Raw genomic sequence first — 72089 nt, forward strand, 5'->3', positions numbered from 1 at the left:
ACAAAACAAGAGTGCTGTTGCATGCAAGTACAAAGCCACCGTGTTGTTGACGCTAGTACAAAACAAGTGTGCTGTAACGTGCATGCACTAAACCACTGTGTTGTTGACGCTAGTACAAAACAAGTGTGCTATTGCATGCAAGCACAAAGCCACCGTGTTGTTGACGCTAGTACAAAACAAGTGTGCTGTTGCATGCAAGCACAAAACCACCGTGTTGTTGACGCTAGTACAAAACAAGTGTGCTGTTGCATGCAAACACAAAGCCACCGTGTTGTTGACGCTAGTACAAAACAAGTGTGCTGTTGCATGCAAGCACAAAACCAACTAGTACAAAACAAGTGTGCTGTTGCATGCAAGCACAAAGCCACCGTGTTGTTGATGCTAGTACAAAACACGTGTGCTGTTGCATGCAAGCACAAAACCACCAAGTACAAAACAAATGTGCTGTTGCATGCATGCACAAAGCCACCGTGTTGTTGATGCTAGTACAAAACAACTGTGCTGTTTCATGCAAGCACAAAACCACCTAGTACAAAACAAGTGTGCTGTTGCATGCAAGCACAAAACCATCTAGTACAAAACCAGTGTGCTGTTGCATGCAAGCACAAAACCACCTAGTACATAACAAGTGTGCTGTTGCATGCAAGCACAAAACCACCTAGTACAAAACAAGTGTGCTGTTGCATGCAAGCACAAAACCATCTAGTACAAAACAAGTGTGCTGTTGCATGCAAGCACAAAACCACCTAGTACAAAACAAGTGTGCTGTTGCATGCAAGCACAAAACCACCTAGTACAAAACAAGTGTGCTGTTGCATGCAAGCACAAAACCACCTAGTGCAAAACAAGTGTGCTGTTGCATGCAAGCACAAAGCCACCGTGTTGTTGATGCTAGTACAAAACAAGTGTGCTGTTGCATACAAGCACAAAGTCACCGTGTTGTTGATGCTAGTAAAAAACAAGTGTGCTCTTGTATGCAAGCATATAACCACTGTGTTGTTTATGCTAGTACAAAACAAATGTGCTGTTGCATGCAAGCGCAAAGCCACCGTGTTGTTGATTCTAGTACAAAACAATTGTGCTGTTGCATGCAAGCACAAAGCCACCGTGTTGTCGATGCTAGTACAAAACAAATGTGCTGTTGCATGCAAGCACAAAGCCACCGTGTTGTCGATGCTAGTACAAAACAAGTGTGCTGTTGCATGCAAGCACAAAGCCGCCGTGTTTTAAATGCTAGTATAAAACAAGTGTGCTGTTGCATGCAAGCACAAAGCCATCGTGTTATTGATGCTAGTACAAAACAAGTGTGCAGTTGCATGCAAGCACATAACCACTGTGTTGTTGACGCTAGTACAAAACAAGTGTGCTGTTGCATGCAAGCACAAAACCATCTAGTACAAAACAAGTGTGCTGTTGCATGCAAGCACTAAGCCACCGTGTTGTTGATGCTAGTACAAAACAAGTGTGCTGTTGCATGCAAGCACAAACCAACCTAGTACAAAACAAGTGTGCTGTTGCATGCAAGCACAAAGCCACCGTTTTGTTGATGCTAGTACAAAACACGTGTGCTGTTGCATGCAAACACATAACCACCTAGTTCAAAACAAGTGTGCTGTTGCATGCAAGAACAAAGCCACCGTGTTGTTGATGCTAGTACAAAACAAATGTGCTGTTGTATGCAAGTATATAACCACCGTGTTGTTGATGCTAGTACAAAACAAGTGTGCTTTTGCATGCAAGCACAAAACCACTGTGTTGTTGATGCTAGTACCAAACAAGTGTGATGTTGCATGCAAGCACAAAGCCACCGTGTTGTCGATGCTAGTACAAAACAAGTGTGCTGTTGCATGCAAGCACAAAGCCACCGTGTTGTAAATGCTAGTATAAAACAAGTGTGCTGTTGCATGCAAGCACAAAGCCATCGTGTTATTGATGCTAGTACAAAAACAAGTGTGCAGTTGTATGCAAGTCCATAACCACTGTGTTGTTGACGCTAGTACAAAACAAGTGTGCTGTTGCATGCAAGCACAAAACCACCTAGTATAAAACAAGTGTGCTGTTGCATGCAAGCACGAAGCCACCGTGTTGTTGATGCTAGTACAAAACAAGTGTGCTGTTGCATGCAAGCACAAAACAACCTAGTACAAAACAAGTGTGCTGTTGCATGCAAGCACAAAGCCACCGTGTTGTTGATGCTAGTACAAAACAAATGTGCTGTTGTATGCAAGTATATAACCACCGTGTTGTTGATGCTAGTACAAAACAAGTGTGCTGTTGCATGCAAGCACAAAACCACTGTGTTGTTGATGCTAGTACCAAACAAGTGTGCTGTTGCATGCAAGCACAAAGCCACCGTGTTGTCGATGCTAGTACAAAACAAGTGTGCTGTTGCATGCAAGCACAAAGCCACCGTGTTGTAAATGCTAGTATAAAACAAGTGTGCTGTTTCATGCAAGCACAAAGCCATCGTGTTATTGATGCTAGTACAAAACAAGTGTGCAGTTGCATGCAAGTCCAAAACCACTGTGTTGTTGACGCTAGTACAACACAAGTGTGCTTTTGCATGCAAGCACAAAGCCACCGTGTTGTTGACGCTCGTACAAAACAAGTGTGCCGTTATGTGCAAGCACAAAACCACCGTATTGTTGATGCTAGAACAAAACAAGTGTGCTGTTGCATGCAAGCACAAAGCCACCGTGTTATTGACGCTAGTACTAAACAAGTGTGCTGTTACGTGCAAGCACAAAACCACCGTGTTGTTGATGCTAGAACAAAACAAGTGTGCTGTTGCATGCAAGCACAAAACCACCGTGTTGTTGAAGCTAGTACAAAACAAGTGTGCAGTTGCATGCAAGCACAAAGCCACCGTGTTGTAAATGCTAATACAAAACAAGTGTGTTGTTGCATGCTAGCACAAAGCCACCGTGTTGTCGATGCTAGTACCAAACAAGTGTGTTGTTGCATGCAAGCACAAAACCACCGTGTTGTCGATGCTAGTACAAAACAAGTGTGCTGTTACATGCAAGCTCAAAGCCATCGTGTTGTTGATGCTAGTATAAAACCATTGTGTTATTGATGCTAGTACAAAACAAGTGTGTTGTTGCATGCAAGCACAAAGCCACCGTGTTGTAAATGCTTGTACAAAACAAGAGTGCTGTTGCATGCAAGCACAAAGCCACCGTGTTGTAGATGCTAGTACAAAACAAGTGTGCTGTTGTATGCAAGCACAAAGCCACCGTGTTGTTGATGCTAGTATTAAACAAGTGTGCTGTTGCATGCAAGCACAAAGCCACCGTGTTGTAAATGCTAGTATAAAACAAGTGTGCTGTTGCATGCAAGCACAAAAACACCGTGTTGTCGATGCTAGTACAAAACAAGTGTGCAGTTGCATGCAAGCACAAAGCCACCGTGTTGTAAATGCTAGTACAAAACAAGTGTGTTGTTGCATGCTAGCACAAAGCCACCGTGTTGTCGATGCTAGTACAAAACAAGTGTGTTGTTGCATGCAAGCACAAAACCACCGTGTTGTCGATGCTAGTACAAAACAAGTGTGCTGTTGCATGCAAGCACAAAGCCATCGTGTTGTTGATGCTAGTATAAAACCATTGTGTTATTGATGCTAGTACAAAACAAGTGTGCTGTTGCATGCAAGCTCAAAGCCATCGTGTTGTTGATGCTAGTACAAAACAAGTGTGCTGTTGCATGCAAGCTCAAAGCCATCGTGTTGTTGATGCTAGTATAAAACCATTGTGTTATTGATGCTAGTACAAAACAAGTGTGTTGTTGCATGCAAGCACAAAGCCACCGTGTTGTAAATGCTAGTACAAAACAAGTGTGCTGTTGTATGCAAGCACAAAGCCACCGTGTTGTAAATGCTAGTATAAAACAAGTGTGCTGTTTCATGCAAGCACAAAGCCACCGTGTTGTAAATGCTAGTATAAAACAAGTGTGCTGTTGCATGCAAGCAGAAAGCCACCGTGTTGTAAATGCTAGTATAAAACAAGTGTGCTGTTGCATGCAAGCACAAAGCCACCGTGTTGTAAATGCTAGTACGAAACAAGTGTGCTGTTGCATGCAAGCACAAAACCACCGTGTTGTTGATGCTAGTATAAAACCATTGTGTTATTGATGCTAGTACAAAACAAGTGTGTTGTTGCATGCAAGCACAAAGCCACCGTGTTGTAAATGCTAGTACAAAACAAGTGTGCTGTTGCATGCAAGCACAAAACCACCGTGTTGTTGATGCTAGTACAAAACAAGTGTGCTGTTGCATGCAAGCACAAAGCCATCGTGTTGTTGATGCTAGTATAAAACCATTGTGTTATTGATGCTAGTATAAAACAAGTGTGTTGTTGCATGCAAGCACAAAGCCACCGTGTTGTTGATGCTAGTACAAAACCAGTGTGCTGTTGCATGCAAGCACAAAGCCATCGTGTTGTTGATGCTAGTATAAAACCATTGTGTTATTGATGCTAGTACAAAACAAGTGTGCCTGTGTTTCACATAAACACTTCAACGCGCAGCAAAGAAAAAAACACCAGGTTTCACAAAAACACTTTAATCGCAAAACAACGTTCAACCACCTGGTTTCACAAAAACACTTTAATCGCAAAACAACGTTCAACCGACTCGTTCACAGACACACTTAAATCGCAAAACAGAGTACAACCACCTGGTTCACAAATACACTTAAATCGCAAAACAGAGAACAACCACCTGGTTTTACAAATACATTTAACTCACATAGCAAAGTACAACCACCTCGTTCACAAAACAAACATTAACACTGAAATCGAATAACAAAGCGGAACATTTTTTACAAAAAAAGGCCCTATATCCAGAACTTTATCGCGCATTTTAGATTTGAAGCTGTTATCTAACTTCATAAAATGCACTGTTTATATACATAATATTCCGCATGTTTATAGCGTTTGTAGGAATTGCCGGGTTCGATATATAAATATATATGTGTAAGTGTTCAGGGCTGGTATTCGATATTGGTCTTAAGTGTATCTCAGAACGATGTAGTTTAATCGAATTGCTTGTTAATTATTACAGACCAAAATAGTGAATGGAGTCAATTATGTATGATTCTTGGATTTACTTAAGTTGCATAATAAATACTGTCCCTGCTAACTACGACGTATATTTTGTTTTCAGTAGGAAGATGAAACCAGCAAGCATCGTCTACGTGTCTTTTTGTTCGCTGTAAGTAAAGCATTATACCCGATTGTAACCTTATATAGCATAATTCCCGAGTGTAACCTTCTAAAGCATTATACCCGATTGTAACCTTTTATAGCTTAATTCCCGATTGTAACCTTCTAAAGCATTATACCCGATTATAACCTTCTAAATACTTATACCCGATTGTAACCTTCTAAAGCAATCCTACTCCATTAAAACCTTCTAAAGCATCATACCGGATTGAAACCTTCTAAAGCATCATATCCGATTGAAACCTTCTAAAGCATCATAACCGATTGTAAGCTTCTAAAGCAGCATACCCGATTGTAACCTTCTAAAGCATCATACCCGATTGAAACCTTCTACTTGATGTGAAATAGTGACTGACATTATTCATTTTGTTAAAAACATTATAATAAAAGTATAAATTTGATAACCAGTAATTTCGTCATGAATAAATTAAGAATGAAAAAATACAAATTAAATGTCAGGAGAAAAAATAACTATACATCTAATTAAAACTTATTAAAGACATCAATTGACATGTGAGAGATAAAATGGCACCTCTTTTAAGAAATTCTAGGTTTAGTATATAACTTACATTTTTTTTATATTCGGTTCTCAAATAGGAGAATAAAACAGAATAACAACAAAGAGCATGTAATTTTCTTCCCTGTTGTTTACTTCATCACAGAGTGTTGCTTTATGTTGTCACCGGACAAAGCCATGGGCAAGATTCCGTCGGAGACAATAACCAGGCGAAAAAGCTCTTTCTGCTCTCAGATTTCGACAACAACACGGTTCTCACTGTAGATGAGTTTGACCACGTGTTCAGAGACTTCGATAACAACAGTATGTGAAACATATTTCTATCCTTTAAAATACGCTCCAATAGGTGTAACACTTTATATTTTGAATTTGTATTACAATAGCTTATTCGTTCGTGGTCGCAAAACAATTCAAAATTGCATTCGTACTACCAATTAAGATTTACCACAATTAATAATAAATGTTTTATTAAACCAAAAAGGTTGAATAAATGTAAATGTCGAAAACAATGGCTGTTATGAAGGAGATTAATTTGGAAGAAATGTGCAGAAAACACATACTTTCTGCCTACTGAGACGATAGTAGGTAGCAGTTTACTGTAAATCTTTTAGCACTCACCAATCATTTAATATTTTTGCTTATTCAGCTATTAAATACACGGTTACAATCTTGTTATTAGTTGTAAATATTTTCCATAAATACATTATTTAGTAAGTAATAAAAGGTTTATTACTCAAAAATAATGTTTGTTATACATGTGTATGTATTGATTTTGAATAAGAGAGTCACTTTAATAGCCTGCCATGATGATCCTTTCTTATGAAAGAAAGTCCTTCTTGCATAAGTTCTTTTGTTCAGTTTTCTTTTCCATATTTGAATCATATGCCTCAGTTTCGTTGAAACGTCTGTTGAAGTTATTCACAATGTCGTCGTTAAGTTGTCTAGTGGGCTAATTATTCTCTCTGTGTTAGTGTTTGCCGTTACTGGATACGCTTTCTCTTAATTATTGAAGTATTGGATCTAAGAAATGTTTCTTCTTGTTAGTGATGAAATGATTTAATACACTTTCTCGTTTAATTATTCAAGCATTGGATCTAAGAACTCCGTATTCACATTTTATGTTGCTCTAATTCCAAGCCTTATAGGTCCTTATTTTGTGCCTCGAGACAGGATATATGTCTAAATTTTAACTGATTGACTAGTACTTTTCATGGTATCAATATAACAGTCTTTATTGTTAAAGATTCGCACACATCTTTGTACACTGTGTGTTGTTTTTCCTTTACATAATTATTTTCGCAACAAGAAATGAATCTGTATCACGCCAGCTATATCTACAGTTTTTATTATCAAAGTTACTAGTATCACAAATTGTCGCCCATCATTCCTCTCTTAACGATGTGTCTGTTTGCTACTTCATATGTCTAATAACTATCGATGTGCGAAAGATCTTTGCTTAGTTTGTTAAAATATTTTAAGGGTCAATTTAACGTTCTTGTTTTATCCAGGAATATTTCATTCTACTATTGAATGTAATGGAGGGGGGGGGGGGGGGGGGTAAGCTTATTTATACTCGCACTCGGGCCTTGCCCATTCGGCGAGTGCTCCATTAAGATTGTTAGTTATTTTTGGTTTTTGGAGCATAGTACACATACAGAATGTAACCCTGGTTAGAGCTACCCTGGTTCTTTAACGTACACCAGTGTATAGCACTGTCACACGGGACCCCCATTTAACGTCCCTCCCGGAAGACAATTAGTATTGTCTTAGCGATGCGACGGGGAATCGAACCTAAGACCCCTGGATTGATAGTTAAGTGTGTTACCACTAGACCATGGATCAGCCACAAATGTAATAATTTGAAGATCTTTATTTCAGCGGACAATCATGTCAGATCAAGGGAATTTCTCGACGTCTGGCAAGAGAAGGACCTTGGTACGCTCTCAGAGGGTTTAGAGCTGTTCCTCAACCTAGATGTGAACAAGGACTTTGTGATTGACCCGCAGGATGTGGCATTCATCTTCTCTTGGTTTGATAGTAACGGTATATTGTTTTTATATACGTCTTTGTTGTTTCTTTTCTGCTGTTTTCTTTTTCAGAGTGTGTATACCACGTGATAAATTGCGTCATAAATGCTACGTCGGAAGGCAATATTTTGATTTGAAAAAAGACTTTAAACAAAGATAACTTCACTATTTCTTCACCATTTTAAATGAAACATAGCGCAGTCTACGCCGCTTACGGAGCCCCGCATTCGGTCTTTTACCAGAGTTTGATTGAGAGTTAAGTTTTTTTAAAAAAACTTCGACAAACCTTTTCACAATACGGCCGTCTGACAGAGTACTGTCAAAACATTATTTTGGAAACAGGTTTGTCGAAGTGTTTGATGAAACTAATGACCTTATCAAATTTCGGGAATGAAACATTTGTGGGGCTTTTTAAGCTTTTAGACTGCCCTTTGTTTCATATAAAATGGAGTTGTAAAAGAAAAGTTATCTTTGATTTAAGTCTTCATTTTAAGCAAAATGTTGCCTTCCGACGAAGCATATATGACGTAATTTATCACGTGGTATACACACACTGTTTTTTGTTGTATTTTTTTTCTCTCGAAAATTCCTTTTATAGACATTAGGCATTCTCCTGCTTTGTACGTATTCGTTTGTTTTGGTAAAAATGTTTGTCTTAGAATATGTTTTTAATGAAATATTTAAGAAGATTTTTGCGTAATGAGAAGACAACAGTTACTGACCATGCTCTCATTAAGAATTTGAAACTGGAAGTATCAACTTCAATTTTGAAAGATTTTTGCTGAGATGTGGAAGTGTAATTGTTCCGAATACAATATCTTTTTTCCACTATTTTTCAAGTAATATGTTAAAAATCAAGTAATTTGCAACTTGAACTTGCCAATTTTAAAGACTTATGTTATAATAATTCATTTTACTTAAAGACTGATTGAAAATGTGACCATAAAATTTATATTCACACAAGGTTTGATATTTTGAACTTCCAAGTTTTCTACTTTGGAAGTTTTCTTTAGTTTAATTATGGAAGTTTTTGTACTTCCAAGAAATCAATTTTGGAAGTTTTAACGCATTTCTAGAGAGATGTATACTATCATACTTGCTTTAATGGAAGCCCTAACTTACAGAAAAAAAACAGTTTGCTATGTTGTTTCAGATGACGGAGATATAGATGAGCAAGAGTTTGTGTCGACTTTGATTAAAGTGTACTCTTCCAAATAAAACACTTTTTCAACCATATTTCTGCCCATTGTATTTGCCAACAAATAACCCGATAGATATGACAAAATGCAACAGTAAAACAGGAAAGAAGACGGTGTCGGGCAAAAACTTCAACATTGTCCATGTCTTAATAACTGTTCAGGCATTTCAATGAAACTGTGTATACATGTATCCAGATATATGACGCGCGTGTATAAGAAGGCACATAACTCTGGTTAACTCCAATGCGACCGGCGTTCGAATCCCGGCCTGGACACATGTGAATTTGGTAAGTGGTCACCAAGCTGGACAAGTGGGTTTTCTCCGGGTACTCCCATTTTACCCACAACACAAGACCACCCTGTCTCGCAACGAGAGTGATAAATATAAGTTGCAATATTATTATTTCAAAATGTTGTAAAACTAAATAAGTTAAAACTTACTCTGGTTTACTAGTAATTGATAATTGATAAAAGTTCCTTGCTCGTCTGTAAAAAGGATAAAAATAGACGAGTGTTGAAAATCGCTCCGTTGCGCTTTTGTTTACGAAGTTTCTGTACAATGCGATAAACAGTTCGAACATCGTCGATTAAGCAGGGGTTCCTTAGACCGTCTCTGTGACCTAGTGGTTAAGCGTCCGGCGGTACGGAGCGGGAGTTCGTTGGTTCGATCCATGGCCGCGTCATAACAAAGGACGTTAAAAGTTGGTACAAGTAGCTCCCTTGCCTGGCGCTTGGCATTTAAAGGGTAATGCTTGGAAAAGTGATGTACTCAGTACTGGTTAAACCTAGGAAAGTTGTACCCCGTGTATCGGTGCTTTACACCAAGCACGTAAATGAACAAAGGGGTCTCTTCGAAAAAGAGCTAGGGTATAGCATCCGGACTTCCTTGTATCCCACCCTGTCTCTTCAGTGTGCTGTCCCTTCAGCAAAAACAAAGGACCCCGTTTGAAATAAGTGCTTACACGTTCACGGGTTATCCTTGACTTGCGGTTTATCGCAGTAAAGATCGAAATACATACATACATATTTAATTCGTACGTAGTGCAAGTGCTGAATACCGGTCATCAAATATCAATTAGTACTGTCACGAATATGTAAAAAGGTCACACAACACTTTCAACAGTAAGTCATATTTTGTCAATCTGAGTCATTAGATATGACCTATGACTTAATTCTTGAAAAAAATATCGAAGAATATGATAGTATTAGTATCTGCTACGGAAACTTGTTTGTATTTAAGAATAAAATAAATAAATAAATGCTTTCATTGAGGCCTATTAACCGCATTTTATCAATAAACTTTCAACCTGAAAAAGTCGACAGATGTTATACCTATAATAAATGTCCAATTCATGTTCAACAATACACAATGTACATGTATTTCAATTAAAATCTTCTTTATTCATTTTAAATTTATTATTAAAAAAGTAATGTTCGCTATTGTCACACAAAAAAACAGATGAGGAAATTAAACAGTTTCCTTAATTCGTGATTTTTTTTTTCGATATTAATCAATCAGTAAACACTCGACACTCAAGAGTGTTTTCGGGGGCGGGGAATACTTTAAAGGGAAGTAATAGCTACCGGCGTGATAACCCTCGAGTTCGGTTACCTAAATTAGTGTTCCATAACCTCAATATATCACAGTATGGCAGCGTTTTTTATGAGTGGCAAAATGTGAAGTTTGGAAATGATTGTTTTTCTTCATTATTTCATCTTGACAGCAGATTATTTCTACAATCAGCTATTTAGAATCAGAGTCCAATCCAAGGGAACACAGGTTTCAGACCGTAAACTCGACAAAGTTACCAAATTATTGACTGGTAAGTTTTGTCGAATTTTTCATCCGAATTACATGATAGTTGTATTGTAGTTATACTTTTTATATCTGATATCCGAATCATACGATAGTTTTATTGCAGTTTTATTGTTCTTGAAGTCTGCTGTTAATTGGCACTTCAAACGATATGAAGTGGCAATTTGTTGATTGTATTGTAATCATTCCCCTGATTTGTTATTGACTTTTTCTTCGTCTTGGCCTCAATTAGTCCATATGAACAGCCCCTTCAGAGTCTTTGACGATTTTTGTGTTGGCGACTCTACGCGTCCATACCCCACTTGTTGTCTTCGTAGCCAAGATCCCAGCGCTAAGTATATCGCGCAACTGTTTCGGTAAAACTCCACTAATAAAATGCGCATTTGAAATCAGGTAGTCATCTTCAGGTAAGGGTATCAATATTTGATAAAAATGTGAACACATAAATAAGGTTTTTTAAAAGCTTTAATAAAACAAATATATTCATATATATATGAACCAAGAAAACAGTCAAATTTTTTTCTCAATATTATGAATAATGTATCTATAGTACCCACGGGTCCGACTATCGGACCCATTCCCAAAGCTAAATATAAGATATTTTTCCCAATCTTCAAAAAAAAATCCCAATCCAAAAAATATATATATTTTTTTTTTTTTATTTTTTTTAGAAATTCTTTTTCCCTGTAATGGTTCTTTTTCAACATCCTAATAAATTATGTGATGTGAAGTTTTTTTAGTAATTGAACTCAGAAATCATTGTTTTCATCACATTCAGAGATATGAAATATTATCTGTCATGATTTATTGCAATAGATATTTACACCCCAAGGATTGATATTGTGGGTCTTTTAAAGGGAAAATAAACTAATATCCTAATCATTTCCTAATTCACAGGAGACTAGACAGCTTTTTCTTTTACACTGTAAAATTTCCCAATTTCCTTATTTTCACGACGCAAAATTTCCCAAAATGTCTAGGGTCTTTTTCCCAAAATGGGCAGAAAAAGCCCTGGAATATCAATGTCCCGACAGGGGAGGTCACTGCGTAAGATAAATATACTAATAGTGGCTAACCCAATATGGCAGTGAAAAGTTGACAGAAGCCTATCAGCGTCAGTTTTTCATGGAAAACAAAAGTTATTTAACTTACAAGTAAAAGGTATTAACTAGTATAGCATTAATGTGTCCCTTTTATGTGTTCTTTTTAAACAATTCAGTGTAGTTGCAGAATAATAGTCGAATATTTTATTTTACATTGGTATAAATAAATCTACTTGTGGCGTTATAGGGAACACCATAAATGTTGAAAAACATTCCCTATACGCGCATTATTGTGGCAAGGCCTCAATTAGCCGCAATAACTTCCAGTAGAACTCATTCACCAGTAAATGTCAATAAATATCCAAATGTTGAAAACATTCCCTATACGGGCATTATTGTGGCTACACCTCAATTAGCCGCAATAAAACTCATTCACCAGTAAATGTCAATAAATATCCAAATGTTGAAAAACATTCCCTATACGGGCATTATTGTGGCTACACCTCAATTAGCCGCAATAAAACTCATTCACCAGTAAATGTCAATAAATTATCCAAATGTTGAAAAACATTCCCTATACGGGCATTATTGTGGCTACGCCTCAATTAGCCGCAATAAAACTCATTCACCAGTAAATGTCAATAAATATCCAAATGTTGAAAAACGTTCCCTATACGCGCATTATTGTGGCTACGCCTCAATTAGCCGCAATAAAACTCATTCACCAGTAAATGTCAATAAATATCCAAATGTTGAAAAACGTTCCCTATACGCGCATTATTGTGGCTACGCCTCAATTAGCCGCAATAAAACTCATTCACCAGTAAATGTCAATAAATATCCAAATGTTGAAAAACGTTCCCTATACGCGCATTATTGTGGCTACGCCTCAATTAGCCGCAATAAAACTCATTCACCAGTAAATGTCAATAAATATCCAAATGTTGAAAAACGTTCCCTATACGCGCATTATTGTGGCGTAACGCCTCAATTAGCCGCAATAAAACTCATTCACCAGTAAATGTCAATAAATATCCAAATGTTGAAAAACATTCCCTATACGCGCATTATTGTGGCGTAACGCCTTAATTAGGCGCAATAACTTCCAGTAGAACTCATTCACCAGTAAATGTCTGAGTCTGAGTATCAAACTTAGACTAAGAATGGTAAAAGTAGACTATTGACATGTAGATTGTAAAGTTATGGCTTCTTTGGTTAATTTTTTTGTTCTTCTTTTTTTGTGTCTGACCTGTTATAAAATAGCCTTGAAGACATGAATAAGGTCACAGAACATTGTTCTCGGGTTAAAATTCCTGAGATTGTTTTCTATAAAAATGAACGAGGAGCTCCGAATGCCAATAACTGGTAAAAAGTAAAATCAATCTGTGTGAATTGTCTCCCTTAAACTATCAGACTTCCAACTTGGCTACATTTCTATAATTGCAGCTATAGAGAGCTGTAAAGAACCACATACTAAAAAGAACAAGGCAGCAAAAAAGACGAAGAAAATCATGTATGACGATTTTTACTCTGATTCTGACTCTGATGGGTTTGAAGTTACTTCTGGGCCTCCTGTGAAGAAATACAATGACTTGGTGGTAGCTGTTACGAAGCAGAATGAAGGTAATATCATTATTACATGAAAAGGTAATTGATTTTGGTACATTTTTATGTTTTATAATGTCTGTATTTATATCGCTTAGTCTTATGTGTAAAGAAAACTTGATGTTCATATTGGATAAAGCGAAGTTTCTGACATCATTGTTTATTTCAATTTTGGGATGTGATAACAATTTCATAAGCGTAAGTCAACATCATTTAACCAATGATGTATAGGACATTAGTTTACTTATAATATTTTTTATTCTTTATTACAGATATGTTATATTGAAAACCTATCGTTAACATAAAGTACTCATTTGCGGACAATTTGACTAACTTTTAATCAAGATTAATTATTAATTAAAATTAAAATTATATATTAAGTATTACTCAAATTTTTTGGAGTGTACAATAGATCTGTATGAACACAAGAGGGAGGCAGACAAATACAGTGATTATTTTTGGAATTATTTTCACCGTCTGTTCTTCGCAACTCAGATTTTTTTTCGACTGGGAAAAATACAACATCATGCTAAAATAGCAAATATTATAGCCAATATACATGTTTTTACTTTTTCATGCATACCTTATGTTGTAAAAGAGCTAGAGTCTTATCAAGCTTTTGTCTATTTTTTGATATATTCATTGGTTTTTTATTCATTCACAGAAGCTCTATTTAATTAATTGGGAAAATATCATGTATTTTTGGGAAAATGAACACTTTCGCAAGGGGAAACTGCCATTAGAAGGCAGTAAATTGTTGGAATGGCGATGCACTTGTGTTCTTCATGGAATTGGTTCGCATGCACTCCTGCATTTATGAAGCATGACACTTAATTGAGATCAATCCTTGAAATAAATTATATATGACTATTTAGACTGTTAGATTTTGGAACCAAATCGTTTAAAGTGACACTCTAATTCAAAATCAATACAATTACACATGTAAAACAAACATTAATTTTGACTGATAAACCTTAACTACTTACGATACTAAATAATGCATTTACAGAAAATATTTACTACTGATAACACGATTGCAACTGTGTATATTATAGCAGAAAGCGCAAATTTTTTAAATGATTGGTGAATGCTAAAAGATTTACTGTGGTCTAGTATAGTCTCATATGTTTTATGCTCATTTCTATAAAATTAAAATTGGTATCCTTCATTAAAGAACCATTGTTTTCAACATTTATTCATCCTTTTTGGAATATTGAAACAATATTATTAATTGTGGTAAAGCTTATTTGGGAGTTATAAGTGCATGTTGAAGTAGATGTCAGTATTGATGGCCTATTTTGGTTGTCATGGAAGTGGTTCATACAGATTAAGTCATTAGGCCTAAAAAAAAAGGTTTGGTTAGGGTTACATCCTTTCCAAAAATAGGTAGAGTAGGTAGGCTTTTTTTTTAAATTTTTTTTATTAGGCTTTATATAAGAATGTCATTTTCATCATTGGAGAATAGTGTTAAAGTTATCTCCTGTATAAGCATTTAAGGTTTTAAACTCCATATATTTAAAAACCAAAAAAAATAAAAATAAAAAAATATATTATTTTTTTCTTTTTTTTTAAACTGACTATTAAAACGGTAGGGTCGGCGCCTATTCCGTAGGTAGGGTCGGGTCACCCGAACCAAATGTATTTTTTTTTAGGCCTTACTATTTTTCGAAATAAAAAGGTTTAAAGGCATTGTCATAGCTTTGGTGGCGAAATTGTGAAAAAAACAACATTTTTTGAATATCATGTATTATTAGCTAAATAGGCCGGCCACCGGTAAATTTGACTTTAATCTTTGTCAAGTGGTGCCCTTTTGTTCAAATGGGGAAAAAACCCAGATGGGGTTGGCATTTGCTCTCTGACGTTCTTGTCGAATCATGCAGTAAGTTGACTGAAATATTCTCTAAACTAAAATATATATAATACAAGGCTAAGCCTCATTTGAGAGACCCAGAATTATAAATGCTCTCTGTCAATGTCATCATTTTTTTGTTTGAATTTCAGGACCAAATGTGCCACACAGTTTTGCTGCACTTGGTCCTTCACCACAGTCTGTTGGAAGAGGATTCAGTCACAAACCTTCACAGGAGGTATGGAATCAATTTCCTAAGTATTTATTAGTCAAATGAAAAGAAAAGTATTTGTGTTTTAGCACAAATGTACCGTAAATGACTGGGTATATGACGATAGGTGGTATTATACGCAGGAAAAAAAAATCCGTGAAAAATCTGAGAAAAAACTTTTAATCTAAGTTTTGGGTTAAAGGACCCATAGTAAATATGTCAAAATCGTCTATCAATCTTGGCCACCATGTTTGTTGACAGTGACAATAATATTTTTTTCGTGAAAATGGCGATGGTTATCTTTAAAACCATACAATGATATGCAAAATATGTTTCATTTTTATTTGTTTCATGTTAGGATAGGCACTGAAAATTACTTAGTGTGACACATTGTTTCTGGATGGCACTGAAATGTACCTTTTATGACTATTTGTAAGATTTCTTTCTGACAGTATATCATAAACGATAACCTCGAGAATGAATTTGGAAGTCACTGTATGCAAAGACTTTATATTGTACGGGCTTGTTCTCAAAGTGTCAACACCTACAGAAAAGAATAAAGAACATGGAAAAGTGTGAAAAATCCTGACCGTTATTGCATCAGTTTGTAGTATTGGTATGTTAAACAGGTCTAAAGGCAGTGTGAATTTTTCACACCTTATCGTACAACTGACAAAAATATTTAGACAGTGCCCAACTTTGCTTTCTATATGCATGTTTAATTATTGTTTTATTCAAATTAATATTGAATAATTTTAATAATTTAAATCGTACAATAATTTTTTTAAATTATAAACATCTTGCGATATACCGTATCCTGATCTTCAATTGCCGTTTTAACCCGTATATACTCAATCGATATGACGCGAGTAACTTCCCTTTCTACATAAATCTAAACAAACTCTCGGCCTGAAATTGACCTCAGAAAAAAGTTCAAAAGATTGTTACTGGGTATTATACGCAGGCATTTTTTTACATCGAAATCTGAGGGGGAAAAATGCGTCTAATACCCAGTCATTTACGGTATGTATTTTGAATCAAGTCAATGATAATGAAGTTTTTCTGATAATAAATTTAAAATTATTATTGCTATTATATCATATGATAAAGGAGATTCCTAACTTAAGACAATACTGTATTGTCAGATATTATGCCAAAATATGTTTACATTTATGACATCGATTTTAATGTTTTTGACATTGACAACATTTCCTGAAGTTTGTCTTGCCCTGATAAAGGCCAGCATTAAGACAGGCCTTAAATGTTGGCAGGAAAATGAAGTTTGGACTTCTTCTTGAAGTACATGTATATGTTAAATATTTCTGACAGGAAATATAACAGGGCTTTTTCTAGGCATTTTGGGAACTCGTTTATGTACCTATATTTTGGGAATATTTATCCGTAAAATTTGGGAAATTTGGAAATTAAAAATTGAGCGGTAACCTGCAAAAATTGGGAATTCATGATTTTGATGAAATTTGCGATTTGGAATGGGTCAGAATATCTGTCTTTTGAAATGGCTAGAAAAAGGCCTGGATAAGATTTTTGATAGTTGTTTTTGATAGGTGTGACAGTATTTTAGCATGTCTGTTGTTAGAAGTAAATAAATCAGGGTATTGTTATAGCCTCAATGTGGTCATTTGGGGGCAGTTATAGAGTTGTGTAAACACCAAAACTGTCCGACCTATTATGACAAGATATTAAAATGAAACTTAAATCACATATTTATGTGAAAAACTACAGAAACAAGCTCAGTAGCAAAAAGTTTAAACATAAACTCAGTTTAATGGCACTGGGTAAATGCAAAAGACAAAGAACGTAAAAACAAGATTTCACAAACAAGAAACATGGAAGAACAGTACAAAACTCCACAAACAGCACAGTGCATACATACTATATATAAAAAACTAGGTATGTTTATCAAGGAGTATTAGGTACCACCTTGGAACGGTCAGTAAAATGTAAATTTACTGGGGCACAAACCTCACTCTTATCCATGTTCAGATTTGGACAATATTGTTTACTAAATGTATGTGTATATATTAATTCATTTCAGTCCAATATCCCAGAACCTGTCTCACCCAAATCTTTTGGTAGAGGAATGACTGTGTCTAACACACAGAGAGATTGGGCCACCTCATGCAGGGAAAAGACTGACACGGTTGTGAAACAAGCAATCCCTCATTGGGGAAGTTCTGGCCATTCAAACCAAAAACAGTTCGGTGGATGTTTACAACAAGATGTGGATGATACAAGTATTTCTGGTTGGGGAAGGTCTAAATTTCGTGGACGTGGGGTCACTGTGGAAAATAAAGATGCAAGGCCAGGAAGGATGCAAAAGGGGTCAAAAGAAGGGGGAGAAAAGCAGTGGGGGAGGGGGAATAATGGGGGACGAGGGGGATTTGGAAATGGGAGAGGAAGGGGCTTTGGGAAGATGGCTGAACACAGGCCTGAAAAGGGGATTGATTTTACTGGAGCTCCTGTAGCTGGGCCTAGTAAAACACCTCAAGTTGATACCGGAGTAGAAATATGGGAAACAACACAGCAACATATTCAGGGAGCCAGCAGTGGTGGTATTAATACTACTGATTTTGGTGCTTCTGGTATTGAGGGTGCTACACATGTTTCCGAAAAGGGGGGTTGGGATTTAGATAAAGGTTGTGATTCTAACTCAGGCTGGGAGGAAGATTTGTCTGCACAAACTTACGAGCAGTATGTCGTTAAACCTAAGATTTATAACCCGAAAGACTTTAAGCCAATGGTTCAACAAGGAGGCTCATCGGAAAATTCAAAGTCGGAAAGTTCAGCTTCGTCAGAGAGATGGGCTGCCAAGACTTTAGCTAGTTCTCCTCTACAGCCAAATATTGATGAAATGAATCGAGTAATGTCGCAGCTTGAACATATGTGGCAAGATGATACACGAAAAGACAGGACGAAGATGTCACAATATCTGGCACACCAATATGCAACATCTGTTAACCCATTTGCTCTGGTGGTACATTTGTTGGAACATGCGAGTGACATGCATGTTGCGAAAACGACAACCCTCGCTTTCCAAGTCATCAAAGAGTTTGATAAATACTGCAAACAGAATCGCTCAAAGTTGGACATTGAAAAGCTATTGAGTAAAAACATGGAAATGCAGGTGTTCAGCTTGGGGACACGGAAGCACATGACTATGTTTGAAATCATTGTCAGATGTTTTGATCTCCGTTACCAAGGCAACGACCACTTCCTTCCTGTTGTTAAAAAATTTCTAGAGAACAAAAAATTTAAAGAGGTATGTCAACCATTCAGAATAACTTGACCATTTTCCATTGAAAACAACCTCAGATGCATATGGATGGTTTACAATGTCAGAATTCTTTACATTTAACTACGCTGTAAGGTGAACGCGTAGTTAATTTAATTTAACAGTTAAACCTAAGAACATTCTTAAGAATATGAATTATTTATGCAATAATACACTTCACTGGGAATCAGTTTGATCGTAGTTATACAAATTACACGTTAAAAAAATATATGATTAATTAATAGTATTATTAAAAAAAAATACAACTTTTTCTACTATGTACCAGCATACATCCGAGGTTGTTTTCGATGGAAAATGGCTGAGGAGTTCCAATTGGTATGTCAATATCACTGATTTACTTCAGAAATTAGATATTACACTGATAGTGACCCATATTCACTAATTATCTTGACCTGATAGTGAATTTTAGACAAGTTTTTCAAGACTCAAACTTGTAATTTAACCTTTATTTCATTGCAGAAATGCAAATTCTGAGGCGAAATGCATTTATGGTGAAATTCACTGTAATTTGTCAAATAGCAGCTTTTACAATTATTGACATATCTTTTAACCAATGAAATACATAATTTTTTGATGCATTTAAAAATTGCATTACTGAATCTGTGTGCTGAACTTAAGATTCGAGAAATTTGTGAATAGGGGCTGTTATAGTGATTTACTTTTATAATTGACTTAACATAAATTTATATTAACAATACTTCAGTTGTAAAAAAGAGATATGTATAATATATAAACAGCATAACTCACATTATTGAAATACATTCACACTATTTCTGTTGCCATATCAACCCAGGGAAAATGTAACCAACCAGTTTCTCTATATTTTTTTAAAAATGGTTAATTCTATTAGCACCTAAAACCCAATTTGAACTGTCCATTTTGGCCACCAGTCAACTGCCCTCTTTGCATAATATACAATGTTTCAAACTTTCATAAGGTAAAATGGTTTGTCAATATTTAAGTTCCATTTATATGGCGAGTCTTTACCCCATGGTCAGATCACTGTGCACATAAATATACCCCATGTCCAGAATGGCAACTGAGATATTTTTTGCCTTGTAATCGCAAACATTGATTTTTCCCCTGTGGGTATAAATTTCAATTTTGACAGGGTTTTATAGTAGATATTCCATATAACAACCCGATTATAGAAATGAAATTGATATAATTTAATTTAATCATGCGTAAAAACGGCCTGTGTCGGAATTCATCGCCGAAATTGTTTCTGAAAAGGTACAGAATGTTTTTGTTTGACTTTGATAGCTTATGATAAAGTACAGTCGAACCCCTTTAGCTCAATGTCCAAGGGACCAGACGAAAATACCTTCAGCCTCGAGGAATTCGAGCCAAGCGGGAACACTTACCTACGTATAAACATATGGGTCCTTTACAGCCAGTTCCAGCTAACGAGGAAATCCAGCCAAGCCTTCAGAGTTCAACTGTAATTACAACTTAACACTTTTGTGTGTTTTCAGGCAGCTGTATGTGCAGGAAAGCTGGGACTTCAGAAACACTTTGAGATGCACGAGGTTTGTGTTTAATGCTTGCATTTTACTACTGTTTGCAAATTAACTTACCAAAACATGCTCTATAATCAGTTAAAACAAAGAATGATCACAATGCTAATAAGCATTGAGACAGAGATCATTTAAAATGTTTTTTGTCGGTACCTTTGTAAGTCGGTAGTTAGATTCTGCAAATCTTTTTAGACCCCATATTCGACCGCTTTATTAAGCTCACCAAGGCTGACAATGTCCCTTTAAGGAGAGATTTCTTAACAAGTTTTAGATAATATTGGATATGAATAATGAATTATTAAACATGGTATAGGACTAGTCATTGCAGCCATGTATTTTTTCTTCAAAACTTAAAGTGACTTTATTATTCTGATTCAAAATCAATGTGCACATACACATGTATAACAAACATAAATTTTGAGTGATAAACCTTTAACTCCTTTCTAAATAATGCATTTATGAAAAATATTATTTACGATTATAAATAAGATTGTAACTGTGTATTTAATACCTGAAACACACAAATATTAAACGACTGGTGAGTGCTAAAAGATTTACTGTGTTTGATGCACGTTTCTTTCAAATTTAACACGTTATCCTTCATAAAAACCATGATTTCAATAATTATTCACCCTTTGTGGTAAAATAAAACAATTATATTAATTGTGGTACATTATTTTGGAGTATTTAGAGTGCATCTTTAAGAACAAAAAATATAAATCTTTTAAATAGGATAAATCATTGCAGCCATGTATATTTTTTCCACCTCACTCGATTCAGATAATTCTGCCCCTACTCCTACAAGACAAGGTGAATCTCCTAGAGACATTTGCGTGTGGTCAACCGGAGTACCAGCAGTCTCTCGTGCAATATCTTGACCATCTATGTGATAGAAATACTAACCTGGATCTTGTTTTAAGGTAAGCCTTCTTTAAAGCTGCACTCTTACAGATTGAACATTTTGACAACTTTTTTTTTGTCTTGGAACAAGCCATTTTTTGTGAAAATTAATGGAAACCAGTTATATAAGACTGCTGACAAAAAATTATATCACAGATTTTTATGTTTAAGTTTGAAATTAAAATTGATGTTTTATGCACTTTTCCTAAACAGTAAGTAACGCTATAAACCATAAAACTTTTTTTTCTTAAAAGGAAGTATAAAAATCTATGATCTGATTTTTTGTCAGCAGTCTTAGATCATTGTTTTGCAGATATTTACGCAAAAATTAGCTCCTTCTAACACAAAAAATAAAAAAGTTGTAAAAATGGTATATCTGTGAGAGTGCAGCTTTAGGGATCAAATGCGTAATAATTGCTATACACTCATCTTAAAACATTGTTTTATAACCTCCCTATAAAATATCATAACAATAATAGCGTCACTATGGTGTTTTTCAAATATGTTTTCCATGCAATAATAAAATGGTAAATCAATATTATCAATATAACTTAAACATAGAAATAATCTAAATGTTCATTTCGAATAAGCACTCACACTTTTTACATCCTTAATGGGTTACTTCTAAAGGTTGACAAGGTTTATGTTAATAGCAGATATGATTACTAAGTTTTTGAACATATAATGTGTATGCATCTGGGATGAGTTGTTTAAGTAAATTCCAGTTGTTGTTTTGCTTGATTCTATAATAGGGCTCAACTTCAGCCCAGTGTCCGCAATCCTAAAAACTATACTTTATTTCACTAAATAAAATTCACAATCAAATGTCCACAGGGATTTTACACGCAGATTTTCTACGCAACAACCTACATGTATATTGAATAAAACGCTTTCCATCAGGGAGCTGATTTCTAGACAAGGAGTCATACTGGGCGCTCTATTAGCTAACTTGCTGTTGCATGTGGCTTTGTTGTTGAGCGCTCTGTAGAAAACAACTTGAGGAACTTAGCCAAGGCAACCTCAATTTTCAAAGATATTTGAATGATATATGCATATACATTAATATTATACAATAATGTTATACTGTCATAAAAAAGGTTACATTATGTACGACTTGTATAAGAATCAGTAGATTGTAACCTTAGTGTATACCAACTTTTAGCTCTGCACAGCACGTGTCTGGGGTGAAGCGGGATAAGTTTCAGAAGAAAGCGCTCAGTAAACTTGCAATCAGACTGATGAAACTGTATAAAATACAACCAGGTGAGTCCTAACATACATGCATTATTTCTGGAGACCATTCCAGGGGATTTCAACATTTTAGTTCAGAATTCCTGGGGATTTTGACAATACACCAGGGGATTTTTCAACTAACAGTCTATCCCTATTGAGCGAGCATTATTTTATCCTATTTCTACATCTAGAAGCATTGATTCTACATAAATTACGTATAAATTTATGAGACACTTGCATAAATGCCCGTGATCCAAGATTTCTCAGCGTGATGAAAACTTGCTACACCACCTACATGCTGCATTTGCCCTGTTTGTTAGTTTAAACTTAATTATTTTTACAATGATTGGTGTAACAAGTTATTACAACATTATATTAAACACCCTCATTGGTACAATTTTATGCGGGAGTGTGGTCTTATGTCTTGGGGGAAAACTGGAGTACCTGGGGGAAACCCACTTCTCCGGCTTGGTGACCACAAACCAAACTCACAAATTGCGCCCTGGGGCTGAGAATCGAAACCGGGTCGCCTGAGAAGCGTTGGATTTTTCGATCCGGAACGGAAAAACATGATTGATATTTTTTCTTGCATAACTAAAACTAACAGTTTGTGGAAAACTTGATGTAGAAGACACGCTTTTGTACATTTCACCAAAAAATGTGTGCGACGTTGTTTACTTCAAACAGTTCCTCTTAAAATCGCGTGTTTGTGATTATCTATTTTCAATTTTATTAAGTGTTGCATACATATATATTTGATTGTGCTTTATTGAAATGGCATAATCTTTCTTAAATCAAACAATGCAAGAAATAAGAAGTGGCACAAAGTTGCAAGTGACTCATCTTACAAGAGGGTGTAAGTTGGGATTTTCCCACACTTGTCACATGACCTGAAACACACATCCCGTATGCAAAGGTTTCCCCCATTACTTAGCAAAGTGATTTATCATTCATATACCTCCTACTTACGATGATAGTGTAAATACTTTACTTTATGATGTGAAAGCTCTCCTCATGCTTTAATGTGTTTTGTTGTGTTTTTACTCTGAGTTTATTTATTTGTCTAAAACCAAGAACAATAATGTGAATTTCCCATTTAGATCAATGCTTGTTAGCCTAGCAAATTAAGGTTTGAATTTTTCAACGGTATTTCATTTTACAGACTTGTGTCCGAACATTTCCAATGCAAGAGGGGTTGGAGCCCTGAGGTACCTCCTTCACAAGAGATACATTGAGGTGGGTGTAGATTTTAGGACATGTTTCAATTTTTCTCTCTATTGGCCAAATTGTCAAGTTGCTATAATTGAGCTTGTGAACACAACATCAAGCCACAATATTTAACACAATGTTTACTAACCTTATATAGTAGTAATTAGTTAGATATTGACTTAAACCAGCCATATCCATTTATGCATGACTGAATTAAGGCCCTTGAAATTGTCAAAATTGCTATAGTTCAACTTGTTCATCTTGTAATCAATATCCAGCCCCAATCAAGACCCGGTTGTTACTAAACTTATATAGTTGTAACTAATTAGGTATTGATTTACAGTTCTTTTTTATATCAAGCCAGATCCGCACAGTTATGCATGACTGGATTATGGCCCTTGAAATTGTCAAAATTGCTATGATATGGCTTGTGAATACAACATCAAGCAACAATTTATTACACAATGTTTCCTAACCTTTTACAGATGTTATTAGTTAGATATTGACTTAAACCAGCCAGATTCGTGCATGCATGATTGGATTATTTTGGCCCAGAAAATTGTCAAATTGCTATAATACGGTTTGTGAACACAATAGAGCCACCATTTCTTATTGGATCTTCACCCAACTTAGTAGTTAAACATTGTTGAGACCTCAGTTCCTTTTGAATATCAACACAAGAGTGGTAGGAAGCCTCAGGTACCGGCTATACAAGAGATACATGTACATGCGGAGGGGTAGGTGCAGAGGCTTAGACACGATAAGCTTCAGTTTTTATAGAACAAAGTTTGAGGGATAAGCATAGATTTGAATGTTTTATCTGCAATTCGCATATTGGTGTAGCGATTTACCAATTCCTTAAACTGTTTGTTTCTCTCTTCAGAAAGGTATGGGCTCCGGGAGTTGGGAAGAGATGATCGAAGGAGCCGTGGGTGAAAACAATTACATGAAGGAACAGCTGGTAGAGCAACTAGCACTGTTTAGTGAGGTAGTTGAAGCAGTGAAATGGGCCAACTATTATCAGCTTGATGATTCTGTGATACCAGAGGTTGTTAAGGTGGCCAGGGATGAATTAAGAAGGTACATTGTATGTGACACACAACTCTTCTGCAACCAGTTGTATGAAAAATCTTTTGCATCCATTTATATAACGCAGGTTAATTCTTTGGTTTTATTAGTCAGCCAAAATGTTGTTTGATTGGTCAATATTTATACAACAATTTATGTTGACCAATCAAATTGCTTTCATGTGCAAAATAGCCTAAAGACAATCTTGTCCAGTTTTATTCAAATAGCCTCACGTTTCCATGGTATAATTTGCATTTTAAACTTTGACAAGTGTTTTTTTAATGAAAATTTAAAGGTAATGGCATGCGAAAACTAGGGACAAGATGCACACACACACAGCAGGGCCAACAACTCTTGCCTGAGTAATTATGAGTTATGTCCCTTGTTTACCTGAAAAAAAAGAACAAGAACACAACAAAAGACAACATTGGCGCTCTTGTTAAGTGAAGTTGTCTATGCAGTCAAGTTGAACTGCTATTACTATATTGATAATTTTGTGATGCACTTCATTGAATGTATCTATATATCTGAATTTAGTTATGAAACATCGGTTTCTCACCATAAAATATGATGTATATTTCAGTCAACCAGAGAGCCAGCAGACCCCAATGTTGCCAGGCCTACCACAAACCCAGGCGACCGCTGATGAGGAAGACTGGGAGAACTCATGCTTTACTGAGGTATTGAAGGAGACAAATTTGTTAAACGGTAGTGTTTTAACCAGGCCTACCACAAACCAAGGCAACAGCTTATGGGGGAGGCCTAGGTGAACTCGTGCTAAACTGAGGTATTAAGTAAGGCGCAAAGCAGACCATTTTGTAAAAACAATAGTTTAGACTTATCTTTTCATAATTTACAGGCAGAAATCAGCTCCGCCTATTACCAGCTGTCTCTGCCCTTGGTATCAGTGCATACAACAATGACTCATCTTTTCATAATTTACAGACAGAAATCAGCTCAGCCTATAACCAGCTGTCCCTTGCCTTGGAGTCTGTGTATACAACAATGACTCATCTTTTCATAATTTACAGACAGAAATCAGCTCAGCCTATCACAAGCTGTCCCTCGCCTTAGAGTCTGTGTATACAGCAATGTCACATCTTTTCCTTATTTACAGGCAGAAATCAGCTCAGCCTATCACAAGCTGTCCCTCGCCTTGGAGTCTGTGTATACAGCAATGTCACATCTTTTCCTTATTTACAGGCAGAAATCAGCTCAGCCTATAACCAGCTGGCCCTCGCCTTGGAGTCTGTGTATACAGCAATGTCACATCTTTTCCTTATTTACAGGCAGAAATCAGCTCCGCCTATCACCAGCTGTCCCTTCCCTTGGAGTCTGTGTATACAGCAAGTCACATCTTTTCCTTATTTACAGGCAGAAATCAGCTCAGCCTATAACCAGCTGTTCCTTGCCTTGGAGTCTGTGTATACAACAATGACTTATCTTTCCATTATTCACAGGCAGAAATCAGCTCAGCCTATAACCAGCTGTCCCTCGCCTTGGAGTCTGTGTATACAGCAATGTCACATCTTTTCCTTATTTACAGGCAGAAATCAGCTCAGCCTATCACAACCTGTCCCTCGCCTTGGAGTCTGTGTGTACAGCAATGTCACATCTTTTCCTTATTTACAGGCAGAAATCAGCTCCGCCTATAACCAGCTGTCCCTTATATACAATGACTCATCTTTTCATAACTTACAGGCAGAAATCGGCTCAGCCTACCACAAGCTGTCTGAAGTCTTTGTATACAAATGTAACAATGACTCCTCTGTTCATAATTATGTCTCCCCCATTTATGGGAATATGTAATAATTTTGCTCTGTCCGTCCGTGTGTCTGTCAGTCAAATTTTACACATTGTGTTCGCTCAATAAATATAGAATGCTTGGACCTTGGACTTATTTTTTTATAATTTACAGGCAGAAATCAGCTCCGCCTATCACCAGCTGTCCCTTCCCTTGGAGTCTGTGCATATTGTTGACACCCTGGAGAAATACAGGGAATGTCTGTCATGTATAACTAAGCCAGGGACGATTGTGGGTATCGACTCTGAATGGAAGCCTGCTTTCTTAGGACAGATTCAAAAGTGAGACATGTTTTCAATGTTTTAACACTAAATACATAAATTTCAAAACTGATAGCTTAGTGGTAACAAAGTATTCCATTAAAAGCCTAGTGAAAGCCTTCTATAAGTGACTACCCCAAATCTGTGTACAGTACTCAACCTCTGTGTATTGATCTTAATCTACTTGCCTTGATCCCTCTTATCAGATCTCGGATCTGAGTATCCTGCTGTGCAGTTTTGGAGTTTTTGTTATAGAAATGGACCCTATATGGCCCTGAGCCATTAAACGAATACACAGGAAATTGGCCCCTACTGTGACATCTGTGCAATTAGCAGGAGATGCACAGCAGGGGATTATCATGCCTAACATTCCTTAAATTAGGCCTTTAACATTTAAAGTATGTTTCTGAGGACAGATTTTCAATGCTATTACATGAACGACATGAATTGTAACACAGATAACTTTATTATTAATAGGGTTATAAAGTATTTAATTAACATTTAAAGTATGCAAAGAAGGAAATGCTCAAATATAAAACCTAGTTTTAAAATCTTAAGCTACATCCATCAATAATCAAGGTATAAAGACAAACCCTTATTCTTACACAACTACTTACAGGGGTGTAGCTAAAGCCAATTTGATGTGCATACACAAAAGAAAGGGGGGAAATTTTGAAAACAAAGCTTGCAAATGGTGCATTTTGGCCTGTATCAGAATGAAAAACAGGCTTAAAAAATCAAAGACAAATACAGAATTTTGAGTAGTTTGTCCAAATCAATTTTAAATTCCATAAAAAAGGCAAATTGATGTGCAAGCCCGGGCCTTATGGCCTTGTGGAAGCTACGCCACTGACTAAGCTAAGAAACAAAATAGAAGAAACAAGCCCGGCAGTCATATTTTCACCAGTGTCAGACAAGCTTATTTGTTATGATTTCCACCACTGATCCGCAACATCTTTTTTACCATCGATCCATCCAATGGCATTAATAATGTGTTAATATGGATATCTCAGAAAGTATGTAAAGATGCACTCTTACTCCCAAACAAGATTTCCTACAATAAATACAATTTTTTTAATATACTGAAAAGGATGAGTACATGTAGGAAACAATGGTTTTTATGACGGATACAAGATTAATTTGAAAGAAATGTGCAGATAACAGGTATTTCTACCATATGAGATGATAAACGATCACAGTAAATATTTTAGCACTCACCAATCATTTAATATTTGTACACTTTCAGCTATTAAATACACAGTTACAATTTTATTATCAGTAATTAATATTTGCCCTAAATCCATTATTTAGTAAGTTATAAGTTAAAGGTTTATCACTCAAAATTTATGTTTGTTATACAGAAGTATGAGGGCTATCCCAATAAATCGTAGACTTTCCTTATTTCCAAAAAACTAATGAATTAATTGTTGACAAAGTTCTCTTGACGATTTATTCATCATCTTGAGCAAATACATGAAATATCACTACAAAGTAACAATAAATAAAAAATCTACAAAACATTAAATGACACCATGTACACATAATCGATTCAAGCTGACGTCATAATTGTGGCGGTAGACGTCATATTAATAATGTGGGACAGCTTGTAATTATTGATTTTGAATAAGAGTGTCAATTTAATTTCAGGGTTGCCTTACTCCAACTAGCTCTCAGGGACAAAGCATATCTGCTGGACTTGCCAGCATTAGACAAATTTGCTGTCGGTGAAAATAATCAACTATGGGAGAAGTTTTTTACATCATTCCTCTGCTCTGAGAAAGTCCTCAAACTCGGTAAGCAAAATTAATTGTTGGTAGTGTTAACATAATTGTTAAATGTCATGAATTAAAATTTTACTGATTAAGAATGTGAGGAGTGAGTGTAGCAAATGAGCCCTTCTTAATCATTTAGAGTTAATTCCAGTCATCTAACTGACTTTAATTACTACCTCATTGGCTGTCACATTTGTCAAGTCAAATTCTGATGCAGGTATTGTGTATCAGATGAGTGGAAGTGGGCGGACCTTTAAACACCCGCGAAAATTGAAAGCCCAGTACTTAATGATTGTCTATAGGCAATTTCATGGGCTGTAAATGTTGTATTCTGAATTGATATCAACATTATTTATTAGCCTTATTGAACTTTGAAGGATTAGAAGAGTGAATCATTGCTATTAGCAACCATAGGTTTGGGGTCTTTGTCCATGACGCCCATGTAATTTAGAGTTTCAAAAAGTTGGATAAGAGATATTCACATGAAATAATTGGGCCCTTAGTTGATAAAACTGTGCCTGCGAACCATTGAAGCATGTGAGTATGGTTTGTGGTCACCAAGCCGGACAACTGGGTTTTCTCCGGGTTCTCCGGTTTCTTCCACAACACAAGACCACACTCTCGCGTAAAATCGGGCCAACGAGAGTGATTAATATAATGTTGTAATAACTTGTTTCACAATCGTTGTAAAATAAATATGTTTAAACTAAAGACTGTTGACAAAACATCCGATCGCAGTTTTTCATATTGACGTTAAAAATGATGTTGAATGGCTTAAAGTGTTACTAACAGCAGTTTTCCAAACATTTGACATTTACTCCATTGTGAGTTCTCACATGACTGAATTAACTATATTGATGCCAAAATAAACTGATTTTGATATGTTTTTCAGTCAAAACTGTCAATATGTGAGAGTGCAGCTTTAAGAATTTTTGTAAACCACTATTACTAGTAAGTTATTCTTTGTCACGGACTGGTTGTTCTGTTAGCACAGTGGTTATTACTCTTGCTTTTCACCAAGGCGTACCAGGTTCAACTTCCAGCCTTGGTGTACATGTATGTGAGTTTGGTTGGTGGCTACCAGCTGAACCATTGGGTTTTCTCCATGAACTCGAGTTTACCCCCTAACACAACATTGTGCCAACTAAATTGATTTAAAATTACCTTATAGATTAAATTAAAGTTTAGATTAAACTTATTTTTTTATTTATTTTACAACGATTGTGAAGAAAGTTAAATTAACTTATACTAAGTAACTCTTGTTGGCACGACGTTGGGCAAGAGTGCGGTCTTGTGATTTGGGGGAAACCGGTAACCCAGAGAAGACCCCCTTGTCCGGCTTGGTGACCACCAGCCAAACTCACATGCGCCCAGGCCGGGAATTGAACCTTTGTTGCCTTGGTGAGGAGCGAGTGCACTGACCACTGTGCTAACTGGAGAACCAAAAGATGAAAACTTTTACTACCCATAGTATAGACTGATATTGTCTGACTTTATTTTCAGGCTATGGTATTGAATCAGATCTTAAAATGTTGCTTCGAACATTTCCAACAATGCAGGAACAGATGACTAAGGTCCGCAGAATTGTAAACCTCGACATACTAGCAAAAAAGGTAATCTTTGATTTTTTTAAATAATGCTTAAATTTTAGAGAAAATATTGTTCATAACTTTAGTTCCTGAGAGATTTGCAATTCATAAGTTTTGAATTTTCCCTTTAAGAAACGTATATGGAAATAAATTCTAAAGACAAGTCGTGAAAAAACAAGCATTTTTGTAATTTGTTTATTGACAATACCTTTTCATTAACATGATAAACAATTATGCAGCCAGAAAACTTCTGAGTAATTGTTCATAATAAAAAACTTGAATGATCAAAACAAAGACAAATAGTATAATTATTATTTGTGTGCAAATAAATAAATAATTTAGCCTTAATAAAATTTAATGAGGTTTTCAAATAATAGCTAACTGGGCACAATTTCTGAAGTTAAAAAATCACCAAAATACTCTCAAAATATTTGGGCACATTTCTTTAAATTTATGGTCATATGATACGCTGGAAACGTGTCAGCATGCAATGTTATATTTTGGCGCCATTTTGATTGGGGAATTTGTGGCAAGTTAGTTGTTAACTTAATACCCCTATGCTTTTTCATTTTGAACATTAAAGTCAAAAGAGTAAAACATAAAAATGCATGAAAATTAGTAAGTTTCTTATGTTCATCAAGCTATGTTTTCCTATGTTTAAATTCATTCCCAACAGTTAGCTCTTAAAGACGTTCAGCCAGTATTCCTAGATGAAAATGAAGACAGTGACACCATTCCTAAACCCAAAACAGAAAACGAAGATGAAGATCCGGAACTGGACCCGGGCAGCGGCAACATGGAAAAAGGGCTGAGTGAACTAGTGAGACGTTGCCTCGGTCGGCCATTAAACAAGTCGGAACAAATGTCAAACTGGGAGAGGCGACCGCTGAGGCCCGAACAGATCAGATATGCTAGTGAGGGAGTTTGTGTCAATTCTTAAGTTTTTGGAAAAATTAGTTTTTGATACTTAAAAGACGCATAATATAGATTTATGCAGAAAAAGTAAATGCATTTTGATGTTAAGCTCAATTTACTTTAATAATTGAATAAAAAACAACAACAACATGTGATTTGTGTACAGATAAAAAATATAAGGCCTAAAAAAAAACATTTGGTTCGGGTAACCCGACCCTACCTACGGAATAGGTGCTGACCCTACTGTTTTTATAATCAGTTTGAAAATAAAAGGAAAAACTAACAAAAAAAATAAAAAACATTTTTTTTTTTTTATTGCTTTTCAATATGTTGTTTAAAACCTTAAATGCTTATACAGAAGATAACTTTCCACCACCATTCTGCTATGATGGAAATGACATTCTTATATAAACCTAATAAAAAAAAAAGCCTACCTACTCTACCTATTTTTGAAAAGGATGTTACCCTAACCAAACATTTTTTTTTCTAGACCTAAGCGATATTTTAACTGGCGAAGTTGTGGCCACGTAGCTTTTTATAAAAATCCTCATTTATATAAGCAATTTTTTTATCTGAACACAAAAAATATCCGTTTTTAGGTTTTTTTTGAAGTCATATGAGTTTAACATGAAAAGGTATTAAAATGATAAAATATATATACATTTGCATCAACCTATGTTGTGCGCCTTTAATTGGTTTAATTTATTCACTAAATTTGGATTTTAGAAGACATCTTAATGTATTGCAAAGCCCTGGAAATGTATTCATGCTTGTCTTGAGTTTGTGTTTCATTGGCTTACCTCTTGAGTCTAAGTTACAGACTTTGCTCAGAAAACTGTATTCTTAAATCTTTCAAATGTCAAAATTAACTTTATCAATGTTAATAAAGATGTGTGCTTGATTGTAGAATAGATTATATGAAACACATAAATCATATTTAAATGTCTTCGCTCCAATACAGAATTAAACTCTAAACCAAAACTGAAACACCTTTGGTGGCCAGTCTTTGTAAAATCATAAGACAATCAGTGGTGTGTAATAATTCTTAAAAGATGTGCTCTTACTCCCAAACAAGATTTATCACAATTAATAGAAATGTTTTAATATACCAAAAGGGATGAATAGTGTCGGAAACCATGGTTCTAATAAAGGATACTGAGTTTAATTTGGAAGAAAGTTGCAGAAAATATGATATTTCTACCTATTGAGACGATAGTAGATCACAGTAAATCTTTTAGCATTCACCAATCATTTACTATTTTTGTGTTTCCAGCTATTAAATATACGGTTACAATCTTGTTATCAGTAATTAACATTTTCCATAAATGCATTGTTTGGGAAGTAGCTAAAGGTTTATCATTATTTGTTTTTGTTTTTTATACATGTGTATGTATTGATTTTGAATAGAAGGTCGCTTTAGTTATGATATTCAAAATTTTCATTTCAGCCCTAGACGCATTTGTCTTAATAGAGCTATACGACATATTAGTGAAGCTAGCTGGAGAGCAGTCCCCTGGAATGGACATGGAGCCAATGATCTCCATGAAGTGGCTTAAACCCAGCAAGAACGAGAAACGACGGGCCAAACAAAGGGGCGACCATAGACAGAAAGTGCCTCGGAGAGTTGTATGTTTTAATTATGATTTTTTATGATTTGATAAAGAATTGCTAAAACGTTTTGTATAATTATGTAAACTAATGCTAAAACGTTTTGTATAATTATGTAAACTAATGCTAAAATGTTTTGTATAATTATGTAAACTAATGCTAAAATGTTTTGTATAATTATGTAAACTAATGCTAAAATGTTTTGTATAATTATGTAAACTAATGCTAAAACGCTTTGTATAATTATGTAAACTTGCTAAAACAGTTGTATAATTATGTAAACTTGCTAAAATGTTTTGTATAATTATGTAAACTCGCTAAAACGTTTAGTATTATTATGTAAACCATGCAATATCAGTGAAAAAGATTTGGTATAATTTACTGCCTTTTAATGGTTGTTTCCCCTTGCGAAAAATATGTTCATTTTCCAAAAAGGTCATATTTTCCCCAATTAAATACAGACTGTGCAAATGAATTTTTCAAAAAAAAACAACAAAATCTTGATAAGACTAACACTTCTACAGCATAATGTAAGCATAAAAAGTAAAATGTACTTTTACTATTATATTTAAATTTGCTAGTTTGGCATGACTAGTTTGGCATGACTTTGTATTTTTTTCAAAGTTGAAAAAAATCCCAATTTGGAAGGGACAGGCGGTGAAGATAATTCCGAAAAAAAATCACTTGATGTTTATAATTGTCTTAATGAAATTGATATCGATAACCTGTGTGTATTTTGTTGATTATTTTAAAGCCGTTGAGCCTTTACAAATGGACTTCCTGTGGTTTCCATTGTATTATTTGTTTTTAAGGATAGATTCAAGCGGTCATGCAGTTTATACATGTAGGCTTGACCTCGGTTTTGCAAATCCATAAAGCGCATACTGCATGAACCCACGAAAAATGATACTCATTCATTATAATTTCATTTTTTCCTTTGAAATTACTTCATTTTTTGAGGTTATAATGATTTTGGTTGTAATATATTTGGGGTTTATCAAGAATATATTATCGAGAATTTTTTACATATGCATGACTCAGATGTTTTACATATGCATGACTCAGGTCTTCATTGCAAAACTCTGTTTACAGAGGTCTCTAAAGGTCGACTGGTTCATGCTAAATGAACGCAAATTTAATCATACAGAAAATCAGTATGAATGCAAATATGCAGTCTTGTTGTTTAATATGTTACAGAAATGGTTGAAAATATATTTGTGTATAGGTTAAGGATATGGACTTATAAACAGTTATTGAATCAATTTATATCAAAATAATGTTAAATACAGTCATAAATGATATATGATGTTGATTTACCGTAATTAATCTAATTTTCCTTCTTTTCGTGTAGCCCAGCTTTCAGAAGCCTATTACGGGTGCCCCAATGTCAGCTAAAGATCTGAGAGTCGTCGTGGATACGATGTTACAAGGGCTTGGGAAACAGCTTCGAAGCTGTGGGGTCGACGTGCATATTACTGACCCGTTCACTGACCATTATAGAGCTATTGAGGTAAGTTAGCCATGTTTGATTGTATTTTTTAGAAAAGACTTTATAACAGAGTTGTTATCATATTCAAAACTGATAATAATAATATTGGAAGCTATATTTATATTGTGTAGGGCTTTTTAGCTCACCTGTCACATAGTGACAAGGTGAGCTTTTGTGATCACAATTTGTCCGGCGTCCGTCCGTCCGTCCGTAAACTTTTACTTTAAACGACATCTCCTCATAAACCGCTTAGCCAATTTCATCCAAACTTCACAGGAATGTTCCTTGGGTGGTCCCCTTTAAAACTGTTCAAAGAATTGAATTCCATGCAGAACTCTGGTTGCCATGGCAATGGAAAGGAAAAACTTTAAAAATCTTATCTCCCAAACCACAAGGCTTAGGCTGTTGATATATGGTAGGTAGGATCACCAAATGGTCCTCTACCAAGATTGTTTAAATTATGGCCCTTGGGTCAAAATTGGCCCCGCCCCGGGGGGTCATGGGTTTTCTCTATATGTTTATAGTGTAAACTTAAAAAATCTTCTCCTCTGAGCTTACTTGGCCTAGAGCTTAGATATTTGTCATGATTCATCGTCTAGTGGACCTCTACAAAGTTTGTTCAAATTATGGCCCTGGGGTCAAAATTGGCCCCGCCCCGGGGGGTCATGGGTATGCTCTATATGTTTATAGTTAAAACTTCAAAAATCTTCTCCTCTGAACTTACTTGGACTAGAGCTTAGATATTTGGCATGATTCATCGTCTAGTGGAACTTTACAAAGATTGTTCAAATTATGGCCTTGGGGTCCCAATTGGCCCTGCCACGGGGGGTCATGGGTTTTCTCTATATGTTTGTAGTGAAAACTTCAAAAATCTTCTCCTTTGAAATTACTTGGACTAGAGCTTAGATATTTGGCATGATTCATCGTCTAGTGGACCTCTACAAAGATTGTTCAAATTATGGCCTTGGGGTCAAAATTGGCCCCGCCACGGGGGGTCTTGGGTATACTTGATATGTTTATAGTTCAAACTTCAAAAATCTTCTCCTCTTAACTTACTTGGACTAGAGCTTAGATATTTGGCATGCTTCATCGTCTAGTGGACCTCTACAAAGATTGTTCAAATTATGGCCCTGGGGTCAAAATTGGCCCCGCCCCTGGGTGGTCATGGGTTTTCTCTATATGTTTATATTAAAAAAAATCAAAAATCTCCTCTGAACTTACCTTGCTTAGAGCTTAGATATTTGGCTTGATTCATCGTCTAGTGGACCTCTACAAAGATTGTTCAAATTATGGCCTTGGGGTCAAAATTGGCCTCGCCCCGGGGGGGTAGGGTATTCTCTATATGTTTATAGTTAAAACTTCAAAAATCTTCTCCTCTGAACTTACTTGGACTAGAGCTTAGATATTTGGCATGATTCATCGTCTAGTGGCCTCGTCTAGTGGACCTCTACAAAGATTGTTCAAATTATGGCCCTGGGGTCAGAATTGGCCACACTCCGGGGCTGATGGGTTTTTTATGGGTTATAGTGAAAACTTAAAAAATCTTCTCTGAACTCACAAAGACAAGTAACGTCTTAATTTAAACTGGATAACATATTTAGTACACATACCAATTTTCAATATGGGCCACATACAACAATTAATAACAAATATACATATATAGATACACACGTAAAATCAAGTAGTGACAAGAGCTTAGATATTTGGCAAGATATATCATCTAGTTGACTTGTACCAATATTGTTCAATCTTTGGCCCTGGGGTCAAAAAATGGCCCCACCCGGGCGGTCATGGGTTTCCTTATATATATATATGATGAAAACTTATAAAATCTTCTTCTCCGAAACCAAAAGGCGAAGGCCTTAGATATTTGGTATGAAGCATTGTTTATCGGACCACTATTAAGATTGTTCAAACTTTAGACCTGGGGTCAAAATTGGCCACGCCCCGTGTTCATAGGCTTAGGTTTTCAATATTTTTATATAGTCTTATATAATAAAACTTTAAAAATCCTCTTCTCCAAAATATAAGACCTATAGCTTTCATATTTGGTATATAGCGTTACCTAGTGGACCTACACCAAAGGTATTCAAATTATTGTCCCGGGGTCAAATTGGCCTTGCTCAGGGGTCATTTGTTTTTACATTGTCTTGTCACTTAAACATCTTTTCCTCTGAAAGTAAAGGTCAGAATGACTCCATACTTGATATGTAGCATCCTTACATGGTCCTCTCTCAACTTTGTTCAAATGGTTTTGTTTGGCCCCTTTTAGGGGTCACCAGAGCAAAAAATAGAAAAACCTTTAAACAACTTGATCTTATTAACTGCTTGATGGATCTTCAAGTCTGAAGCATCCTAGCATGGGCCTCTGTCAGGTCTTTTCAAATAATTTTGTTTGGCCCCTTTTAAGGGCCACCAGAGCTAAAATTAGTAAAAAAAAACATTTTCTTCGCATGAACCCCTTGATAGATCTTCAGCAAATTTGGTTTGAAGTGTCCTTGCATGGACCTCTCTTAAATTTGTTCACATAATTTTGTTTGGCCCGGTTGCCATGGCAACCTAAAGGAAAATGTCAACAATTGGTTATAATCATCTTCTTCTCCTAAACCGCTTTGACAATTTTGATGAAACTTCATAGGAATGATCCTTGGTTGGTGCTTTATCAAAATTGTTCAAAGAAATTAATTCCATGTAGAACTCTGGTTGACATGGCAACCTAAAGGGAAAGTGTCAACAATTGGTTACAATCATCTTCTTCTCCTAAACCGCTTGGACAATTTTGATGAAACTTCATAGGAATGATCCTTGGTTGGTGCTTTTTCAAAATTGTTCAAAGAAATTAATTCCATGCAGAACTTTGGTTGCCATGGCAACCTGAAGGAAAATACAGGCTGTCGTGTCCGCACTGTGTCTTTCTCTTATATGGACAAATTTTAAAATGTCTTGCCATATGTTTTCGACATACCAAGACAACGTGTCGTGTGCAAGACCCATGTCCCTACCTCTAAGGTGAAAGATACACTAAGTGTTTATTCACAATAGAATGCTGAATATGAGGACATAAAGAGTGTTGGCTGTCATTTAGTATGATTGGTTTTTATGCCCCCGAAGGTGGGCATATTAAAATCGCACCGTCCGTCCGCCCGTCCGTCCATCCGGCTCTTTAACTTTCCCTTGTATGGACAGATTTTAAAATAACTTGCCACATGTGTTCCACATACCAAGACGACGTGTCGCGTGCAAGACTCGTGTCCCTACCTCAAAGGTCAAGGTCACACTTAGTGTTTATTCACAATGGAGTGCTGCATATAAGGACATAGAGTATAGGTTGTCGTGTCCGGGCTGTAACTTTCTCTTGTATGGACAGATTTTAAAATAACTTGCCACATGTGTACCACATACCAAGACGACGTGTCGTGTGCAAGACCCGTGTCCCTACCTCAAAGGTCAAGGTCACACTTAGTGTTTATTCACAATGGAGTGCTGCATATAAGGACATAGAGTATAGGTTGTCGTGTCCGGGCTGTTACTTTCTCTTGTATGGACAGATTTTAAAATAACTTGCCACATGTGTTCCACATACCAAGACGACGTGTCGCGTGCAAGACCCGTGTCCCTACCTCAAAGGTCAAGGTCACACTTAGTGTTTATTCACAATGGAGTGCTGCATATAAGGACATAGAGTATAGGTTGTCGTGTTTGTGCTGTAACTTTCCCTTGTATGGACAGATTTTAAAATAACTTGCCAATTGTGTTCCACATACCAAGACGACATGTCGCGTGCAAAACCCGTGTCCCTACCTCAAAGGTCAAGGTCACACTTAGTGTTTATTCACAATGGAGGGCTGCATATAAGGACATAGAGTATAGGTTGTCGTGTCCGGGCTGTAACTTTCTCTTGTATGGACAGATTTTAAAATAACTTGCCACATGTGTACCACATAACAAGACGACGTGTCGCGTGCAAGACCCGTGTCCCTACCTCAAAGGTCAAGGTCACACTTAGTGTTTATTCACAATGGAGTGCTGCATATAAGCATAGCGTATAGGTTGTCGTGTCCGGGCTGTTATTTTCGCTTGTATGGACAGATTTTAAAATAACTTGCCACATGTGTTCCACATACCAAGACGATGTGTCGCGTGCAAGACCCGTGTCCCTACCTCAAAGGTCAAGGTCACACTTAGTGTTTATTTACAATGGAGTGCTGCATATAAGGACATAGAGTATAGGTTGTCGTGTCCTGGCTGTAACTTTCCCTTGTATGGACAGATTTTAAAATAACTTGCCACATGTGTTCCATATACCAAGATGACGTGTCGCGTGCAAAACCCGTGTCCCTACCTCAAAGGTCAAGGTCACACTTAGTGTTTATTCACAATGGAGTGCTGCATATAAGGACATAGAGTATAGGTTGTCGTGTCCGGGCTGTTACTTTCTCTTGTATGGACAGATTTTAAAATAACTTGCCACATGTGTTCCACATACCAAGACGACGTGTCGCGTGCAAGACCCGTGTCCCTACCTCAAAGGTCAAGGTCACACTTAGTGTTTATTCACAATGGAGTGCTGCATATAAGGACATAGAGTATAGGTTGTCGTGTCTGTGCTGTAACTTTCCCTTGTATGGACAGATTTTAAAATAACTTGCCACATGTGTTCCACATACCAAGACGACGTGTCGTGTGCAAGACCAGTGTCCCTACCTCAAAGGTCAAGGTCACACTTAGTGTTTATTCACAATGGAGGGCTGCATATAAGGACATAGAGTATAGGTTGTCGTGTCCGGGCTGTAACTTTCTCTTGTATGGACAGATTTTAAAATAACTTGCCACATGTGTTCCACATACCAAGACGACGTGTCGCGTGCAAGACCCATGTCCCTACCTCTAAGGTGAAAGATACACTAAGTGTTTATTCACAAGGGAATTCTGAATATAAGGACATAACAGTGTAGGTTGTCAAGTATGGGTGGTATTTTTTTATGTTTAGAGGAAATTTAAAATAACTTGCCATATGTATTTGACACATAAAGGCAAGATCAACTTTTCATGTACTGACCTTGTTCGTAGGTCAATGTCACATTCGGGGGCATTCGTCACATACTGTGACAGCTCTTGTTTTTCTATGCTCAGAGGCAATTTAATATAACTTGCAATATGTATTTGACACATAAAGGCAAGATCAACTTTTTATGTACTTGTTCATAGATCAATGTCACATTGGGGGGCATTTGTCACATACTTTGACAGCTCTTGTTCAATATTCTTTGAGAAACAAGCTATATTAATAACAAGGTTAAACTCTTTTACTCAGGTGAGCGATTTAGGGCCATCATGGCCCTCTTGTTAGATTTTATGATACTTCATTTGACTTGCCATTTACTTCTTTGTTTAAAAACAATTGTAAAACAAGTTATAACAACATTTTATTAATCTCTCTCGTTGGCACGATATTACGCAAGAGTGTGATCTTGTGTTGTGGGGGAAACCAGAGTACCTGTAGGAAGACCCAATTGTCTGGCTTCAGGTTACCACTAAACCAAATTCACACGTGCCAGGAATCGAACCCAGGTACTATGTGAGGAGCGATTGCTCTAACCACTTCTCTAGCTGGACAACAAACCACTTGACTTACCCTTTATAAATTTATTCAGTAATGTCTCATATGATAATTTTAATACTTCACTCAATTGCACTCTTAATATAATGTTCTTGCATTTGTTAGTGGCTGGGCGCAAAAGGCGCTTATAAAATATAGTTGGGGTCCTACTAAGTGTTTCGCAGACGTATATGATGTAAACAATAAGTGTTAATATAATTATAACACCTTGGTTTTTGGTATCACCTTTCATGGGATCTGATATTTATAAAGTATTGAGAAAAAAATAATGTTGAACATGATGGAATCTATAGCAATTTATATTTGTGATTATCTTTTCTTGTAGATATGTAGAAAAGAAAACAGGATTGTTTTAACCAGTGGAATGCCGTATGATCTGGTAAGTTTTAGTAAATATTATTTATGATAAAATATCAAAAGAACACATATTGAGGTCATATTATCATGAATCATTGTACGATAAATTTTTCGTATTATTCATTCTTAGTTTGCAATGAGGTTATTTAAAAAAAAAATCCAATGTAGATTTTATTCTTGGCTGGTTTAGATATAAAAGTTATATTTTTATTTTTATTTCTGACACTTCCATGTTTGTATTCAATTGAAAATCGTGATCTTGCGACATTTTATTGTACACTTGCTGATATGATGATCCTTTAACACATATACTATCTACGGATTGAGGAGAGAGCTAAAATGTAATAATATTACCCCCCCCCCCCTCTCTCTCTCTCTCTTTTAAGTCACATACATATTTAAAATTGTTTATTTTCAAAGATGTCATCGTAATTTGGTGTTCTTTTTTCCAATTAAGTTCAGTTCTAATTGGGGCCAATTTAATATGTAATAGGATAAAACATTTACTTTGGTCAAATTTACAATGTATAATGGGATAAAACATTCACTTTGGTCACATTTAGTGAATAATAGGATAACAATTCACAGTGTATACTGGCATACAATATTCACTTTGCTCAAATTCACAGTGCATAATACTTTGGTCTAATTCACAGTGCATAATGACATACAATATTCACTTTGTTCTAATTCACAGTGCATAATAGCGTACAACATTTACTTTGGTCAAAATCACATTTTATATCGGCATTAATATTCACTTTGGTCAAATTGACAGTGCATAATGGCATACAATATTCACTTTGGTAAAATTCACAGTACATAATGGCATACAATATTCGCTTTGGTCAAATTCACTGTGCATAATGGCATACAATATTCGCTTTGGTCAAATTCACTGTGCATAATGGCATACAATATTCACTTTGGTCAAATTCACAGTGCATAATGGCATACAACATTCACTTTGGTCAAATTCACAGTACATAATGGCATACATACAACATTCACTTTGGTCAAATTCACAGTACATAATTGCATACAATATTCACTTTGGTAAAATTCACAGTGCATAATGGCATACAATATTCGCTTTGGTAAAATTCACAGTACATAATGGCATACAATATTCGCTCTGGTCAAATTCACAGTGCATAATGGCATACAACATTCACTTTGGTCAAATTCACAGTACATAATGGCATACAATATTCACTTTGGTAAAATTCACAGTACATAATGGCATACAATATTCGCTTTGGTAAAATTCACAGTACATAATGGCATACAACATTCACTTTGGTCAAATTCACTGTGCATAATGGCATACAACATTCACTTTGGTAAAATTCACAGTACATAATGGCATACAATATTCACTTTGGTAAAATTCACAGTACATAATGGCATACAATATTCGCTCTGGTAAAATTCACAGTACATAATGGCATACAATATTCGCTCTGGTCAAATTCACAGTGCATAATGGCATACAACATTCACTTTGGTCAAATTCACAGTACATAATGGCATACAATATTCACTCTGGTCAAATTCACAGTGCATAATGGCATACAATATTCACTCTGGTCAAATTCACAGTACATAATGGCATACAATATTCACTCTGGTCAAATTCACAGTGCATAATGGCATACAACATTCACTTGGGTCAAATTCACAGTACATAATGGCATACATACAACATTCACTTGGGTCAAATTCACAGTACATAATTGCATACAATATTCACTTTGGTAAAATTCACAGTGCATAATGGCATACAATATTCACTTTGGTAAAATTCACAGTGCATAATGGCATACAACATTTACTTTGGTCAAATTCACAGTACATAATGGCATACAATATTCACTTTGGTCAAATTCACAGTGCATAATGGCATACAACATTTACTTTGGTCAAATTCACAATGCATAATGGCATACAATATTCACTTTGGTCAAATTCACAGTGTATAATGGCAAAACAAAAATTGCTTTGGAAAAATCTTGAGTTTATAATGGCATACGGCAATGTACAGTGAATAAAGATATACAATTTTCATTTGTTAAAATTTACAGTACATACTATCACACAACATTCACTTCTGCAAAATTCATAGTGTGTACTGTGTAGTTTTAAATTGTCTTAGTTTTATATCTCTTTGAATATTTATTTTAGCCATCATAATTGATGTTTTTGCATTCACAACCAAACCCATTATTTACAGATCTTAGGCAGTGTTGGCGCGGACAAGTGTTATAATGTTATGTGTGAAGGTGCAAAAGAACAAGTAGTGGAGGTCCTTAACCATTTCAACATCCAAGTCACACGACGGGACATTTTCAGTAGATGCCAGGTAAATTGCACTTTCAATACATTGCTGATATCACATTCTGAGCTCCTCGGCCATTTTTATCGAAAACAACCTCTGATGTATATGGATGGTTTACATTGTCAGAAATCGGTACATTTTAACTACGCTGCAAGTAGATCGCGTAGTAATTTCAATTTAGCAGTTAATCTTAAGGACTTTTCTCTTGGGAATCTTAATTATGTTTGCAATAATACTCTTCACTGGCAATCAATTAAACTAAGATCTCTAAATACAAGCCCAAACCACTAAATTTAATAAATAATATAATTCAAAAATTTACAAACTACCGGTACTTCTACTGATGTACTGGCATACATCCGAGGTTGTTTTCGATAAAAATGGAGGAGGTCAATTCCGAATGCTGATATCAATCATACGTTAGCCAAGGCAATTTTATGATATAAATTTTAAAAGGTGGGCACCTACACCACTATTAAAATATCAGCCGATCTAATTATTCGCCGATGAAGGGCTGCTAATTATTCGCCGATTAAGGGCTGCACCAGAAAATCACATTCAATTACATCATTACATAAAAACAATACCAAAAAACAAGTCCTGTAGTCGATAGCTTAAACATAAATCCTGTGCAACGCCAGAAACACAGAACATAAACTCCATTATCAGAATGGTAACAAGTAGCTGGAGCTTATTCACAATTGCGTGCAGATAAATTGCAATCTTTTTCACTTATTCGCAGACAAGTTATGAAGCGTTTTCCTTGATAACATATTGCAAAAGCCTTACTTCACCAACTACCATCTTAAATGAAATAACATGAATGTATGCAAATCACGCAACTATTATATATTTATCAGGTTTGTAATGGAGATGTATATGTAACACTCCCAGCAGAAGATCTAAAACTGTTGGCCAAGAGGAAACGGCAGCTAGTTGCCCAACAGGCAGCTGAAGAGTTTGGGTAAATATGTTTGTTCAAAGCGGTGCTTTGCAAGTTTATTAATTATTTTCTGACAGTACTAGCAATGAAGTCTCTTACGAATTAATAAGATTATGAATTTTGATAAGCATTAGAACAGGGATGGAAATTCAAGGACTAATTTGTTAAAATTAGAATTTCTTGAGGAATTTTCTTTGCAGGACTGTGTCAAAATGTTTGAACTGCATTACCGTAGATAAATGATTGCCTACTTAAGATTTTTTACATTTTTGTTACTCTTTTTTCCTCAGTTCTGAAATAAAGGATGAACCTGACGAAAGCAAAAATTCAGCAGCAAACAACAATAATTTTGACCAATCAGAAGAGCTTGTTTCGAGATTTTTGGACTATGATATAGATTGGTATACCATTACTGTGATGTCAACTTCAGCTGCTTTACAGACAGAAACGGTGCCCCAGTCTATGTTTTCCAAAGTAGAGAAATTTTATTGCTGTGCCAGATGTGGCAAAATATTCTGGGAAGGATCACATTTTGAGCGAGTTTGTGAGCAGTTTTCTCATGTTTTGAATATGAAACCAGGGGAGGAAACTGTGTATGATAAACTAAACGAGAACTCGAATGAACTAAATAAGTAAATGATAATTCTCATAATTGGATTGGACATTTTGTTAATCAAGGCCGCACTTTCCCGAAAATTCGGAAGTTTTTACTTGACTGAGTAGACATTTTAAATCCTGTGTACATATATTGAAAGAAATGAACTGGAGGTCTTTTATATTTTGAGATATTTCTTTAAATATTTTAATAAGTACATTTCTTACCCCGAAACACATACTTTTTGAACGAATATCTTGATCAATAATTTCTATGAAAGAATATGATCAATTAAGAGTAAAAAATGCAATATTGAACCATGTTAGGTTCTAAAAGGGACTAAACACCAGAAGATACAATTGCAAGAAAAAAAGAAAATTATAAAAAACAACAACCTTACATTAAATTGGCATCGTTGTTTACAATGCATTGAAGCTTACTTACTGATATATCACACTGCTTACGACACATGCATCTTTCGCAGATTTTGCGCATTTTAGCCGCATTTTTCATCGACAAATTACAGGTTATAGAATGGCGAAAACCGGGCAGGCGGGCGTTAACAATTTTGCGTTAAAAGTTTTCATTTTATGTAATAAAATCAAAGAGTTTTTATCCAATGGTAATCAAACTTCATACAATGGTAGAGCATAATGAGAGAATGTGCAGTGTACAATAACCATAACTCTGTTCTTGCTCATTACTGAGTTATTGCCCCTTGTTACTTTATTTTGTCCGGACTATAACTTGAAAAAGGACTGGATGGAATTCATTGGAACTTCATACAATGGTAAAGCACAGTGAGAGGAAGTGCAGTGTTCAAGAACCATAACTCTACCTAAACTAATTACTGAGTTATTGCCCTTTATTTGTTTTTTGCTGTCAAATTTTTTTTCCAGACATTAACTTGCAAACTAATAGATGGAATTTATTAAAATTTAATACAATGGTGAAGCACAGTGAGAGGAAGTGAAGTGCACAAGAACCATAACTCTATTTCAGCTTATTACTGAGTTATTGCCCTTTGTTACTTTTTTCTTGTCGGGGCATAACTTGAAAACTATTAGATGGAATTTAATAAAACGTCATACAGTGATAGATCATAATGAGAGGAAGTGAAGTGCACAAGAACCATAACTCTATTTCAGCTAATTACAGAGTTACTACCCTTTGTTACTTTTTTCTTGTCCGGAGCATAACTAGAAAACTATTGAATGGGATTTAATAAAACTTAATATGAACGATATCTCCGATAAGTATAAATATGGGTCTTTTTGGTTAAAAATACTAGGTCACTAGCTCAAATCCTCGGTTTGCAAAATTTCATCGTCAAATAAAAATCCGGCTTTAATGCGGCGTTGCCGCATTGGCGTCTTGTTCTAAATTGATCTGGAGTTGTCTACCACGTAAATCCCGGTAAGTTTAAAAATAGCGTCAGTATATTTGTATTTACCCATAAACACATATGATTTGAGGAAATGCTGTATTTGCGGATTTTTGGACCATCTGGTGTCTAGTCCCCTTAAGTGGTAAAATGAGAAAAATGAGTTGAGTAAGTTATTTAATAATTACTGAAGTATTTTCGACAAACTGGAGCCAGAGCTTCGTAATACTGATATGTTAATTAGAGTTGAGAAGTGAAGGAAAGGAGAACGTGTATTCTAAATAGGTTGGTCATTGATACTTACCTTTATAATAGTTTGCATTTCAATAATACCGGCCATCTTTGATTTAATTTAAAGAAAAAGGTTGCGGTCGAAACAAAATAACCAAGGTCGCTTCCAAACATCATAATTATGAGACTGATGTGTTCTTTTTCTTCCATAGCAATTGTATTTATTGCAGCAATTATGCTTTATAGACTTGATAAACATAATTATTAATTTGGATAAGGATAAATAGTTATATTGTTTAATAAATATTGATATAGTAGTACTTGTTTTGTCTAGTTCCATTCCTCGTATATGTCTCAGGGACTTACTCCAGAACTAACCTATTGCATGTACATTTTTTTTATGATATTCTCGTAAAAGTTATGTTTACAATAAAATATGTATATGGGACAGAAATGGTGCTTTCTTTTCTAGATATATAATACTTTATAAATAGCTAAAAATGAAGTATAAATACTTGGTTCTTGGCTCTCTACCTTGAGCATAATATAAATACATGTATGAAAACAGCCAGATGTTTTCCACCTGTGAATTATCAACATTAAACCATATATTATTTCGACCCCTGAATTGTCGACATTTGACCATATATTTTTTCGACTCCTGGCCCCAATATCATGAAAATACTCCAGTCAAATCTCAGTCTCAACTCTTTTTATCAAATTACAGCATCATATGATTCAATTTTGTAAATGCTTTACCCTTTTTAAAATCGCATTCTCTTATTCATTATGTTCATAAAAAAGATGGCCAATATTTTATAAAAAAATAAAATTAAGAGCAAAAATTGTACTTGAGTTCAATTTATTATTTTTTGAGTTTTAGTCAAATACATCTTGTGCTGTAGAATTTGTTTTTTAGAATTTTTAGCGATCATGTTAATGATTAACATAACGCATGTGAGAATGTGCTTTTAAAAATAGTAAAACATTAGTAATTTTTAATAATGTCATACTGTTAAGTGGAACAATGAGTTGAGATTTGACTTAAGAATGTTCGTGATATTTGGGCCTGAATTGTCAACAAATGACCATATATTATTTCAACCCCTAAATTGTCAACAAATGGCCAAAAATTATATTTCGAACCCCGAATTGTCAACAAATGACCATATATTATTTCAACCCCTGAATTGTCAACAAATGGCCAAATTATATTTCGACCTCTGAATTGTCAAAATTTGACCATATATTATTTCAATCCCTAAATTGTCAACAAATGGCCAAATTATATTTCGACCCCTGAATTGTCGAAATTTGACCATATATTATTTCAACCCCTAAATTGTCGACAAATGGCCAAATTATATTTCGACCCCTGATTTGTCAAAATTTGACCATATATTATATCGACCCCTGATTTGTCAAAATTTGACCATATATTATTTTGAACCCTGTATTGTCAACAAATGGCCAAATTATATTTCGACCCCATAAGGATTTGTCAAAATTTGACCAAATTTTATTTCGACCCATGATTTGTCAACAAATGACCAAATTAGATTCCGACCCCCGAATTGTCAACATTTGACCTGATTATGTTTCCATATCTCAAACAAATTGTAATTGAATATACAATTAAACACCATTAATCCGAAGTCGTCGGGACCTAGATCAAAACTTTGAACTAACAATATTTCGGATTAACAATTATTAGAAAATTATCAAAAAATGACGAATCATGTAAACAACATCTGTGTATTGATTTTAATCTAATTGCCTAATTGTCTTATCAGATCTCCGATCTTGAGTATCCTGCTGTGCAGTCTTGGAGATTTTATAATAAAAATGGACCCTAAACGGCCCTGAGCCAATAAACAAATACACAGTTAATTGGCCCCTACTGTGACATAAGTGCTATTAGCAGGAGATGCACAGCAGGGAACTGTCATGTCAAACATTTCTTAAACTAGGCCTTTAACTGTAGTTTTGCTGTACATATTGTTTGAGATAACCTCTGTATTCAGTCCTACGCATATGTACCAGATTTCCACTTTTCCCCAAAATTTCCTATGTGGTGGCCAGTGGTGGACATTTAATTATAATTACATGATCTGTCATGAGCTGCTAGCTAGGGTTAGAAACATTGCTAGAAATAACAGAGACTGCGATTTTCAATTTGGTTTAAGGAGATATTTATTATCTCAACACTTAATAACAATTTTGTCACAAAGGTTACAAATAAATAATTATTGAATAAGTAATTGTTTGATGTCACTTATGACTCATATTAAAACGATAAACATAATTATATATTACACTAATGCTGAAATAAGTGGGGCTTTTCAAAGACCTTGAAGAAGTGTCTGAAAATTAATGTTTAGGCGCGAAGTAGGGGTTTGACATTAATGAAAGATAGATAGATGGATAGATAAATACCCTTGTCATGTGATTCCGTAAAAAATAAGAAGTTACTGTTTAGCACACGCTTTTTATTAGCAACTACAATGAGTCAGTCAATTAGTAATACTTTGTGCAACTGGACTGTCTGAGAACTGTTCATTCAGTGTTAAATAAATTTCAGAAGATTGCATTGTGAATTTTCAAGACGTATGATCGATGCAAACCTTAATATATCTAAAATTAATCATCCATTACACATGAACTTTATAAATAAATGATTAAAACATTTATGTATCATTTTTCATTCAATGAATTAAAAAACGTGTCGTATTGGCAAAATAATATTGTATTTTTCCTCACAAAAATGATTGTTTGTCATCAGCATGCCTTATTGTTACCTTGTTTATGAAACCTTTGAAGAGAACTTGAATCAAGAGAGGGGTTTCAAGGTACCAATCTTGAATAACATCAAACAAGTTCATTGATAATGGTTTTACAAACTTATTATTCATTGTTCCAGCCACAATTTGTAAAGGGCTGGGTCAGAAAGAGCTCTTCTGGTCCTTATGGACACTTGCATCGGCCAAGTTTTAATTTGTAATGAGTATGTGTCGTAACTACTTTCAATACTAATAGTTTGTTATGAATACCTAAGGTGTTATCTTTCATTTATATATAATAATATCAAAATTATTATTTTATACTTTCTGAAAATTGACTCTGTGAAGCAAAAGGGCACAGCAGTGCGTAGTAAAAAGACAGTAGGGTGCTGCTATTTTAGGTTTAGCTGGAGCCCTTTTCTGAGCAACGTGTTTCACAGTTTGTAACATCATCAAAATATTCTTTTTAAAGCTGCACTCTCACAGATTTACCGTTTTTCCAACTTTTTTATTTTTTGTCCTGAAATTAGATTTTTTTTGCGTAAATATCTGCTGACCAGTGATAAAAGAATGCTGACAAAAGATCAGATGGCAGATATTCATATTTCGATTCCAAATGTAATGTTTTATGGCTTAAACCGTTACTATTTAAAGGTTTAAGAAAAATGCATAAAACATCAATTTTGGGACGGAAATATGTAAAGCTGCGGTCTGATCTTTTGTCAGCAGTATTTTATCACTTGTTTGCAGATATTAATGCAAAAAAATTGCACGTTTTAAGACAAAAAATAAAAAAGTTGTCAAAACGTTCAATCTGTGAGAGTGCAGCTTTAACATTCCTCTATAATTATAAATTGTAAAACTTAAGAGTGTCATTGACCTTTGAACAAAATATACGGTTCTTGGGCACGACAAGTCTTTGAGCATCTTATTTACCCATTAACCCCCCCCCCTCTTTTCGGTACATAAGAAACAGACTGGAAAGGAAAATGAAGACAAAGGACGGGCGGTGCAGTCGGTGCTATGTTTTACATCCATGTGAGGATTAATTTCATTTGTTTCTGTGTTGTTCCCATAATTACCATACAACGTTAATATTGATAAATTATTATTTGTATATTACAGTATACAAATTATCTAATAATTAAAACGAAAGACAATTCTATTCTTAATTAATACAATCATAAAAACACAAAATACAGAAATTATCCATATTGCCTTATTATTTCATTCATTTTTTTTCAATTTTATATAATGTATTGAAGAACTGCATCTAAAGAAATTAACTTAACTCTTCAGAATTCAACTTCACCAGCCCAGATAAGATCAGAGAGGGCCAATTGGTGATGGCTATGCTTTCAGCTGAAGTTAATGGGAGATTAACAGTTATAAGTGATTTACTAGCTGATAAGCCCTTGTTGAATCTCAGTCGCTCTCTGGTACATATGCGTAGGACTGTATTCAGAAATGTGTATATTTAAAAGTGACCCGGAATCGACGAGTTAGACCCTGCAAGATTTACAGCTTCCATTTGTAGACACTGATGAACAAATTTCAAAAAAGTAAAATATATATTTCATTATGTTATCGCCAAGTGTAAGTATTTCTTTAGCAAACCTTTTATTGTTCTTTAAAAGTTAAAACATTTTAAAACAAATTACTGACGAAAACCTCTTCTCGAATTAATTCGACGTTATATATTCTATAAGATTTTGTTTTAGACTGTTTGACTTATAATGAAACAAACTCTAAAACTAAGAAAAATATTCCTTTCAAATTTTCATTAATAAAATGATGGCGTTGTAATTTGGTCATGTATTCATCCCCTGTTTAATTTTAAAGTGCTTTTATGCACTAAGTGTTATTATTTGGAATATTGATGTATTACTAAAAGTTCTTTGATTAATGTCCATAAAATGTTTGCGCTAAAAACGAATGCATTTTAAACTACATATATACAACAACTATTGGAAAGAGCTTAATTCAGGAAAATATTTTTACATTCAAATATCTTTTTCTCTTCAGTTAAGGATTTTGTCCACAAGTAATGAAAATAGACTTGTTATTCATTAAGTAGAAGTAATTTATTGATTTCAATATAAGGTCTTATTTCATTTCATTTCTATGATCACAAAAAAGTTGTGTTAATTTCCAAAATATATATTAAAACATATGCACTAGTTTTATTGTATAGAATTTTCATTTTGACATAAAAGTGCTATTTTAAAAATAACGAAATTAAGTTGCAACTTTTGATTTACATAAACAATTAAATAAAGCAGATTTTTATCACTTTCTTGTTTGCAGTGAAATACTTGCAATGTTTTTATTTCACTGTTAAAAACCAATATCTCACCGAAAATCTTGAAACAATACTGTTTATCTACTCAGTCTGACAACAAACGTTAGGAGTTGTACACATGTTTTCACCCCCAAGCGAAGTAAGCGGGGAGTGGTTGATAAAAAATGTCCCATGTTGTCAAGGAAAGAGTTAAATAACTAGCGTGCGTATAAGTGACAGCGATTTAATATATAAGCACGGGTTAATGGTCGCTTACAAGTAACCGTCCCATGTGGGAGTTAATGTATAGACGAATAAAAGGTAACTCCCTCTAACATAATTCAAACTGATACATTTGTTTTGTATGTATTTGAAAATCATGCCACAATGACTTAAAACATCGCATGAAACCGCTGTTCAGTCCTAGATATATGCACTCATTTTGCCAATCTATGCTAACTTTAATGTTTTCACCTGTTATGAAAGCGCTTGAGCCATTTTCATATCAAATATATCACATATATCTTCTCCCTCGTACAGTCGCCACAGAGGGCACACCATGTCTTTTATGCTCGTTATTTCAGTGATGTAGTTTGGGTCCCTCCTGATCAGTTGAATCGCATGTTTCGTCATGCCAAGTGTCCAGTATGAAAACTGTGTTCTCCTGTTCTCCAGCCACAGTTTCTCCAGCTTGTCTTTCCAGCGACCCTTTTCTTCCAGCTCAGCTGGAGACATCTGCAGTGCATCCGCAATTTTGGGGCATCTATATACCACACGGGGACCTTCCTGTATGAGCTCATCTAGCTTAGCAATCAGCAACTTTTGTTCATTATGACCTACTTTGCCTGTCAACAGGTTTCTGCTTGGGATCATGTAGTAGGAAAGATGATTGTCTCTGATGGCTTCCTTTAGCTTTTCGAAACAGAATATGGCATCAACAATCAGATAATCTCTCGAAAAAGAGTTTTGTGAATTTGATTCAAACAACCAGAGAACAACGTTTTTTATAATGTAGGAGGGTGAGTCTTTACAAATTGGCTTTAGTACACTTTTGTTTATGAATTTCAGTATTATGTACAATTTATACTGGGACTCGTTAAAACTTTCTATGAGTTTCTTCTCACCGGTGAAGCCCACTCTCCACTCCATGTGTTTGTTTTCGCTACTCTTACAACCAACAGGAACAAGGTATGCTGGTAACGTTTTTATTTCCTTTATCAGCTCAGGTGGCGGCCAGTTGTGAAGCCTCTGTCTGTTGATCCACTCTGAGAGCAGTTGTTCTTGATTGGTACACGGAATTGCATAGACGGAGTCATAGCTCATGCATTTTCTAAAATCTGTCAAAGCTGGGCCGGACAGTTTCAGGGTAGTTGATGATTTAAACATAAAATTCGTGTATTTATGACTAGAGAGATATATTCTTTCATTGCTGTGTTTAAACAATGCTGCTTCAATTGCGGTGTTTTGAACTCTACCAATGTGTCTTAGTTCCAGATTGTAATATCCAGCATGGCAGTCATCACCGTCCAAAGTAAACACAGTGTGGGTGTCAGGCAGTGTCTGCGAGGCATCTCCTGATAGTGTACACATGATGTAGTTATGCGTATACATAATGTCCATGTCACTCTCATATGGAGCACTGAAACCCTCCCCCTTACTGCCAGAAATAGTCACTGTATATGCTGGTGAATGTATGCCCACTCTCGTGTCAATGTCTGTATATATATCCCGCCCGTGTCTCACCATGGCCCCACTGTAGCCCAGATGATCCAACACCTCACAAACACGAACGGACGCTTCATGAATATTATCTGGTAACCCTACAGCAATATAAAATTCCGTCTAGGAAACACACGCATCATATGTGATATTTATCGATTTCATGGAGAAGCGTGAATCACTTTCCAGTGTTTTAATGCATATTTAAAATTTTCCAACATTCTTATTTCTAAAAAGGGTGCGAACAAGAAATATTGCGACGCAGATGCCGACCAGTCGATCGACTGGTTGCCAAACTTCAAGGAAGAAACAGTTATTGACCTAATTGACTAGTGAAAGGTGAACAACATGCTGTCATAAAATCCCAAACTCACATTTACTACTTACGCAGTTGCTGCTTTCCTTTTATTTGCCATCTTTGCAAATCAAAATTGTAAAATGTTTTGAGGGTATGGCTATATACTGTTACATTTTCTTTTCCGTGTTGACCATAAAATGTCTATTGCTTTAGGACTTCTCTCTTGTGAAAAATTAAATGGCAAGAAGAACATTTGTCAACCAAGACCGCAATTTACTATCACATCAAGATTGTTGAAGAAACAAAATGTGATGCAAGCAGATCCAGGCGCAATATCCTTGTATTTGTTTTTAAAAGACCCCTTGCGTTTTTGACGATACCGTTGTAAGGTACATATACATGGAATACCACTACCCTGTGATTTAAACCAGCAATGAGAACTCCAAGTATCCAAGTTTTGCTTTCTTATTCTGAGCTCCAGTCATGGAAGTACCATTTTCAACGTCCTATTATATGACGTGGTCGGGAATTAAACCCATGACCTATTGCACTCCAGTGGGAGTGCAAGTCTCATTTTACTTGGACGAACTACTAAATACTTATTTTATTATTTATTTCTTCCTTATTAAAGTTATCAGTTGATGATTTTCTCTGTAATTAGTTCACGTATATGATAATTCATAATTATGAGTATTTGTGAATGTTATTTCACAATACATAACAACAGCCCGGTTATCGATTTAAAAATGAATAATTACAGATCTAAGAACAATGTTTGTTTTGGACATTCTTATTGAACCAACGTTAACAAAATTGACCCTAGAAAACCAAGTTAAGCAAAGCATTTTTAAATTTGTATCGAGATACCCTTTGTCAATAAAAATGCTGCTCATATGTTACGGAATTGATGAATTGATAGATCCTACCGAACTTTTTATTGATCAGAAATTTTACATTCAACACAACACTCTTATGCAGTACTACAATCCCCGACTTTTCTTTTAAATTCGACTCGTTCAAACCACTGCAAAGGGAAATAAGAGACAATACCATAGGAAAATGCATCTGTGAGAACATATATTTAAGAAGCAGTATATTATACCTTAATGCTAATAGGAGTGTCATTATAAGTTACATACCATTTACATCTGTACCGAAGTGGCCATGACCTCGCAAATCAAGCAGGACGGGTTTTTCCATTGCTTATTCTGTAAATAAAGGTTAAAGCAGCAATATTTTACTTGAGCAGAATCCACAGAAAGGTTAAGAGGAGACGTTAAAAATGAAGCCGCTAAAGGACATGAAACAAATCTGTTCTTTTTTATATTGTATTGCCTGTTTGTACTTATAAACATGTTTATAGCGAAAATTACTAGTTTAATAACATTGTGTTTTATGGACTCACTTACATCTAAAATGTTTATATCCTCAAGAACACGTTTTTGTTCACGCATATTTTGTTATACATATTATATTATATTATATTTATAGTAAGTGTAAACTATTTGAGCAGATATGAATATTAATACACTCCTCATTAAACAACTTTTTGAATATTTGATATATTCTAATAGTCCAGGGAACATAAAAAAAATGGGGGAAAAATGCACAGATTTTTTTTCGGTGGATTTGTGTCAAATCAGGCATCACATTTAACATACTAAAAGTATAGAACAATCACATTGTGCAAAATGTGATTTTTGGGGTAAAATGTTGGAAAAATTAAATAAAAGTGAGATTTTCTGGGATTTGCCAATAACAGTGTCCAATTTTGCAATAAAATAACCAGAATTACTGTATAAGATATATATTATTTTACAGTTTAATATATCGAAAGTTAAGAAATACCGTATTTTGAGAATGATGATTTTTCGGGTAAAATGTTTGAAAAATAAATGAAAATGAGGATTTCTGGAATTTGCCAATTTTGTCAATTTTCGCAATAAAATTCCCAGAATTACTGTATTAATTAGAGATTATACTACTGTAAAACATACTTGAAGTATAGAAACTACGTGATTATGTGAAAAGTGATTTTTGGGGTAAAATGTTGCATTGAAATAACCAGAATTACTATATGTAATAGATATTTTAATACAGTTTAATATACCGAAATATAAAAAAAAACACACTGTATTTTGTGAAATATGTTTTTTTTGGGTAAATTGTTTGAAAAATTAAATGAAAATGAGAATATTTGGAATTTGCCAATAACTTTGTCAAATTTTGCAATAAAATTACCAGAATTATTGTATATAATAGATATCATATTATATTATAATATACCTAAGTATAGAAGGTACGTAAATTTGTGAAATGTGATTTTTTGGGTAAAATGTTTGGAAAATTAAATGAAAATGAGAAATTCTGGAATTTGCCGATTTCTTTGTCAAATTTTGCAATAAAATTATCAGAATTATCGTAATTAATAGATATTTTACTACAGTATTACACACCTAAGGTTTAAAAACTACGTATTGTGTGAAGTGTGAGTTGTGGTGTAAAATGTTTGAAAAATCAAATAAAAATGAGATTTTCTGGAAGTTGCCAAGAATTGTGTCAATTGTTGCAATACAGTTTTCCATAATTACTGTACATTATTAATAGAAATTATAGGACAGTACAACAAACCTTAAGTATATAAACATTGTAGAGTGAGAAATGAGATTTATTGGGTAAAATGAAAAAATAAATAAAAGTGAGAATTTCTGGAATTTGCCAATGATTTAGCCAAATTTTGTTAGAATACTGCCAGAATTAATTATTTAATAGCTATTATATTACAGTATAGCAAATCTTAAGTATAGAAACATTGTATTGTGTAAAAGGTGAATTTTGCAGTTAAACATTTGAAACATTAGATCGAATTGTAAGCAGTGCGATTTTTAGGGTTAAACATTACAGAACATGGATTATTTGGAATCAATTACTTACATGTTCAATTGCCATATATTGAAAAATAAATCACTTTAAAGTATAGAAACAGCTTAAATAGCTGAATATTAACCAAAAAAAATACATGAAAAAAGAAAGAAATGTATTTGCGAATTTCTGGTATTTGCCTGTATGTTGATCAACGACATAACAATTATTTCACAAAAAAGGAGACTATTTAGCAGAACTGACATGAGTTACATTTCGTGGAAAATAACATTGAAAAACTTTATGCTATCAGATTAAACAAGACATGTGGTTTTGAGATACAAAGTTCTGAAAGCATAAACGAGAAAGTTGATTTCTGGAATATGATCACAAACAATGAATACAAGCCCCAAAGAATTAATATGTAACTTTTTATATTTCATGTTTTATAGTTAAAGTGAGTTTTTAGATATTCTGTAACATATGTATAATTGGTTAATTTTACATTTATTAGACTCTGTTTTAGTTGATTAGAGTAGCAATGTCAGTGCCTTAATGTAGCATTAGATATGCACAACCTTAAACGCTGATGGCATTCCTACAGCATTTGCATGTGGAGCAGGCCTTACACAATCAAATTCAGCCTTCTTGCAGGTGCATGTTACTGTATTAGGGCAGACAGTTTTACAAGCGCATTGTACAACTTTCATAATATAGCCTGAACTGGTGCTGTTCAAGTTGTCACTGGATATAGTAGTTTGTTACTCACGACTTCCTAACCCCTTTCTACGGGGTTCAAAACAGTGTGTCTTTTCCAGTCCTGACCTTGTAGAAATACCCGCAATCTGTAATACTTAACACTTCATCATCACTTTTGACTCCAGCATTGTCATTCATAAGCACAATGGTGTCTCTTTCTAAAAGTGAATTCGTTCATACTGGTAGTTTTGCCCAGTTCTCTATCTACCACATTTTCACCAATCTGTTTTGCTTCATTAGCATTACCCTCATATGATGCAACACAACTGGTTAGACTCTTCGTATCTGCTTCACATTATCTTTCTTGCAATTGCAGTGTAACAAGCTTCTATCGACGTTTACGCCAGAGAATGTAGGTCGCGACAGAATCCCGACAGCATTTTAAATCTTATTCATACCCCGACCCCTTGTCGAACCTCCAACGCTATCAGACTTCACATTAACATTTGCTTACTCCACATAAGCATCTGCTCAATAACTAAGTTCTCATGATTAAATATCATATAAAAGTTCATTAGTCCAATATTTTGTGTGTATATCATATTTCAACGTCATTGGTTTTGCTGCGAGACGATGTGCAGTTATATTAAACATTGTATGACGTTGACTTCACTTCCTTGCTATGATTGATTATTTAGCTAATGATGAAAAATTCTAAATAATAATAATAATAATAATAATAATAATAATAATAATAATAATAATAAACGTGTTTAGGTCATCTTTAGCTATACTGGCCAAAGGCAAGAAGAGCTTATGCGATGGTAATGTGTACTTAGTATGTGCGTCCGTGCGTTCGTGCGTCCGTGCGTCTGTGAACACGATACAGTCTTCGGTTTTGATTGTATCTCGATGATACTTGTACAGTATCTAGATATCCATTAGAGCTCGGTTCCTTTCGAAAACCAGCCAGATCCGCACATGCATGCCTAGATTATGGCCCTTGATAGTATAAAAAATGCTTTTGTGTAAACAATTGGTTGTGAACACGATACAGTCTTCAGTTGTAATTGTATCTCAATGAAACTTGTACAGTATCTAGATATTCATTAGAGCTCGGTTCCTTTCGATAACCAGCCAGATCCGCACATGAATGCCTAGATTATGGGCCATGAAATGCTTTCTATTTTTAGCCAGGTCTGCTTGAGCGAATTCTATTTTAGCCAAGTTTACATGTACATGTAAATTCAAGTCTAGAGTTAAGGGAGACAATTTGCAAGTCTAGGATTTTGAGAGACAATTTGCTTTTTGCTTCTGCAGTTGATTTTGTGAATTACTGTGCCTTGTTCTTGTTGAAAGCCCAAAGGCCATTTTTAGCTTTAAGTTCTGTAGTTTGTGCATTCATCTTAACAAAATTGGTTGTGAATGTTTAAGTTATGCACCTGGTGTCATTACTGGCCACACCCAGGGTTCACAGGTTTGGTAAACATAAATCTGGAAAGGTTTGAAAATCGTTTTGTGTGTTCGTGAATCCATCTCAGCACAATTGATTGTGAATGTTTGTTCAAATTGATCAATGTTGTCCTAGGATGCCCTTGACTTTGACCTTTTGACCATTTTTTTAACTTTTTAAAACTACAGAAATATTTACTATGAGTACAGTTTTGAAAGCATTTTTTGTCAGTTGACTTTTACTTGGCACATACAGTAAAACTGCGATCGCTCGAGGTCGCCGGGGACCGAGCCTAAACCTCGAGGGAACCGATGTTTCGAACGACCCGATTTTCAATTCTCCTGTCTGTTATGAAGTATAATTCAGTGTATTTCAAGTGTGAAGTAGTCTGTTTACTACGACACCGATTATGTGTTGCGTTGTGGAAATCGCTCATATGTTCAAAGGCTGTCGTTTACTATATGTATACTAAATGTAAAAGAAATATCATTAAATCGACTTTTTTACAAATGGCCATATTGCAAAGCAAAGTGACAAAAGTAATTCCTTTCAGAGATTCCGATGTTAGATCGATATGGTAGTGTTTATTCATATTTTTTATTACTCATTCACATTTCTCACAATTAACTTCTCGTCATTATGCGTTAACAGTGTTAAACAGTTTTTCACACCTTATCAATTGCCTTTCAACTGTCATTGCAAATTTTACAACTTGCGAAAATTTTACTACCTAGCAATTGTTTGTTTATTTTGGAACACGCGTTCGGCAAGTGTGAAATTATGACCTCGAGGGAGCCATAAGGTTTTGTGCATGGTTTGTGTACTTGGGACCGAGAATATTGCTCGATTCTTCGACATAATTAGGTTTCGATGAAGCGTATGAATATTTTATATGAAAATAGAAGGCAAAAAGTTCGGGTTCAAGCTCCGACCTCGAAGGAACGCCGGTTCTCGAACGACCGCTTGTTCGAACGACCGCAGTTTTACTGTATTAAAATAGTTCATGCAACTTATCTGCTTACAATACTTTCTGGGCTCAGATGTTGAACGTGCTACGTTTTCAGGTAACCCAAATACAAAACATAAAATATATGTCTGATGCCTTTTACCCATACATACATGCTCGGGATTGAGATGACCACAAAACCCATGCCAGTAGAGTATAGGCCCTTTTGGGCCTCTTGTTTATATTATATTTGAGAATCAGCAAATTCCCGAAAATTTCAGCTTCTGTTTATGTTTTTAACCTGTTTCCCTAATTGTGAAATTTCAATACAATTAATATCCATGTATAAGATAATGCGATACAGTTATTCTGATATGTCAATGCTAAATTCCATTATGAATTTTGGCAAATTCAAGAAATTCTCAAGTTCATTTATAGATATAACACTTTAACCAAATAAACACCTTTTTCATTTTATGATAATCTGCAACTTATGTTTGTTGTAGAGCAGTCTAATATAAGTTGAATACAGTAATTTAGGTACTCTTTCAGCTTAAATTCGTCCAGTTCTTTGCAAACTCCAGAAAGGGAACATTAATTATTATTGAAAACTCACTTTTCACAAAAGCTAATGTGTAAATATATAAGGTATGTTATGGTGCTGTATAATAAGTACAAAATTAGTCTGGTACATTTATTGTTAAATTAATTTTGATATGGACAAATTCCAGAAATTCATATTTTTGTTTACTTTTGTTTACATTTTTAATATTTTACTCGAAATATCATATTTCACTATAAATAATCGACACATTAGGTATGTTATGGTGCTGTATACTATCTATTAAATACAGTTACTACGGAATTTTATTGCTAAATTTAATTTCAATGTAGACAAACTCCAGAAATTCATATCTAATAAATATAAATATTCTGAATTTCTATTGCTAGATTTATTTTTGATATAGACAAATCCCAGAAATTCATATTTTTGTTTATATTTTTTAATATTTTACCCCAAAAATCACATTTAACAATATATGATGAGTCTACACAATAGAAATGTTATGGTGCTGTATACTATCTAACAAATATAGTTATTCTGAAATTTCTATAGTTAGATCTGATTTTGATAGAGACAAATCCCTGAAATTCATACTTTTGATTACATTTTTTAACATTTTACCCAAAAAATCATGTTTAACATTATATGATGTGTCTAAACATTAGGTATGCTATGGTGCTGTATAATATCTATTAAATACAGTTATTTATTTATTTATTTTTTTATTTTTTTTTATTTTTTTTTTTTGGGGGGGGGTTATTGCTAAATCCTAATTTGATACAGACAATTTCCAGAAATTCATACTTTTATTTGCAATTTTCAACATTTTACCCCCAAAATCACATTTTGCACCGTTATATTTTTCTATACTTTTTTCTACACAGAGTATATAGCAAACAACACAAATATGCAAAAATCATTTCTGTGATTTTTTTCTCTTTATTTGCATTTTCAGCCACAGGGTCACTGGCCTATAAACCACATGTTAGAATTTTAAGATTGTCTCCATCGTTCAAAGTTTAAACTGTCGGGATATCCGACGATTGCTCTGTGGTTAACCTTTACCTGGCTAGTTGAATGCAATGCAGTTTAGAAAACCCTGGCCACTAGGACAATTTTAGAACTATTATGAAAATGTTGATCTGTTTTAGTAGTCAAAAATACAAAATTTGAACCCTGATTGGAGGCATGAGTAAACGACAAAAACTATTTATCACTGCCACTGAGTCACTGCAATATTTACTTATCTACACACATCTGAATACTTAATATTTAAGTTGGTGATTCCTACACATAATGCATGGAAAACGAAAGTGTTATGAATTGCTCGTTAAAATAACATTATAGAAAGTTCAAGTTTAACTTCCATCTATGAACAAAAAAAAATATATTCATTTAATATGTTTATATTGAACACGTTCACAATTGAGATCATATTGAAAAGTGTATATGGAAGCAGAAAATACAGATATAAGAATAATAACATGCAATTCATTTTATTTTTGCTTTACTAGTAATGAACTTTATTGAACAAATTAAGGTAAAATAAAAAAAAATCTTATATTAAAGTTTTATACTTGAAAACTCGTCACATCTTTCTTATCTTCCGCGTTAAGAGTCTCAAATTGAAAATGAAAAAAACAAAACAATCTAGGTCTCTTCGACATTGAATTTTGTTTTCGTTTTTTTTTGTGCTGCACGTTTGTTACAAAACCTATTCGTATATACTTTAAATGTATTATAGTATCGCCGTTTTTCCATGAAGCTTTAAACATAACTTTTGACTTCGAGTAGTGATAAAGAGGATTTAAATATATCTATTAAAAAACATATTTTTGTCATTTCAATCGGACACTCGGTTACATAATTGAATACGAAATGTTTAAAGTTTAAAGTTAAAGTTTAATGTTTGTATCATACCTGAAACTCCTCACCGCCTCATTGTGATCCGGGTTAATGTTGTACTTAAGAAAAATATAATAATAGTATCGAATACTTTAATAATAGAGAAGTTCGTACGTACGATTTATCAAGTTTCTGTAAATCAAGCTATACCTGATTTCGACAACGTTGCACTTCAGGTGCGCTAGTCCTTTGACAAAGCGGCTGATAAAACTGTTAGGTTATAAAAGATAACCTGAAGTATTTGTGTGCTCGTTTTAATACAACCATGCAACCATTTAATGCGGACAAATTAAAAAAAAAACTGGTTAATGCATGCTGTTATCTTACTTATTTTACCTTTGAAGGTCATGTTGACATCATTGGATTATCATTTTCATAATGATCACACTTTCAATAGTGCGAAATACAAGGCCAGTATTGATCGTTGTAGTAATGACATTTATTTTCGAAAAAAAAAACAATTGAGGTGTTTTGGTGTTTTGAAGTAAACATTTTTTGAAACATTATTAACCGTTAAACTTGGAAACTTGGATGAGCAAAATGAACAATCAACCCGAAAGGTTACATTTGACAAGCTTGATACCAATTTGAATGTTTTTTATGATATTCAAGTGTTGAATGTGTCTCCTATCTACTTGTTAAATTTGTATACATGACTACATCTGTTTGTTCATTGTGTATACATGACTATTTGTTTGATGCAGCCATTCTTTCCAAATACGATTGACCACACTTAATACAATTATCTTAATAGATGTATACCGAAAACAATGAATAAAGTCAATGTTTTTATGAAGGATAGGGTTTAATTTGAAAGAAAGGTGCAACAACACGGTTTTTCTACCTTATGAGACGATAGTAGATCGCAGTCAATATTTTAGCACCCACCAATCATTTAATACTTTTCCGTATATAGCTATAAAATACACGATTTCTATCTTGTTATCAGTCATTAATATTTTCAATAAATGCATTATTTAGGAGGTAGTTGAAGGATTATCACTTAAACTTTCATGCTTGTTATTTATGTCTTTGTATTCTAATAAGAGTGTCACTTTAAATGATAGTTGTCTTTAGCAAGGCTGTAAGTCCAAATAGGTTGCTGTATTTTCGCACAGTCACAAACATAACGGTGATGGTCTTCGGATTGCTTCATTTTGACTATGCCAGGAATATTGCCTTATTTATTTTAAACATATGTTTCATTGAGATGTTGTATTCAAGATATCACATAATGATTTTAATCACAAGACGGAATATATTTGACGCATGTTTAACATACGTTCTGTCCTATGTTTTTGGTTGACCTTTAAAGCACAGAAGTAAGCGCGCTCTCTTCTTACCTAGGCGACCCGGCTCGATCATTGGCTTGGGCGCACGTAAGGTTTGTTTCTGGTCACCAAGCCTGACACGTTGATTTTCTCAGTTACTCCGGTTTCCCCAACAACACAATACCAACCTTTCATGTATCATCGTACCAACGAGAGCTAATAATGTACCAACGAGAGCTAATAATAAAATGTTATGATAGCTTGTTTCACAATCACGTGATTGATTCCTGGTTTAGTGGTTACACACTTGACTTTCAATCCAGGGTCGCAGGTCGATTTCCCGCCGCACTACTAAAAATAATAATCGTCTTCCGGAGATACGTTAAATGGGGGTCCCTTGTGACAGTGCTATATACTCAAGTACATAGAAGTAGTTCTAACCACTTTTGGTATTAGACTGAATGCACTAAAATAATGTTAAAATGATGATTGTAATAATTTGTGTGCCCGGATGAGATTCCATTGATTCATGTAAAGCATGCACATTTTTTATCATACAGACAGACATATGAATAGGTGTTTCAGTCTTGAGTTTTGATTTACTGCACCTAATTTTTACATTATTCTTATTTAATCTTATTATTATTTAACCTTATTCTTCGTAGCCATTGACTAATTAAAATACATCAGATTTCTCAATGTAAATGCTTTTCACCATCTTTGTCACCAAAGAGTTATATGCTGTTTTAAAAAATGTGAATGAGTATTTCTTACTTGAAACTTGTTATTTATGGATCTTACATTTCTACCCAAAAGGAATGTAGCAAGCCGAACTTATGTTATTCAATAAGTTAATAGTTATATATGCAATACACGAATGATTATTTTGCATTATGCAAGAACATTGGAGTTGTCTGTTTAAAATACAAGATACACCATGTACCATTTGTTCAAATTGCTTGTAATTCAATGTTTTCACCTGTTATGACAATGCTTGGACCATTTTCATTTCTTTTATATCACTTATACTTTCTAGCTCGTACAGTCTCCACAGAGGCCACACAATGTCCCATATGCTGTCCAATACACTGATGTAGTGTAGATCAATGTGAAACAGCTGAATCGCTTCCTTCTGTTCCATGCCAGATGTAATAAGTGTAAAGAATGTGAACAATATGTTCATTTTCTCCAGCCAAAATTTCTCCAGCGTGTTCCTTCAGCGGCCTTTCTCGGCCAACTCAGCTGCAGACATCCTCAAGGCTGCCAACACTTTTGTGCATCTTAGTATCACACGAGGACCTTCATGTATAAGCTCGGCTAGCTTAGCAATAAGCTACTGTTGTTTATTAGTACAAATTCTGCCTGTCAGCAGGTTTCTGCTTGGGATTATGTAGTAGGAGAGGAAATTATCTCGGAAGCTTCTTGTAGCTTTTAAGACAGGAAATGAAACCAATAATCAGATTATCTCTTACAAATAAGTCCTGTGAATTTGATTCGAAATACAAGAGTACAATCTTTTTCAATGTGTAGGAGGAAGTTTCTTCACATACTGCTTTAATTCATTTTTGTGATGAATTTTAGTAATATGTACAAATTATACTGAGACTCATTGACACTGTCTGTGAGTTTCTGTTCACCGGAAAAGCACACTCTCCACTCCATGTGTTTGTTTTCACTGCTTTTACAACCAACAGGTACAAGGAATGCAGGCAACTTTCTTATTTCCTCTATCAGCTCAGTAGGCGACAAGTTGTGAAGCCTCGGTCTGTTGATCCACTCTAGAAGCAGTTGTTCCTGACTGTTACATGGGAATGCAATAACACCGCCATGACTGAGGGTTTCGTCGAAAAATGTCAGGGCTGGACCTGATATTGTTTCGATATTTGTTGATTTAAGTTTAAAGTTCTTGTATTTATGACTAGATATATATGATCTTCCATTTCTGTGTACAAACAATGCTGCTGTAATATTGTTATCTACAACGCTTCCCTTGTGCTTAAGTTCAAGAATGAAATATCCTGCAAGGCACTGTTTACCATCCATGATGAACTCGGTGTGAGTATCATGCAGTGTCCAGGAGTCATCTCCTGGTAATGAACACATGCTGTACTCATATGTATACACCACGTCCATGTCACTCTCAAATGGAGTAGCGAAACCCTCCCCCTTACTACCAGTAGTAGTGTGTGATGTAATATCTATGAAATGTATGTTAATTATCGTGCCATTGTTCGTATATATATATATATCCCGTCTGTATCTGACCATGACCATACTGTAGCCCAGATGATCCAACAACTCACAAACAAGAACGAACGCTTCATATATAACATAGTTTTAAGTACCATTGCAGAAATATTTGGATTCCTGATGCCCAAGCAACAACACACTTATTCATAATGATAATTCTAAATGTATGAAATTTTTGACATGTAAACAACTACTATTTCGTTGCATATGAAAACTAGAACAATTGAACAAGACACTAGTCATACGGGTGTAGAGATCTTTATTTATAAGCAATTAAATTCGAAAGATTAAATTAGTACGGTTTGTCGTAAATTGGAATCTAACAAATAGCATTCCTCGAAAATAGTTTATCCTGATAGATCTAAATGTATGGTGATTTATAATCTTTATTAATCCAAACAGACCACTTCCATTTCGTTGAACACGAATACTACAACACTAGCTTCTACGTTTCTTGGTGTTATTATTGATAATCAAATAAATTGGAACAGAATCAAGTTAATGAGGACTGTCATTAAATAATTAATTCTAAGATAGCACTTCCCAAAACATCATTTGTTTTCTAAATTTTACATGAAATGTTTTTATTACAATTCTCATTTATCTTTGTAAGAGTAATTCTTTATAATACACCGAAATTCAACAAATATCCATTAATTCATGTAGAAATGTGTCTGTATTCTATCATAAGCCATTGTCAGTTCATATTATTGACATTTCCTAAGAAGTGAGTGTAGAATTTTCATGTCTAGACAGGCGCCTACCGTATAATTGGTGACTCTGTTTTTATTGAAAACCCGTCATTAACCCAGCATGAGCAATTGAAACATTCTCTCGGAGTGAAGCATAAAAAGCTCTGTTTTCATTTTATTCTCTTTCAATATAGCTAGTATATAAAATTTATGAAATACAAGGTTGCAATGTTGGCTGTATATGTTTAAGTATCTTTAAACTGACCATTCCCTCAAATACTGCTGTAGTTCATTAGAACTGTAAGTTGCGGGGAGGATAGGAATATCCGACCCTAAGGCACGTGCAGAATGCCTGTGACTTGCCGATTTAGCTGCCACTAAGCGTGTCCGACGGGTCGGATAAGTACTTTTGCTCCACATGCACGTGAATGGTTATTCGCTTGCACACCTAAAACGTTTAATTTGAGTACGAATCGACCTTGTGAGTGCTGTCTGATACACTGCAAAAAGCGCATGTGCATTTTTGACTTTCTTCAACCACATAACGCGTAGGTATTTGAAGCAAATTAAAAAATGAACTTTTTTAGTATTGCGATTCATCGGTGTATAAAAAACGTTTGGTCAGTGCACGTGAAAAAGATCACGATTATCCGTGCTTTAATCAAACGCTTTGATACACAGATGAAACGCAATTTTAAAATAGTTCATGTTTATATGTACACTCATTATTTGCTGGTAATGTTGGATAATACATCAACAACGCTAGAAAATAAAGTTTCCAGGGTAATTGCATTCGACTGGTTGAACAGGGGCATCGTCAATGACGTTACTTGTTTCTTTGACATCACATTCGTTTTACCACAGAAATACGTCACTTGACTAATCATATACGTCGTTTTTATCAAGATTAGATGTAATCCGAAAATTAATTGTTATATGTGTAAAATCGTGGTAACACATACCAATTTCAGTCAAGTGAAATAAAAGATTATTTTTTTTTTGGAATTGTCAGTCTTTAACAATCCATTTATTTCGTCATAAAACATACACAAAGTACAATTAACATCAACACACAATGTGGTAAATGGTTGATAAAAACAATAAGAAACCTGACTTAAAACAATGTTTACAACATTATATTCTTTTTGAGTAATTTTATACCCCAGAACAATGTGCTTAATATACTTAATAAGTTTCTGTATTCCGGATCGTTTAAAGCCTTACATTTAACAAAAAAGTCCTCATAATCTTCTACTTCATTGCAATAAATGCACAAAGGGCAATCTTTCACTTTCCAGATATATAAATTTAAATTTGTTTTTATAATGTTATGTAATAAATTTTTTTTAAACTTTTTGGTGTTATTGTTCACGATGGATTTATGAACTATGTAATACCAAGAATTCTAGCAACTATGCCCAATAACCATGGATATATGGCTTTTCATTGAACTGTTTAATATATTTCTGATATATCTGCTTATTCGTCATGTTTTCGAGAGATTTGTTTTGAAAATTAATAAAACGTTTTGTTTTAACCATTGTCCTTGTAGATACATTCGTTCTTAAGGTTTCCTTCCAAGTGATTGTTTTTAGATATTTACTTCTGCTATCCAATTGTGTATATACTCTAGCTTCTTAAGAATAGTATTTGTGTCGATGTTGCCCGAATGTCATGAATGTAAAGTATGTTTAAATCGATCCAGTTTTTGAATAAAAATCTTTTATTTTTATATTTTATAAGTTAATTAGCCCAAATTATTTCTTTTCTAATATTCTAGTAAGTGTCAGGCCTTTTAGTTTGATTCATTTACAGTTGTTCAAACTGGATCCATAATATAAGCAACTGTTTCAATAACAAAGTTATTTTGTTTATATTCGGCAGGGATTTAATAATGTCTACATTCATACTGAATATAACACATATAAACTTTTCTCCAAATTAATATTAATATTATTGATGGTATAACTTTTCAATTTGCATTTCTTGTACAAAATGTGAAATAAAGTTTTATTTTACGACAAAATTCAGCAGATGTTCTGTTTTGTTTATTTAAACTTAAATGGGAAAATCGTGTAAAAACATAAAATGATGACGATATTTGGTGCTCTATATTAAATATACTCGAAGCATCATGCTTTTCAAGTAAAACACCTGCTAAAACTTTCAGAGAAGCATTATAGGAACCAATATCTATACGGAATATGGAACTGCAAAAAACTAGCTTGAATCTTGAAAATACGGAATCATGGACATTGTGAAAAAAATATATTCTTTGATGAAAAAATCATAAACCATTTAAATGCATTTTGAAGTTTGATTGATGCTTTTTGTAGATTGTTAATACATATATATATATATATATATATCTATATATATATATATATATATATATATATATATATATATATATGTTAAACAACTATGCATGTTTTCTCCACATGTTCATTATGTATGTCGAGTGTCTCAAAGAAGGAGAAAGCTTCTTGATTCTTCACTGACGTCAACACTTATTTTGAGGTAAACGTTCAAGTGCTTTACATGCATTTTTTTACTAAAGTTAATGATTGTTTTCTGAAGTGATGAACAAAAATTGAAAAAAAACAAATTACATATAGGATATATAATTGTTTCAATGTAAGATTGTATTTTATTTCACTAGTGTCATTTTTTAATAACAAATTGAAGTTCTTGAAGTTATTGTTTTCATTTTCTAGTATGAAGTGACTAATTTTCACAGTTGTAATTTCAAATATTCAGATCAGTATTTAATTGAAAAGCATAAAATATATGGTTTATGTACATGCTCATATTTATACACTCACAAGCCGAGTTATTGCAATTACACATGAACGCTTAAGTTATTTAAATTACGTGTAAAACTGTTTCTGAAAACTGGAACAAGTAACTGTCCCATGATAATGCATAGACGAATAAAAGAAAATTCCGCTAACATAGTTTAAACGTGTATTATTATGTTTTCTTACTGCCTAAAACATCGCCCGAAGACACTTTTCAGTCCAAGATTGAAACACTGAAATTCGGGTATATGTCCTAATTTGTTGCCAATTTCAGTATGCATACGTTATGCCGAGCTATGTGTGAGTCATTGTTTTAACCTGTTATGACAGCACTTGATCAACTTTTTTTGTATAATATATCACGTACACCTTCTATCTGGTACAGTCTCCACAGAGGCCAGACCATGTCCCACATGCTCTCTATCAATCTGACGAAGAGCCTTCTGATATGCTCCCTTCAATCGATGGTCCAGTTTAAAGAAAGGCAGCAATGTTGACTCCTTCTCCAGACAAATTCTCTCAAGCTCGTCTCTCCAGAAGCCCTTCTTTGCCAGTACAGTTGGAGACAACTCCAGGGCTTCCAATATTTTCGGGCATCTAAATACCACACGCGGACCTTCCTGTATAAGCTCGTCTAGCTTAGCAATTAACTGCTTTTGGTTTTTAGATCCTATTCTGCCTTTTAGTAGGTTTCTGCTTGGGATCATGTAGTAGGAGAGATTATTATCTTTGATGGCTTGTTTAAGCTTTTGTAAACAGGAAAGGAGACGAATCATAAGATTTTCTCTCAAATGTGAGTCCTGTGAATTTGATTCCATATACCAGAGTACAATGTTTTTCATAATGTATGAGGATATTTCCTCACAGACTGGCCTTAGTTCATATTTATTGATGGATTTAAGTAGGATGTATAATTTAAACTGAGACTCACTAAAAATATCTGTGAGTTTTTGTTTACCTTCAAAGCACACTCTCCACTCCATGTCTTTGCTTTTACTGTTTTTACACCCGACAGGAACGAGGTACGCTGGTAAATTTGCTATTTCGTCTATCAACTCAGGGGGCGGCCATTTGTAAAGCCTTGGTCTGTTGATCCACTCTGAGAGCAGCCATCTTTGACCATTACACGGAAATGCAACGACAGAGTCAGATTTTTGTATTTTTGGCAAACTGTAACAGCTGGGCCTGATATGACCTTGGTATCGGTAGCTTTAAGTAATATGTTAGTGTATTTTTTACTAGAGAGATATGTTCTTTTATTCTTTTGTACACACAAAGTTGCCTTAATTACGTTATCTACATCAACGTCAATGTGTTTAAGTTCCAAAAAGTAATAACCAGGGTGGCAGTGATTAGATTCCATGATAAATACAGTGTTGGTGTCAGGTATTATCTGGGAGGCATCTTCTGGTAGTGTACATATGGCGCGGTCGCGTAAATACAGCCTGTCCCTCCTCCTTACTGCCAGTAGTAGTCAATGTAAATGTCATAAGTCTGTTCATTTGCGTGTCAAAGTCTTTATATTTACCCCGCCGGTATCTAACAATGGCCTCACTATAGCCGAGATGATCCAACAACTCACATACTTCAACGGACGCTTCTTGGGCGATATCTCGTAACCCTGCAATATTATAATGTACCGTCTAAGATTCACACACGTTAAATCCTGATTTCTATTTGTGTTCAGAACGTTAACATTCAGCACCCCACAGTCAAAAGTATGTGGAGCTTAATCTTTGAAAAGGTGAAATAAATACCATATTCACCGTTTACGTCAATTATTAAATCATTTGCTGAAGGAAGACGCATAACAATACGTGTGACCTTAATGATAGCCTGAAGTGTTAATAGAAAATGTCTCTGTGAGAAAACATGAATGTAAGAAGCAGTTTGTACAAAGTGCTTCTAGGATTAAAGTAATACGTTAAAAACTACCACTATCTGTACCTAAATGGCCATACCGTAGCAAATCAAGCATGTTTGGTCTTTCAATAGCTGATTCTGTTCATACACAGCTTAAGGAAGCAATGTTTTACTTGTGCAGAATCCACAGAAAAATTAAGAAAGGTATTTAGAAATGGTAGCCATTTTAGAACATGATACATATTGTTTGGTATTTCAGATTCTATAACCAATATAATACATTTAAAACTTATTCATAGCGGAATGTACTATACATTGTGTTGCATGCAACTCATTTTTGGGATTTGGGAATTGTTATTATAAGTTACATACCACTGATATCTGTACCAGAGTGGCCATGACGTAGCAAATCAAGCAGCTGGTTTCTTTCCATGCCTGATTCTGTTAATAAAAGTTAAAATAGCAATGGTTTACTTGTGCAGAATCCACAAAAAGTTTAAAAGGAGAACTCTTTTGTTTTTATATCAGATTGTATTGCATATATACATGATGTAGCATATCAAGTAGGTGGAGAAATTCCATGGCTGATTTTGTTGATAAATGTTGGAGCATAATTGCTTTACTTCAGCAGAATCCAAATAAAGCTTAAGAGAACAAGTTAAAATTGAAAGCTATTGAATGGCATGATACATAATGATTGGTGTCGGGTCGTATTGCCGGTATACAAATTTATGGTTATTGCCAAAACGTCTATGTATTGTTTTATAGGTCACTCATAATCATCTATTATATCGAAATCCTAATGTTCACAGTTTTGCTTGTGCTCATATGCAATGCTGCAAAAAGATAACTTTAATTTATCAGTTAGTGTTAATTGTTTTATCGCTTCTGAATAATAATACACTACGCATTAGAAAATTATTATAGAAATATTTGAAAATCAATTAATCAACATTTTAGTATTTAAGGATCGCCCTCCATCATTTTTAGATCTAACTTGTATCGAAGATTGTTGAGGTTTGCTCTTTATTATCCCTCAACCAAAAGTGCACAACACGATGCAATTTATAAAACACTGGTATTTTGTGGGGCTGTCATTGTTTTCCTCAAGAAGAATCTAAGAAATATTCAAGTGATATATAAAATGATGCTCATAGTTGAAAAATATTAAACACAATGATTTATGTGACCTTGTAATAGATTTTCTTCCGCAGTTAATATCAAAATGGCGTTTTGTTTTTGTTTTATATGGCTATTATTATAAACGAAATGTAATTCAGTATCGCTAGAAATCTACATTGATAAACATGTTGTTACCTTGGCCAATAAACCAAGAAACGTTTAGAAGGCTTAACTATGTTCTTCAATAATATTCCTATCCATAATGTTTATGTTTTATGCATCATAAATTTGCAAGCACTTCATATTGCACAATTATCCTATTTTATATCCGATAGTGCAAATACAATACTGAACATTTTATCACATTTTGCCCTCTGTTTTATAATCCAATAAGATTAGCATATGTTTTACAGGTTAAACATTTTGCAATCATTTTACAATCAAAACATTAGATTTGATAATAAACAAATTGTTAATATATAGTTTATTTACAATGGGATGTAGGAGTTTAGAATTATTTTAACTTCAATTAGTCTCTCATGTCATCTGACAGCCATCCGTTCTGCAGAAAATTCAAATCCGAGGATTATATAAAAGTGAATTTAACTATACCGCGATAAGAACAGTGTCAAAACAGTCGATACATGCATTTGAGTTATTCAATAATTGATCAAAATTGTCAATTGATGGAAATTAGGTCGTTGAATTTGTTTACCAGTCTTTTGCGCGCTGACGTTTAATATGAATTGAACAGCGGGCTAAACTTTCAAAACAGTGAATAATATACAAATATTAATTCACTGTTTGAAAAAGTGAGAACATTTTATTTTTTATTTAAAATTCTTTTAAAACTTGTTATCCATTAGGTCAGACACGTACTTAAATAAATGAATACTTAGTATTTAAGTCAGTGGTAATTTCTACACACATTGCATAAAAAACTAAGGTGTT

The 72089-nt window shown here is 34.6% G+C and overlaps 3 protein-coding genes across 4 annotated transcripts in view; 2 read left to right on the forward strand and 1 right to left on the reverse strand.

Moving 5' to 3' along the window:
* The window catches only part of LOC128222820 (uncharacterized), a 16052-nt gene extending 7053 nt beyond the window's left edge, over window positions 1-8999 (forward strand). For both annotated transcript variants that reach the window (XM_052931949.1, XM_052931948.1), the window contains exons 2-5: window positions 5161-5208; window positions 5882-6039; window positions 7615-7779; window positions 8917-8999. In XM_052931949.1, the coding sequence (XP_052787909.1) occupies window positions 5168-5208; window positions 5882-6039; window positions 7615-7779; window positions 8917-8981 (429 nt within the window). In that variant the 5' untranslated portion in view covers window positions 5161-5167 and the 3' untranslated portion in view covers window positions 8982-8999. The remainder of the gene's footprint in view (window positions 1-5160; window positions 5209-5881; window positions 6040-7614; window positions 7780-8916) is intronic.
* A 1623-nt stretch (window positions 9000-10622) lies between these two features.
* On the forward strand, window positions 10623-45948 carry LOC128224371 (exonuclease mut-7 homolog). The gene is made up of 20 exons (XM_052934190.1): window positions 10623-10785; window positions 13268-13444; window positions 15428-15513; window positions 17543-18766; window positions 20275-20328; window positions 21097-21236; window positions 22379-22479; window positions 23612-23685; window positions 24542-24738; window positions 25310-25406; window positions 26645-26811; window positions 28438-28583; window positions 30066-30175; window positions 30828-31065; window positions 32514-32692; window positions 34026-34184; window positions 40109-40162; window positions 42374-42502; window positions 43339-43442; window positions 43712-45948. Exons 1-20 carry the CDS (start codon window positions 10653-10655, stop codon window positions 44055-44057), a joined length of 3915 nt encoding a protein of 1304 aa, XP_052790150.1. The 5' UTR covers window positions 10623-10652; the 3' UTR covers window positions 44058-45948.
* A 23165-nt stretch (window positions 45949-69113) lies between these two features.
* On the reverse strand, window positions 69114-70451 carry LOC128224633 (uncharacterized). Its single transcript, XM_052934557.1, has 2 exons — window positions 70389-70451; window positions 69114-69774 (listed from the first exon to the last, which is right to left on the reverse strand). Exons 1-2 carry the CDS (start codon window positions 70447-70449, stop codon window positions 69536-69538), a joined length of 300 nt encoding a protein of 99 aa, XP_052790517.1. The 5' UTR covers window positions 70450-70451; the 3' UTR covers window positions 69114-69535.
* Between the last annotated feature and the right edge of the window lie 1638 nt (window positions 70452-72089).

Source organism: Mya arenaria, chromosome 17 (assembly GCF_026914265.1).
Source record: "Mya arenaria isolate MELC-2E11 chromosome 17, ASM2691426v1".
Lineage (NCBI taxonomy): Eukaryota > Metazoa > Mollusca > Bivalvia > Myida > Myidae > Mya > Mya arenaria.

Coding starts and splice junctions, on each gene's coding strand:
- LOC128224371 (XM_052934190.1), top strand. CDS start 10,653: ATGATTGTTTTTCTTCATTATTTCATCTTGACAGCAGATTATTTCTAC. Junction 13,445..15,427: donor TGTTACGAAGCAGAATGAAG/GTAATATCATTA, acceptor TTTGAATTTCAG/GACCAAATGTGCCACACAGT. Junction 25,407..26,644: donor AGAACTCATGCTTTACTGAG/GTATTGAAGGAG, acceptor TATAATTTACAG/GCAGAAATCAGCTCCGCCTA.
- LOC128224633 (XM_052934557.1), bottom strand. CDS start 70,449: ATGGAAAGAAACCAGCTGCTTGATTTGCTACGTCATGGCCACTCTGGT. Junction 69,775..70,388: donor CTCTGGTACAGATATCAGTG/GTATGTAACTTA, acceptor ATAATATTGCAG/GGTTACGAGATATCGCCCAA.